General features: G+C 38.4%; 2 protein-coding genes across 3 annotated transcripts; both read right to left on the bottom strand.

The window, feature by feature from the left end:
- Positions 1–43,496: 43,496 nt before the first annotated feature.
- LOC113765380 (SNF1-related protein kinase catalytic subunit alpha KIN10-like) lies at positions 43,497–54,641 on the bottom strand. 2 transcript variants are annotated; one of them, XM_027309535.1, is made up of 11 exons: positions 54,423–54,641; positions 52,951–53,144; positions 50,451–50,635; positions 47,186–47,368; positions 46,979–47,110; positions 46,718–46,903; positions 45,407–45,496; positions 45,251–45,334; positions 44,770–44,850; positions 44,420–44,677; positions 43,497–43,818 (listed from the first exon to the last, which is right to left on the bottom strand). In XM_027309535.1, the coding sequence occupies exons 2-11, from the start codon at positions 53,135–53,137 to the stop codon at positions 43,705–43,707; spliced, it is 1,500 nt and encodes a 499-aa protein (XP_027165336.1). In that variant the 5' UTR covers positions 53,138–53,144; positions 54,423–54,641; the 3' UTR covers positions 43,497–43,704. The 2 variants fall into 2 exon arrangements, with proteins under 2 accessions (XP_027165336.1, XP_027165337.1); XM_027309536.1 differs by lacking the exon at positions 44,420–44,677.
- Positions 54,642–61,662: 7,021 nt separating this feature from the next.
- LOC113766387 lies at positions 61,663–66,062 on the bottom strand. The gene is made up of 3 exons (XM_027310583.1): positions 65,180–66,062; positions 62,741–65,088; positions 61,663–62,388 (listed from the first exon to the last, which is right to left on the bottom strand). The coding sequence occupies exons 1-3, from the start codon at positions 66,060–66,062 to the stop codon at positions 61,663–61,665; spliced, it is 3,957 nt and encodes a 1,318-aa protein (XP_027166384.1).
- Between the last annotated feature and the right edge of the window lie 6,027 nt (positions 66,063–72,089).

The following is a 72,089-nucleotide window of genomic DNA, read 5'->3' as shown; positions in this document are numbered from 1 at the left end:
TTATATCATTTCATTTAATTCCTTCCCTCTTAGATTGCAGTAGGCTTCCCCCCCCGAATGTAATAGTTAGGGCTTTATTTGTTTTACTCGCCTTATGTGTGTTGCATGCTTATGTGCTATGTGTTACCGCTTTCTTAGGTTTCTGCATCTAGATATGCATGCTTATGTGTTATGTGAATTACGTGCTCATATGTCTACTTGCTTTAATTGTGCACATTACTTATATATGTGTGTAGACACCAAATTTTTGGTTTCGAATTTTATTTTTTTAATTAGTTTAATTTTAGATTTATTTCTTTCAATTTTAGGTTTATTTTGGTTGTTTCCTGTTTCGTGCCTCTTATTGTATTTTAATTAGTTTACGAGCATTTATTTTATCTACTAATTTGATTAAAAAAAAGAGAAAAAGAGAAAAAAAAGAAAGGAAAAAAGATGAAAGTGAAAAATGAAGGAAAAAGATTGAAAAATGGCAACTTTGTTGTTTTTAGTTTGTATATTTTGATGTGATGTTACTTAAATTGTTGTTTTTTATTACTTAGCTTTATTATTATTTTTGTTAAATTATTAGTCCAAAAAAAAAAAATTTAACATGAAAGTTGCGGAGACGCAGCTTGCAAAGGAGAGCAGCACACGCCCATCGGAGGGCCCTAGGATGCCCAGGTAAACCTCCACTCTCATCCTCACCCTTCAGGTGAGGGTTTGAGAGTGGGTGGTTGGCTATAAATAGAACAAAGGAAAGACGCAGCAGGGAGGGGAGCATACGGGGAGAGTTTGACGGCTAGAGAAAAACTGAAACGGGAGGGAGGAGAGAGATGGGTGACGGCTGAAAGTCTTGGGGGCTGGAGAGGAAAAACAGAACAAAAAGAGAATGGCTAGGGATTCTGGGGGTTACGGGGCAAAACAAGGAAAAGAGGAAATACCAAGAGGGTTTCGGCTGAGGAACAGAACAGAAAAAGACAACAACGGAGAGGATATGAGGAGATAACAGAGAAGAAAAACCTGGGCAAGGGACGGTGGAGAAGAAAGAGGGCAGTAAGGAAACCAGAAAAGGAAAAGGAAGGATCTTCGGCTGGCATCGCTTGCATCAGTGCTGGAACTTGTCGCAACCCCAACTTGTGGATTTCGCTTGCCCGACCGTTCGACTTAGCAACTTAAGTGCTCTCAGGTAACCACAGATTCTCCCTTTTGATAGTCTTAACACCATTTTCTTTTTCATGAGAGTTCAAATCCACCAGACATGAATCTTGTATTGTTTATTGCTGTCAATGTTTTATGGTCATGGTTATGACTTTATCGTTCAGATCTTCATGAACATTAGTTAAGTGCTGGTCTTTTCAGTCACTTGATACATTTTCGTTAGTCTCTGATGGATTTGGACGGAGGAAATGAGAGGGTAATGATGATAATCTTGCAATTATGAATCAGAAGCTTCATTTTTTTTCCTTCCTAGTTATCTTGTTAATAGCTCTCTCGACATGAGAGTCGCATAATCTTGGCTGGTGGCAGCCACGTTGACAGAGTCGCTTTTGGTTTTGAGTTGCTGGCGTTTTAGTTTGTCTGAAGATTGGAGTTTGCTTGTTGTTTGATTATTGTACCATGCCTGGGTTTACAACCAGTGTCTTTCTTTCTGTATCTGCTGCATTTTTTAGTCGCATGTTGAATCTGTCGAGAATGGGCAGCCATGTTTTGGGCAAAGTTAACAACATGGGTTTGAGGTCCTTGCATTTGGTTTTGATTGCCAAATCAGTAGAGGTTGATTTAGTTGTTTGCCCATAACCAAATTTAGGCTGAAGTAACAGAAAAGTCGCCCTCATGCATTCGTTTTTCTGTTCTTCCCGCAACAGCTCACCAAGCTGGGTTTCATCACCTTGTTTGCATGATCAATCTTGTGTCAATGACTGGTGTGTGAACTTGTAAGAACCCCGAAACAGCAAGGGAGTTTACGGCAAGGGCTGCAACAAGAAAACGCAGAAATGGGGTCAATGTTTGCGACTGTTTCGTTTTATATCTGTTCCAGTGGCTGTCTTCCTTGTGTTTCTGTGTAGTTCTGGGGATTGTTGAATAGCTTGCTTGAAAGATTTTGGTCTGCGTTAATGTTAAATAAGATTTTAATTGATGTTTCCCTTCTACAAAGCATGCGTGTCTTTGAGAACTTAAGAACAGGAAGCCATCAGTTTTCTTTATCTTGTTTGGGTTTGTCTTCTTGGAAGTCTGATCGAAGCTTTAGCCAATGATCATGGCACTCCATTGCAGTATTTCTTTTCTTTCTCTTCCCTTTATTCCAAATTGTTGCATTCAAGTTGAGTTGTTGAACCATTGGATTTTTTTGTATGAGCACATCTAGGCTAAATGGAAAAGGTTGTAGAAAGAACGTTGGCTGGAAAATTTGTAGAAACAAAAGCTTCGTAGCTTTGCATGAACCTGCATGAAATTCTTCTTAAAAGTTACACGATTGCCCACCAAGTTTCGCCCCCTAACTTGCTTGTTGACCTTGGATAAGTGGTGTTTGAGTTTGCATGATTGGAGTCTAAACCACCTGAATCAAGATCACATACCTGTTGGAAATGAATTTCAGGTTGCCAAACCCCTTTTACATGAATGTGTCCCCAGATTTTTGCATCAGCTCATCTTACGTTTCTTGCTGATTTGGATGTCGAAATTATATTGTCTTCTTGTTTAGTTACAAATCATGATTCTGGCTGAAAAATTTTCGAGCAAAGCTGTGTTTTTTGGGTCCGAAATCTGAGTTTGAAACTCAATCTACAACAAGCTTCACTTTTGGTTGCAAAAGTTTGTTCCTTGGTTGAACTGCAGAAGCATAAGCTTCGTCCATTTGCATGGGTTGCATGAAAAGTTCCCAAAACTCGCACTTTGACCCCTTGGCTTGTCCCTAATGCTACTAGGACCCAATCAATTGAACAATTTCATCAATTTGATCCCTGACAGTTTTAATTTTACAGCTTCATTGCCTATTTGCTTCAATTAATTACCATGCTTTGTTAGATTGCGCTTAATGCATGAGTTTAAGAACTTTGTGTCCAAGTGAGCCTGTGTTTACCTGCTCTCTTTAATTTTCCCAAATAAATTGGTACCTTGACCTTTTCTTTGTATTTTTGAGGGCAAATAAGTGATTTCAATTCATTGGGGCCTAATTGCAAGGGAGGTAACCTCTATCTCCTTGATTTTCATTTCTCCTATGTGTTCCAACGTGCTAAATGAGAATTGCATGTCTACTTGGCTTTCCTTGCTTTTCCTTAAATCATTTCATTTATTTCATTTACTCTTGCTTTTGATTAAGTCATTCTTTTATTTATTTATGGGGTATGTGTACACCTCTTGGCTTGTAATAGATAGGGCTCGGAGAGCATTTTTATTCACTTTTCCCCTTCCCCATTTGTTTTAGTTAGCCAATGTAATAGGTTCATTAGTGTGATTTGCATACTTATGTGCTACGTGTTACTTGCTTTCTTAGGGTCTTGCATCTAGATACCATGCTTATGTGTTATGTGCAACATGTGATTTATGTGTTTATTTGCTTCATTAGCCTTTACATGATTTATTTGGTTTATAATGAATGTGTGGCGTCACCGTGGCTAGTCCAACGCTGGTCATGGTTTTTCCCCTCGAGCTCTCGCAAGTCCAATGCTTGTGAGAGAATTTTAGAAAAGGGCTAGTCCAATGCTAGACCCAATAGGCCGTCCCCTCTCGTTAATACATACTTGCATGTTTCACTACATTTCATACATTTTTCTTAGTTTTTTAGCATTTGGCATACCCCTCCAACCCTTTCCCCTTCATTTTAGGCTTTTGCATCTTCATGCTAGTTGTAGGGTACATTTGCTTGAGGGTTCCCTTTAGATAAGGGAAACGAGCGAGTGTGGCTACAAAATAGCCTTAGCACGCTAGTTCTTCTTTCTAATCAAAGGGAAAATTAAAGTCATGAAGTTAGGAGTCATTCCCGTATCCGACTTGATGCATTCCTATAGGTTCATACACTTTCATTCTCATCATGTCACTCCCTCACCCTCGTATCCATATTTTCTCACTACTTATATCCTTCTCAATACAAATGCCATGTTCACACATTTTTCTTCTTGACACTTGTTTTTCTACCTCACAAATTTCACCCAATTGCACTTATATGTATCTACTATCATATTTTCATCCATTTGCATACAAACACCTTTATTTTCCCAATTTGCACACATGCACTTGTCTTACATTCGCACACATGCACGTTTTCTTACATTTTTACACTTGCACTCATATTTGAGTCTTCATTTACATCATTCGCGACCTCTATGAGGACTTTCCTTATTGGCCACCACAACTCATGTGGTTGGGACCAAAAAGCCTCGTAAGAAACATTTTAGATTTAGGATTGCATTTCTTTTTCATATCCATTAGTCATATCCAACATGCAACGCATATTTTGGGTAGAAGAATTAGGAAACGTGGGGCTAAATCGCGCAGCTAGCTTTGGCTAGGGTAAGGGAGTGCCTTAGGCTTTGCCTTTGCCTTCTCTCTTATCAAATGTGACCCCCGATCCCTTTCTTTGGTTACGTAGACCTAAAAGTTCTTAAAAAGGGGTTTGTTTACTTTGCTTTTCAAAAAATTCATTTTTGGGTGACTTGGTACACCCTAACTCTATACCAAGTGGCGACTCCATTTTCCATGTAAAAAACCCTTTTTGAACTCTGTTTGGCCAAATCGTCGCATTTTCAAGTCCCACGGCCTTTTATTTTCATTTTCACACACATTCACATACATATTCCACATACTACTTTCACACACTCAAAAAGTGGGGCGCGACAATGTGTATGGTGGATGCAAATGCACGTAACCGTGGCTAGTCCAATGCTAGTCATGGTTGTCCCCTCGAGCTCTTGCTAGTCCAATGCTTATGAGAGAGCGTAGATGTGGGTTAGTCCAATGCTAGACCCAATAGGGCCGCCCCTCGCTAGTACATACTTGCATGCCCTCAATACATCTTCATTCATTTTTCTCTTTTTAGTTTTACATATTTGCATGACCCTTTACTCCCTTTCCCTTGCACATTTAGGGTTGCATTTCATTCTAGTTATTAAGGTCATTTGCTTGATTAGATTAGGGATACCCCTTGAGTATGAGATATGGACGAGTTTGGCTTTTCTAGCCTTAGCACGCTCGTATTCCCTCTATCAAAAGGAAAATTGAGTCACGAACATTAGTTCCCCCGTACCCGACATGATGCACCCCCTTAAGACATGTATATTTATATAATTATTTTATTTCTTTTCTTTTCTTAGAGTCTCATATTTTTCGCATTATTCGTGACTTCTCCAAAGGGTCATTATTGGGCATCACAATTAATGTGATTGGCACCATTCAAGTTTTGAAGAGAAATTTTGCCCCCCGATACCCCCTAGGTCTAGGGTTTGCATTCATATAATACATTCAAATGTGATAAATTCTTTGGTTAAAACAAGAAAGTCTTTGACTAAATCACGCAACTAGCCTTGGCTAGGTCGAAGGGGTGCCTTGGATTTTATCCTTGCCTTCCTCTTCGTCAAATGTGACTCCCGAACCTTTTTCGTTGGTTTACGTAGACTAGGAGTCGTTTAAAAGGGGTTTCTTTCTACCTTTTCCTTGAAAAAATTCATTTTTAGGTGACTTGGTACACCTTAACTCTATACCAAGTGGCGACTCCGATTTTTATTTCAAAAACCCTTTTTAAACTATATTTTGGGTCAAATCGTCGCATTTTCAAGTCCCATTTAGACCCATATTTTTCTTCATTTTTTTTGTAAATCAAAATTCATTTTTCAAATAAAAATTCACTTTTTAAAGCATTTATTTATTTTTTCTTATAAAAAATGAGGCGCGACAAAACCCAACCACTCCGAGAATGATTGTTGGAGGAAATCTAGGAGGTGTTTGGCGTGTGGTAGTATGCACCACCAACTCGCAAACTATCCAAACAAAATGAAGATGGGAGGTAACAATCAAAGGCCTGAGAAGTCAACCTCTAAGCAGACCAGTGCGGGAGCAAGCCGACCTAAGGTACCAGCTAGGGTTTATGCACTAGATCACCAACAGATACCGGATGCTACTGAGGTGGTCGAAGGTACGATTCCTGTCTTCCACCGTTTAGCTAGAATTTTAATTGATCCGGGTGCGACTCATTCTTTTGTGAACCCTAATTTCATGAGTGGAATAGATTTTAAACCAATTAAGTTATCTTATGACTTGGAGGTTAAAACGTCTACTGGGGATCAAAGTCTAATCGCTAACCTGGTGTATAGAGATTGTGAGATTTGGGTTGGAGAGCAGAAATTACTGGCCGACTGGATAGGCTTAGCGATTAAGGGATATGATGTGATCCTAGAAATGGACTGGTTAGCCCGCTACAATGCCCAATTGAATTGTAAGACAAAGATAGTAGAGTTGTGCATTCCGGGAGAGGCAACTTTGAAATTGGATGTAAAAGGTAGGTTAGCCTATCTGCACTTATCTCAGGAAACCAAGTTAGGAAAATGCTAAGTAAGGGAGCTCAGGACTACTTGACTTTTCTAATCAACACCCGTAGTGATAAGGTGAGATTGGAGGACATGCCTGTAGTAAAAGATTATCCGGATGTTTTTCCTGAAGAGTTAGAGTCTTTACCCCCGGAAAGGGATATAGCCTTTAAGATTGATGTGATTCCGGGAGTAGCACCTATCTCTAAGACGCCATATCTGATGGCTCCAGTCGAGTTGAAAGAATTGAAATTACAACTACAGGACTTGTTGGAACGGGGCTTTATAAAGGAAAGTGATTCTCCGTGGCGAGCCCCGGTTTTCTTTGTTAAGAAGAAGGATGGGAGTTTGAGACTGTGTATAGATTACCAAGACTTAAATGATGTTACTATCAAGAATAAGTACCCGTTGCCCCACATTGATGAACTACAAGGGACAGTAGTATTTTTCAAGTTGGATTTGAGGCATGGTTATTATCAATTGAGGATTTTGGAAAAAGATATACCCAAAACTGCTTTTAACTCGAGGTACGGGCACTTTGAGTTTGCAGTAATGCCGTTTGGATTGACTAATGCACCTGCTGCTTTCATGGATTTAATGCATAGGATTTTTAAGCCTTATCTAGATCAATTTGTAGTGGTCTTTATTGATGATATATTGGTGTACTCTAAGAATGTGAAAGATCACGAGAAGCACTTGAGGATTGTTTTGCAAACCCTGAGGGAACATAAATTATATGCTAAGTTTAGCAAGTGTGAATTTTGGTTGAAAGAAATGACATTCTTGGGGCACATAATTTCTAAAGATGGGATTAAGGTGGATCCGACAAAAGTTGAAGTTGTTGCAAAGTTGAAACGATCGAAAAACCCTACTGAGATTCGAAGTTTCATTAGACTAGCAGGGTATTACCGGAGGTTTATCCATGATTTTTCTAGAATTGCTGGACCTATGACTGAGTTGACCAAGAAAAGTGGAAAATTTATTTGGAGTTCCAAGTGTGAGGAGAGTTTCCAGGAATTGAAAAGACGTTTGACAAAAGCACCTGTGTTAGCTCTACCAAATGGGAAGGATAGTTTTGTGGTATACACGGATGCTTCTAAGGAAGGATTAGGATGTGTTTTGATGCAAAATGACAAAGTGATAGCATATGCATCTAGGAAATTGAAATCGCATGAGAGAAATTACCCGACTCATGACTTGGAATTAGCGGCTGTGGTATTTGCTTTGAAGAAATGGAGACATTACCTGTATGGAGTGACATTTGAGGTTTTTACTGACCACAAAAGTCTTAAATATTTGTTTTCTCAAAAAGAGCTAAATTTGAGGCAACGTAGATGGATGGAATTTTTGGAGGATTATGATTGCACGATAAAATACCATCCAGGAAAAGCCAATGTAGTGGCCGATACTTTGAGTCGTCAAGTACAAGTGGCCGGATTGATGATTAAGGAATTACACATGTTAGAAAAAATTAGCTATTGGAATCCTCGATTGGAGCCGAGGAAAATAATTCTTGGAAACACTGAAGTAAATTCCACTCTGTTGAAACGTATCAAGGAATCTCAGGAAAAGGACCCTGAAGTGCAAAAATGGTCGGAAAAAGTTAAAAAGGGAGAAAAGACGGATTTTAGCCTGGGGACGAATGGTATTTTGAAGTTTCGGAATCGGATAGTTGTGCCAAAAGATGAGGAGCTTAAGAAGGAGATTTTAGAAGAGGCGCACCGATCGAAGTTTACAGTACACCCTAGAGGGAATAAAATGTATCAAGACTTGAAGAGTCTATATTGGTGGGAGAGTATGAAGAAGGAAATTGCCCAATTTGTCCAGACCTGTTTGGTTTGTCAACAGGTTAAAGCTGAACACCAAAAACCATCAGGACTTTTGCAACCTTTAGAAATACCTGAGTGGAAATGGGAGAATATCACTATGAATTTTGTCTCCGGATTACCAAGGACACAAAGAGACCATGATGCTATTTGGGTAATAGTGGATAGATTGACCAAATCGGCTCACTTCCTACCGATTAATATGAAATACCCATTAGAGAAGTTGGCTAAGTTATACTTGGACGAGATCGTCAGGTTACATGGAATCCCTGTCAGTATCGTGTCCGATAGAGATCCAAGATTTGTTTCGAGGTTCTGGCAAAAGATGCAAGAAGTGTTAGGGACTAAATTGAACTTTAGTACCACTTATCATCCTCAGACCGATGGACAATCTGAAAGGACGATCCAAACCCTTGAGGACATGTTGAGGACTTGTGTTCTAGATTTTGGGGAAGGTTGGAGTAAGTTTTTAACCTTGGTGGAATTTGATTATAATAATAGTTTCCACTCTTCTATTCAAATGGCCCCGTATGAAGTACTTTACGGTTGAAAGTGTAGGTCTCCGATTTGTTGGGATGAAATAGGTGAGCGAAAGATCCTAGACCCGACTACAGTGCCTTGGATTGAGGAAGCTAATAAGAAAGTAAAGTTGGTACGCCAGAGGATTCAAGCTGCACAGATTCGTTAAAAGAGTTATGCAGATAATCGGAGAAAGGATCTAGAGTTTACAGTTGGAGATCTCGTATTTCTCAAGATTACTCCTTTGAAAGCAAGCTTAATGACTGGAAAGAGGAAGAAACTACAACCAAGGTTTGTAGGGCCTTATAAGGTTATCCAACGTGTGGAAAATGTAGCATATAAGTTGAAGTTGCCACCGAGTCTGTCTCGGATTCATAACGTGTTCCACGTGTCTATACTTAAGAAGTACCATCCAGACCCTTCTCACGTTTTGCAGCCGGAAAGTGTTGAAATTGACGAGACCTTAACCTATGAAGAGAAACCAGTAAAACTTCTGGATCGGAAGGTGAAAGAACTAAGGAGTAAACAGATACCGTTGGTAAAAGTTCTTTGGAGGAATCACGGGCTAGAGGAAGCGACCTGGGAAGTCGAAAAAGCAATCCGAGAAAAGTATCCAGACTTGTTCACAGATCAAGGTAAATTTCGAGGATGAAATTTTCTTAAGGGGGAGAGGATGTGAAGACTCACAAAATTTATTTATTTTAAATTCCTAATTTCTAGCTCATTTAATTATTTAATTGGCCATTTACCCCGAATAATATTTTCTAGGGTCTTTAGACCTAATTACATGGGTCTATAACTTAATTATATTTTAAAGTGACTCGTTTCAAAATTTAATTTTTGGACGCTCGTTAAGTGAAAATAGTGAATACGCGATTGGAGTCAATAATCAATTCGAGAATACAGTAAGCTTGAAAAATTGGAGACTTGTACAATGGTTCTAAAATAGGTAATTTTATACTTAAGTATTCGAGTATTAATTAGTGAAGCTATCGTTATAAGAATTTCTTGGAGATTTTGCTTTATCGAGCAAAATTCGGAAGTACGCGTTTTTACTCGCGCGATTTAATTGAGAGACTTTAGACCCTTATTTTGGGACAATTAAGATTGAATAATATTAATATGAATATAAGTGTATTAGAGGTTTAGTGCACTAGTGAAATAAACTCGAGTAGAATTGAGCACGAAACACGCGCGTACGCGCACTATTCCTAGTTGACTTTTGAAGCAACTTTTGGCCACCAATTTTGAAGCTTCTCAAGGAAGCTTACTATTAGCACATCTCTTCTTTTCTTTGCTTCAAACAGCCGGCCAATGAGGAAGAAAAAGACAGCTCCAAAATTCTCCTTCATTTCACCATTTAATCTTCACCAAATCGCACCAAATCTTAACCACACTTAGCTAATCACTTGGAGATTACATCAAGCTAGGAAAGAGGGCTGCTTTCCACGGTTTTCTTGGGCTTCATTGAACCAAAAATTCTGTCTTAGTTCATCTAAGAAGATAAACCGTGATCAACCCTTCAAATCTTGCTTTATGGAAGTAGTAGTGCACATATAAGCTCATGCATGGATGTGGGTAGCTTGTTTATGTTGGAAAAATTATTGTGTGGGCTCTATGAACTCTCACTTTGGTTGGATGGACTGATTTGATGAATAATGATGCTATTAATGTTGGTTTAGTGTGTAAATTAGTGGTATAATGTTGGGTTGTTGGTAGAAATTCAAGGAAGGTGCAATGAACAAAAGTGACCATTTTACCCCTGCCATGTTCGTGCACTTTGGTGTTAAATTTTGATGTTCTAATGACTTTTTTGTGATGTATACATGTTATATGAATTGGGTAGAAAGTTTCATTGAAAAATAACATGATTTGGTTGGTCAATTGTAGTGATTTCAAAGGTTTAGCAAAACTGGAAAATTTTCCCGGATTGCCTAGACAGTCCTTTTCTTTTGGCCATAACTTTTTACTCCGATGTCAAAATAGAGTACTGTTTGTGGCACTGGAAACTAGATATTCCCAGTTTTCCAACAGTATAAAATGCATGTCTTGATTCCACATGAGTAATCCGTACCAATGGTTTGAACTTGGCTGCCCTATTTCGTTAGTTCCCTGGATGGCAGAACATGAACTATAATTTGAGGCTCAAATGTGGACTAGTTGTGGACAGATTTTGAAAGTGGTTTCTTCTGAGAAATTGTAAATTTATGAATGTGTTTTCCAACGCCACCAACCATGTCCAATTCCGAGTTGAATTGGGTGATTTGTGGCCATATTTCAAAACTGACTTCTTGAAGGAAAACCCTCCTTTTGGGCTGAATTGTTACTAAACTTGATTGAGACTTGTTAATTCGAGATTCTTGGTGTTAATCACCTACCAAACCTATCTTGGAATGTTTAGTATATCTTGTCTACACCAATGAACCATGTTTGAGGAAATTTCCTTGGCCAAATGCTTAAAAACGGAAAAACGGAAGTCCGAGGCAGATTTGCCTTGGAACTTCTTGGGATTTTAGTGGTTTCATTAACCGATTTCTCGTACATATTTTTCTATGAATTTTGGCAGAGGAGTAGCCCTTATATAATAGTGTATTCATACCAAATTTGGTACCGTTCCGAGTCCGTTTCGATACCTAACCAAAGTCCCAAAATTTGAAGTTTAAATATGAAAATTTTGCTTAACAGTTTCGGTTTTCACCAACTTTGAGCTATCATATCTTGGTGCTCAACAGTCTGAATCTTATTCTATTTTTTGTCTTAAACTTGGATTGCAACTCTAATAAGATTCCATATTTTAGAGGTTAGTTCAAATCAGGTGAATTTTGCCGAATTTTCAAAGTTGGCCAAAAACCAACCTAAATCTGTCTCAAGTGCCCCAAAATAGTAACTTTGAGCTAAATTTTGAATACCTTCCGTTTGGAATCATGGAAAGGTGTTTTCTAGGAACTTTTAGCACTCGGAAATTAGTTTCAAACGGTACCAAGTTTTCCAATTTTGAACTTTCAGAGAGCGAGTTATGATTTTTCAAAGAATACCCTAAAATTCATGAATTTTGGCCATTTTGAAATGAATCCGCGCGGGAAAACTGTTCACCAGAATCCAGCCGTGAATCCGGCCAGTTCTTGGTTGGATAGTTGGCCGGATTGGTGTTCAATTTTGAAAAAAAAAAATTGGATCCTCACTACCTTGAATCCGGCCAGTTTCTGGCCGGATTGTGACGTGGCACTGTTCATTTCGACTTCGATCGTTCTTTTGAAAATTTATTCACATGATTTCATACCTACTAGTTTTCATCCAATGATTTTAAGGATAAAAATTGGATTATACTTGAGTCTTAAAGCCCTCGTTGAGCCTCGAATTTTCAAGGCAAATTTAGGCATTTTCGAGATACTTTCTAGAATCATTCGAGCGTGCGACCTCCCATAGTAACTGGGGTTTATAAGTAATGATTCATTACTCAGGCTCGCGCGAGGACTTTCAAGAGGATCCCACGGTGAACGCTTGAATCTCGAGTGATATTCCTTCTTGTTTACTTGGTGAGTGCCAAGTGTGTGACTACTTGAACTCCTGTGAACTTTATACTTGCTTGTTTACTATCGATGACTTGAGATTTTGAAAATGGAGTTGAGTGTGTGACAGCCCCACCTTCCCCTAAGGCGAACCAAAGGGGTTAGCGAACTGCCTGCCCAACTCTCGCCAGGACTAACGGTTCGGTATAGAACGAGCTAATACATTCCGGAACTTACCAACGCGGGTAAACAAATCAAAATGTCAAAATAAAAAAAAATGAAACCGAAGTCGGCTATGAATAGTAACCGACCCGTCAGAACCCAACCAAATATCAAGCAAACATTCACATCTTGAAACTTAGCATTTACAAGCCAAAGTGGCATACAAAAGTATTCAAAAGTGGATACATGTCTGGTTTGCCAAATCAAAAGGAAAACGGTCCCAAAAGTACATTTAGGGTTTCAATACATGAGCTATACAAAAGATATGTTCAACTAGCTCAATTTGGCAGCCAATTGTCAAATCCAATCCAAAAGTATTTATTCTCCTGTAAGGAAAACAAAAAGGAACAGAAAGGGGTGAGCTTGCGCTCAATGAGGTACCAAACATATAGCAGTAAAATCATGGCATTTCACATTTAACAAATCAGGTACACATGCCAGATGTAAAGTAAAGGAACCAATGATTCAAATCAGAAGGATACAGGTGGCTCTCAGGAGCCAAATTCCCATTAGCATCATCGAAGCTTGATCGAAATGATAGTTGACACTCCGTCAACGCTAAAGGAGTAACCAATACCGTAGACTCCACTTTCTTCGATTCCTTCCACCTCACATACCCCACCGGGCCCGAAATCCAATCAGATCAGAAATGGTAATACTCGAGTATACCCGGAATCAAGGGTCTCAATACCCAAAGATCCCAAAACAGACTACTGTGGTTCGTTATCTAATCGACCAGGCCCTTGCCGGCCCGACTCGAGTAAACAGGTGTTGAGCTCAGAGGTCACAGACACAAGCTTCCAAACAACGTCAGAACAGATATAGATCCAGATACAGATAACAGATATAGATACAGATAGCAGATTCAGATACGCGTTCAAAATTGGCATATGAACAGACTAGAGAACGAGTGTGATAAAGTACACCCTCGCCTCCCTTTTATCAAAACAGTATTTGGCTCCAACAGTCATAAATCAAGTATTCAGATATTCAGATATTTCACATAACGGGTAGCAGGTAGTGGAACACTCACCGGGGTCAGTACAGATACCTCCCAAAAGAGAGCTTTAATCACCAAGAAACCCTAAGATAATCCAAAGAAAACAATTGAAGGTTCCACTTTCAAAATCGAGTATACAGAATGCACATGAGGCTCGACTACCAGTCGTATGCCTCGCCAAATAATGATTAAAGCAAGGGTGCAAAACATGAATTTTTGGAAACGAAAAGGTAAAATGAAGACCTAGGCTCAAACAACCCAAAAGTCCTTCGCTCAAATCACAAGTAAATCCAACTAGCCTTCAAGTAAAATTTCGGCAGCATATCCCTTGTGTTTACCTAATTTCCAGCCATCATGGCTTCATTATTTCCTCAAATCAGTCCCAACATCTCGTACAAAAATAATCTCATTCCCAAAAGCCGTTCACTAGGCTTAATGGCATTCAAGTACAAAATTTAGTTAGGAAATGACCGGATATGAAAGTCAAGCCCTAAACTATTCAAATAAACACAATAAGACTCGATTACAAGTCATAAACCAATTCTACATACTACCAAAACAGGGTTCCCTAAGCATACACAAACAATAGAGGAAACCAGAAAAATCCGGAAATGATTTAGCTTTAGCCCTGAAAAAAAACAGTTTTTGTCCTCATTTTGCGGTAATGGTGCCAAAGGCACTACGATTATCGGATGAAGGTGCAAGACCCACTGTTTCGAAGCTAAGAGATAGGGCTACAACATTACAGAAGGTCACTCAACCCAGTTTCGAGTGTAACCAGGTCAAAAATGCAAGATACCATACCAGAATCACAAAAACAGATTCACAGAACGCATTCTAGAGGAAACATCATAACTCAGGCTCTCCAAGTCCAAATCCATAAATTCCAAAACCAGCTGAAAGCTAATAAACAGGAATAAATTTTATCAGAAGGCCTCCACAACCAATTCGGAAGCAATTCCAGCCAAAACAACCAATTACAGGCGCAATTCTTACATTCGGGTAAAACCAGAACAGCAATAGTAATTTCGACTTTTCTCACTCTACACTACTCCACTTGACCTGAAATTTTGTAGGTACCTCTAAAATGTCATTCCCTACAACTTTCATGTTTTAAGTCAAGGACAATTCGGCCTCTAATTAGGAGCTAAAAATTCGGGCAGAATGTTCCTTCACAAAACCTAATTTTCTGAAATTTCTTCCAAAACAGAAATTGATTGCAATTGTCCACTTTTTCCACCTTCTAGAATCATTATATACCATTTCCAATCATCATAGATAGCCACACAATCATGCTTATATTAAAACAGAAAAATCCCCAAAAATAATAAAACTTCATCACTTCAACCACAAATCAAGAAATAATCCATAATATTGCATCTCATACTACCACTAATCATGATTTAAGCATCAATTAAGGGAGGAGGGTGGTTCTTCACAACTCACCTTAGAAACAAGAGAGAGAGAGCAATAGGTCCTCTTAGCTTTCCAAATAACTCCACAAATCAACTCACTAACACTAATTGAAGAGGTTTTATGGAAGGAATTCAAGATGAAACGGTTAGTTTGTGAGATTGGGCAAGATTGGAGCAAGAAACTTGGAAGCTTTTCTTTCTTTTCTTGTAGGAAGAGGTTCGGCCAAGAGGAAGACAAAAATGAGGAATTTTTGGTGAATTTTTGATTTATTTGGTCAATGGTAAGAAAATGAATAGTGGTCTTACAAGTTCCTCCAATCAAATGGTGACACTTGTCACTTATTTAATGCAAGTCTATCACTTTGTTCCCTCTCACATCAATCCAAATAGCTTCCTCTAATTATCTCTTAACACCCGGTAAATTAAACCCAGTATCCGAAACTTAACCTAGTTGGCCGAATTTTTCCGAACTTTTCGCACTAGTGGGTCCCACGTCCGGTATACGCTCTTAATTTCTCAAAAACTATTCGATACTAGAAAAATCATCTAACAATTATATCTGCTCCTTAAAATTATCTAGAAATTTTTCCTACTCACGAAAATGCAGAAAACAAGCCATGAGAAAATAATAAAACCTAGAAAATGGAAAAGTTACGGGTTCTCACAGAGTGTGTACTTTATCGCACTCGTTCTCATTTGAAATGAATCACTCATGCTTGAAATGTTTTAATCAGTCAAATGCTCGAAAGTTCAAATGGTTGAATGTATCAAATGCTTAAATTACATGAAATAGTATGCTATGGTTGCATACGTCGTTGGAGTGAACTTCCTCGACACTCAAATGTACATGGGGGACGCCCAAACTCATAGGCCGACCTTGGAACTCGAGCCGGTATGGGTTTGGTCGGGAATCTCGATAAGCCATGAGAATTACATGATAAGTTTGATCTATCGAAAGATCTTGCTTGGCATACTCGTGGAGTATCACCTTATAAATGTCGTTCGGGCCCGCTGAGGGTTGTATGGTGGACGGACATGAGAAGTGAGTGGAGATCTACGGATTGGAAATATCGACCCGGATGACGGAGAGTCATTGCGGGAAGATATACTCATGAGATTGGCAAGCAAGTGGAACTTAGCTTCTGAGAGCTACCATATCCTTGAATTGTTTATGTTTTACATTTCACTTGAATTGTTAATTACTCGCACTGTATCATTTGACTTGTTATTTGGGCTTGTTATTTGGACTATGTGCTTGCATGTGTGTTCTTGGCCTTACGAACGTTTTGCTCACCCTGTAGATTTGTTTTCCTTAACAGAGATGGAGGATGTGGAACTTGATGGAACCCCTTTTGAAGTACTTTTGTATTAGGGTCCAAATGTAATTGACTAGACTACTTGGTTATTTTTGTACTTTGGGGATTGAGATATCTTTTGGGATCAAATGCAAGAATTGGATGATTTTTATATTGTGGAATATTGTGAACTTGTGGCATAAATTTTAATGTTACTTATGGAAGCGACTTATCTTTCTTACTTGCCTTGTTGCGATAGATAATATTGTATTAAGCCTGAACAAGAATGGTCTTGAGTCCTGGCGAGAGTTGGGCAGGCGTCCCGCGGATACCCTTTGGTTCACCTTAGGGAGAAGTGGGGGCGTCACAAGTTTCATCCTCAACCCTTACTCAAGTCGCGAGTACATCTACCTAGCCCTCGAGTGCAAATTTGGGCAACACGCCCTTTGTATTTACCTATTTTCCAGCCATTTATGGCTTCATTATTTTCCTCAATCAGCCCCCAAAATCACACACAAATAATCTCATTACAGTGCCTTTCAATAGGCTAAAAGTCATTCCATTACAAAACCAAGCTAGAAAAGTGACCGGAAATAAGGTTTAAAGTAAAGAACAAAATGACAGGTTTGACGTCTCTTAGCGTATCGGTCACAACCGAAGCTACGCTTATAGGATTGGGGTACAATTTATACCGTTTTGAAGCTAAGACAAAGGGATACAACTTTCATGAAGACAACTCAGCCCGGTTCACAGTTTATCCAGGTAGAATTTACAGATTACAGAACCAAAATTTCACTGTCAGGCTGGATAACAGCACTGGGTTCAAATGACAACAACTCAGGTTACACAAGTCCGATTGAGGCGTTTTCAGATGCGTTGGAAAGCTAAAACATAAAAATACGACTTTTGTGTTTTAGCCAACTGCTGATTTAATACGGATCAAGGTGAAAAATGAAGCCAGAATGATGAAATGTCAAAACTGTCCGCAAAACTCTACCGATGGCAGTCAAGGGTATTTTTATCATTTCACATGTTACAGTACTCGGATTGAGCTAAAATTTTACAGGCAGCTATAAAACATCATTTCCTGCAACTTTCATGTTTTAAGCTAAGGCCAATTAGACCTCCATCATGGTCGAATGAAACTGGTCAGAACAGGGTAGATTACTACCAAATGAAAACCCTAAGCTGGAATTTATGCAAACCAACCAGAAATTTCTTTAGATAAAGTAAACTAGCACCTAAACACAAGATTTTCCATACATCAAACCTAGTAAATCATGACCAACCATTACACTTCACATGTGAGCAGAAATTACACCATAAAACTGAAAATTTTCATATCACTACCTCAACTCATGAAATATTGCATAAAACTATCAAAATCTCAACCATAAGCTACTAGTTTGAACATATTAAAAGTAGGGAAAAGTTGCTAGCCAAAAATACCTTGTAACCTCAAGAAAAATAGTAGCTTAGTCTTTCCCCCTCCAAAATAACTCCACCAAAGCCTTTAAGCTTCCTTAGTGATCACTTGTATGGAGTAGTTTCAAATTTGGTCGACTAAAACACAAGATCCAAGCTAGCAAGTGAAGTAGAAAATAGAGTTTTTCTCTCTTGTTTTGCTCCTCAAAACAGCTGGCCAGGAAGAAGAAAATGGAGGATATTTTGGGTCAAAATTTGTTTTAGTAAAGTGAAGAAAATTAGGTCAAAGTCCAACCTCCAATGATGTAGTAACACTTGGCCTTTCTAGTGTTTTCTCTAATCCTTTGGCTTCCAATGGTTACATCATATAACAAACCTATAATTATCCTTTAGCACCTTGTATAACAATACCCCTTGATACCTCATCACCTAGTCGTCAAAGTTTTATCGCACTAGTGAGTTCCACATCTATAACGCACTTCAAATTTAACGTACACTAACTTATACTAGGAAAATGATTTAAAACTATACTTACTTATAAAAATGCATAGAAACTTTAATATTTTAAAGGCAAGTATAAAAATGTAGGCAAAAATAAAATAATGCCTAGAAAATGTGAAAATTTTTCGGGTTCTCACACTCGTCAGGACTCATGCACTCATTCTAGCTTAATAGAGAACCACAAGTCAACCATAGACTTACAATTAAAGGAAAACTTTAAATATACTAGCCAAATTCTTCTAAAGCTACCATTTACAATTACAATCAAAAAATCCAAATATAACAAAGTTTACACTTCAAATGTCTCCAATATCATACAAAAGATTTACTAGCTCCAACCAAAACCCGCTAGTCTAGAGTCCCCAACTTCCACTTCCAAAACCTATTAGGGAAAACAACTTATGGTGAACTAACGCTCAGTGAGGCCAAGAAAAGCAAGCAAGTAGAACAAATTAAATCAAATATCACACTTAAAAGCGACTTAACATGAAATTTCATTTAAGTGCACAAATAGGAAGTAAAACACAAGTAGAAAGGATACAGGAGCTCTTAGGAGCTATTCCCACATCTCGGCCGGTTCAAATCATCTTTGGTTGACCCTCCATCAACTCAAGTAGCATCACGTCCATAGAGCTCCACTTACTTCCTCCATCCACCATATCACCCTCTCGGATCCAGAACCAAACAAGCACGAGATGGTAATACTATTCGAGTATGCCAAGCAAAATCTCAAAAGATCAAGCTATATAATTTCCCATGGTTCACCAAGCTTCTCAACCAAGCCCTTGCCGGCTCTAGTTACGAGGTTAGCCAATGGGTTGGGGCGTCCTCACAAGTACAATTGGTCGATAAAACAACACTCCAATCGACTTAGAATCGATCATAGCACTGAGTCGGGATGAGAAGCACCTCCCACCCGAATAGGGTGTGGTATATGCTGCCGCTCAGTGCTCACGAGTTAAAACATGTTCAAGTACAAGTGAAGTCATACAATTTCATATTTCAAGTTGTGAGGACTCATGTTTTTATTTTTAAAATAATTATTTTTATAATTATTTACCCTAGTATTGATTAATTATATTATCGTTACATGAATCATTTTTAAATATCGCCTTATCGCACGCGAATCGAAAGTTCGCGTATTTTGCATCAAAATGACTAAGTGGAGATTTAAGAAACTTATACTAGACTACTAAGAGTGAATAATTATAATGTTAAAGGAAGTACATTAGAGATTTAGTGCACAAGTGTAACCAACAAGAGAGAAAACGGTGGTACAACACCTGCGCGCGCGCACTGTTCCTAGTTGACTTTTGTAGGATTTTTTGCCACAAATTCCTTAAGCTTCCAAAGGAAGCTTCATAACACAAAACCCTTTCTCTCTCCTCACCTCTCTTGGCTGGCCGAACCATCAAGAAAAAGAAAGGAAAGAAAGCTTCTTCATCTTGTTCAATTCTTGCTCCAATTCACCTCCAAAATTGCAACCAACCTCAAAACCACTTGGAGATTAGTTTGAGCTTGGAAGAGGACATCATCTAGTGGAAATTTCTTGGGGTTTTAGTGGTGAAATTTTTTGGTTTCATCAAGGTTCAAGAGATAACCGTCCACTCCTCTAATCCCTCCATTTAATACAAGATTCACAGTTGGATTTGCAAGGGTTTGAACCCTAAGCATGAATCTAAGTAGAGGACTTGAGGAACCCACTTTATCTTGCTTTAATAGTTAGGTAGAGGTCTTGAGGTGACTTATAGGTAGCGGGCTTGAGGTGTAATTGCTTGAATATGATTGTTATGTGTGTAGATGAAAAGTTATGGTGAGAAATGAAGGAAAGATCGAAGGAAAATTGCGCATGGATGCTAGCCAAATCTGTCCTGTTATTGCCTTGCCTATGTTTTGAATTTTTGATGCTCAAATGACTGTGAAACTGATGTATATATGTTGTATATTATGTGTAGAAAGTTTCTACTAGAAATCATTTGATTTGGTTGAGCAAAACTTGAAATTTCAAAATTTGAAGAAATCTGGAAATGAGTTCTGTCTGTCCAAATAGTGTACCTTTGATCGAACATAACTCTTTGTACAAAGGTCGAAGTCGAGTGCTGTTTGTGGCATTTGAAACTAGACAATTGTCGGTTTCCAACAGTATAAAATTCACCCTCTAGTTCGAACTGAGTGAGCTGTAGTGATCCGGAAAAGTTTTCTGTTTTGTTCTAATGGTCTGTCCGAGAGAAAGGTAGATGCTGCATTTTGTGGCTCTATTTTCTCTCACTTGTGAACTGATTTTTGTGACAGCCCCACCTCACCCTAAGGCGAACCAAAGGGTTCAGCGGGCCGCCTGCCCAGCTCTCGCCGGGACTCAGTCGTTCATTTAGAGCGATCTAATACGTTCCGGAACATACAAACGCGCGAAAACAAGTCAAAATCACAAAATAAAAAAAAATGAAAACGGAGTCGGTTATGAATAGTAACCGACACGTCAAAATCCAACCAAACGTCAAGCAAATATTTACATCTTGAAATTTAGCATATACAACCCAAAGGGGCATACCAAAGTGACTCAAAAGTGGATACATGTACGGTTTGCCAAATCCAAAAGAGAAACGGACCCAAAAGTACATTTAGGGTTTCAATCAATGAGCTATACAAAAGATATGTCCAACTAGCTCAATTCGGCAACCAATTGTCAAATCCAGTCCAAAAGTATTTATTTTCCTGTAAGGAAAACAAAAAGGAATAGAAAGGGGTGAGCTTGCGCTCAATGAGGTACCAGACATATAGCAGAAAAATCATGGCATTTCACATTTAACAAATCAGGTACACATGCCAAATGTAAAGTAAAGGAACCAATTATTCAAATAGGAAGGATACAGGTGGCTCTCAGGAGCCAAATTCCCATTTGCGTCACCGAAGCTTGATCGAAATAATAGTTGACACTCCATCAACGTTACAGAAGTAACCAATACCGTAGACTCCACTTTCTTCGATTCCTTCCACCGCACATACCCCCACCGGGCCCGAAATCCAACAGATCAGAATTGGTAATACTCGAGTATACCGGAATCAAGGGTCTCAATACCCAAAGATCCCAAAACAGACTACCGTGATTCGTTATCTAATCGACCAGGCCCTTGCCGGCCCGACTCAAGTAACTGGCCACAGGTGTTTAGCTCAAAGGTCACAGAAAGGTCGTTGGATACAAGTTTCCAAACGACGTCAGAACAGATACAGATACAGATACCAGATACAGATAGCAGATTCAGATACGCACTCAAATTTGGCATATGAACAGACAATAGAACGAGTGTGATAAAGTACACCCTCGCCTCCATTTTATCAAAACAGTATTTGGCTCCAACAGTCATAAATCAAGTATTTCAGATATTCAGATATTTCACATAACGGGTAGCAGATAGTGGAACACTCACCGTGGTCAGTACAGATACCTCCCAAAAGAGAGCTTTAATCACCAAGAAACCCTAAAAGAACCAAAGTAAAACAATTGAAGGTTCCACTTCCAAAATCGAGTATACAGAATGCACATGTGAGGCTCGACAACCAGTCGTAGGTCTCGCCAAATAATTACTAATGCAAGGGTGCAAAACATGATTTTTGGAAACGAAAAGATAACATGAAGACCTAGGCTCAAACAACCCAAAAGCCTTTCATTTCTACCAAAAGGCAATTCAAACTTAAAGGAACCAAACGGCCTAGAAAATTGGACAGCATTTCCCCTAAATTTGCTTACTTTTCCAGCCATCATGGCTTCATTATTTTTCCTCAGCCAGTCCCAAAGTCACACACAACATAAGTTCATTCAATAGCCGTTTAGTAAGCTCCAAGTAGTACAAGTACAATTCAAGCTAGGGAAAAGTCCGGAAAGGAAAGTCAAGCCCTAAAATATTCAAATAAGCACAATAAGACTCAATTACAAGTCATAAACAAATTCCAAATACCACCAAAATAAGGTTCCATAAGCATACACAAGCATTAGAGGAAACCAGAAAAATCCGGAAATGGAGTAAGTGTTAACCCGGAAAAAAACAGTTTCTGACATCATTTTACGGTTTTGGTACCAATGGCACTACGATTATCGGATGAAGGTGAAAGATCCACCGTTTCGAAGCTAAGAGATAGGGCTACAATATTACAGAAGGTCACTCAACCCAGTTTCAAGTGTAACCAGGTCAGAAATGCAAGATACTGCACCAGAACCGCAAAAACAGATTCACAGAACGCATTCTAGTACAAACATCATCAATCAGGCTACCTAAGTCCAAATCCAGTAATTCCAAAGCCATCCAAAAGCTAAGGAACAGGGCTACATTTCATCAGAAGACCTCAATAACCAATTCGGAAGAATTCCCAACCAAAATAACCAATTACAGAAGCAATTCTCAATTTCGGGTAAAACCAGGGCAGCAAGGGTAATTCCATCTTTTCTCAAGCTACGCTACTCCGATTGACCTGAAATTTTGCAGACACCTCTAAAATATTATTCCCTACAACTTTTATGTTTTAACTCAAGGCCAATTCGGCCTCTAACTATGAGCTACAAAACCAGGCAGAATGTAATTCAAAGAACCCAAACTTTCCAATTTTTCTTCCAAAACAGAAATTGCTTGCAATTTACCACCTTTTCCACCTTCTAGCTTCTTTAAATACCATTTCCAATCATCATACATGACCACATTGTAGACACCAAATTTTGAATTGATTTATATGTTTCGTTTTAGTGATAAGTCTTGTCTATTGATTTTTGTTTATCTCATGATTTTTGTTTTAAATGGTTTGCATTTTTGTTTTGCCCCTTTAGATGTTATTTTATTTTATTTTTAGTTTTATTTACTTTTTAGTTTTTTAGTTTTTGTTTTTTAAGTTTTAGCGTAGAAAATCATGAAGAAATGAAAAAAGGAAAAATCATGAAAAAAGAGGAAAAAGAAAAAAAAAGAAAAATAGCATTTTTGTTTTTATTTATCTATTTTAGTCATTTCTACTTAATTTAAATTTTGTTTTTGTTTGGTTCATTTAGGGAAAAAAGAAAAAAGGAAAAATGTTGAAAATGGAAAATGAAAAAAATTGCATTTTGTTGTTTCTAGTTTGTTTATTTTATCCAATGTTAATTAAGTGGGTTTTGTTATTATTATTATCATTTTGGTTTTGTTAAATATCGTTAAAAAAAAAAAAAAAAAGTCAAATGCAGAAAGCTGCGTTTTGTCGCAGCTTTGCAAGGAGGACCTCGGGCAGCCCTTAGCTGCAAATATGGAAGAGATGTTCAAGGCTTTAGGGTTGGCTGACCTCCTATAAAAGAAAAAAGAAGGGACAGCCGCAAAAGGATATAGAGAGGATACGGCGTAGAGAAAGGCAGAGGGCTACGGGACTTCATTGAAGGGAGCATGGTTGAAAACAAAGGGGAAAAGAGAGAGAACCGGAGAGTTGGAGTTGGCGGCTGAGTGTAAAAGGCTAGGTTCTGAGGGAAACAGAGGCAAGAATAAGAGAGAGGGCAGAGGGAAGGCTAGAGGTAGATGAGATTGATGGTTGATCAAAGAGCGGCGGCAGCGCGAGGAAGAAAGGAAATTTGGATTTGCAAGAACGGTGCTGTGTCATCATCACTGCCTTCCCGTTGATATCCTTCAAAGGCTGGCAGAATTGTCCGAATCCTTTCACGGTCATTTCCACGACCCATTTGGCGATTAAGCGGGCTTCCATGTTTAGTTGGCAAAAGAGGTAACAAAAGAACGAAGCAAGAAGGATTCTCGGCTAGGGGATTGCAGAAAAGGAAGGTGACGGAGCCATTTTCAGCGTTCAGTACTCGGGAAGATTATCTGAGTTACCGTCACTCCAGATTTGGAGTTAGGTTTTTGGTTTAGAATGTTGGAGTTGCTTTCTTTATATCATTGCTGCCATTCCAGTCCTCCATCACTATCAACAGGTCTTCACCGAAGGTATTTTAGTCACAAACTCATGCCAAGTTTGAATTTTTCCTGTTGTTAATGCCTGATGTATGTTTGATGAATGCATAGACAATAGTTTAGGGGTCCTCGGTAGTGTTTTGTTATGAATTTGAGATGATTTTGGTTTGGGATCTATGGCTGATAGGCATGATAAGTTAGCTCAGCAAAGAAAAGTTGAAAATTTTTCTCTATTGTCTGATTTGCATGACCTTTGGATTTGTTTTGTCTCCTCGTGGGATGTTTTCTGGTTCGGCCTGATCTCTGTAAGCAACAAAAGGTTAAAGAATGTGCGGGTCTTTGGCTAAAAATAATAATTTTGATTCTGGTCATATGAACTTGAAGGCATTGGGTCAAGTTGCGGAGCTCGTGGTTTTTTCCGTTTCAGCAATGGAGCATGATGTGTTTGTTTACTTACAAGAAATTTCCTGTTCATTTGAATTCTTGGCTGGATAGTTTTTTGGAATGTTTGATGACCTACCTGTTGTTTAAGTCTAGACTTCCTTGGTTTGAACATCACGTAGGGAGTCGGTTGCAATGAACTTGAAGGCTGTCAGCTCGTTGCCGCAGCCTTTCTTTTTCTTTTGAATGATGAAATTGTAGTAGCTTGATCACCTTGATTGTTTGCGTAATTGGTTGTTGACATCCAGTAGTAAAACTTTTAAGTTGTGCATTTGGCATCTCATTTGCATGAATTGGAAGTTGCAAAATTCATATCAAAGAGTAAGGCTGCTACATCCTTTTCATGATGTTTTGTTTTCTTTTCTTCCTCATGGCTGGTCTGTTGAGTCTGAATACTCAACTTGCATGCTTAATCTTATGGCGAAGGGAAGAGTTGGAGATCTTGGTGCTGAGCTTGTGTTTGTGGGTTTACAAAATAAAATAAAACATTTGAATCATGCCAAAGTGCTTGCTGGAAAATGCATATTCATTTTGCTGCACCAGAAATTTACGGTTGTGTCTTGCTATTTTCTTCCATTGCGGTTCCAAACTTTGCTGTTTTTGTTAGATAGTAATTCCAGCATGTTTCTTCTTGTTGTGTTGGCATGAATGAGTTGAATTTGAATAAGGAGTTGGCATGGAAATGGTTGTAAGAAAGGAGATTGATGAAGTTATACAATGTTGCAGCAATTCCTTTATTTGTGTTCATGGCAGAAAATTTGCTTCCTACGTGATTGCATGCTTATTGCATGAAATAATTTCTAAAAATTGCACTTTGGCCCCCCGAGTCTCCCCTTGTTCCACTAGGACCCAATCAATTAAAGAATTTCATCAAATTGGTCCTTGATAATTTTAATTTGTGCAACTTTATTGCTTGTTTGCTTCAATTAACTACCATGCTTTGTTTCAATTGCGCTTAAGTCATGACTTTAGGGGCTTCATGATCAAGTGAGCTTTGTTTTGCACATTTTCTTTAATTTTCCCAAATAAATTGGTACCTTGACCATTTCTTTTATTTTGGAGGATAAATAAGTGATTCCACTCCATTAGGGCCCAATTTCAAGGGAGGTACACTCTACCCTTTTATTTGCACTTCATTTGGCCCTACGTGCTCCTACGTGTTATGTGAATATGCATGTCTACTTCGCTTTCCCTGCCTTGTCTAAATTTCTTTCAATTATTTTACTTACTTTTACTTTTATTTAAGTTTTATGGGGTATGTGTACACCTCTTGGCTTGTAATAGATAGGGCTTGGCGAGCAATTTGGTCCATTTACCCCTTCCCCTTTTGTTTTAGTTAGTGAATGTAATAGGTTCATTAGCTTGGTTGCATGCCTACGTGTTAAGTGTTACTCGCTTTATTAGGCTCTTGCATCTAGTCGAGCATGCTAATTGTTATGTGCTATGTGTCTATAGGTGTTTGGCATGTCTAATCGCTTTCCATAGCTATGAATGAATGTGATGGATGAATGTACGTCACCACACTAGTCCAATGCTAGTTGTGGCTCATTATTTCATTAGGAATTCATAGAAAGGGCTAGTCCAACGCTAGACCCAATAGGATTTTTCCTTTGTTTTCCATTAATGCATTATTTGCCTGTTCACTACATATCATGCATCTTCCCTTAGTTTTATCATCTGGCATGCTCCTCGCACCCCTTTTCCCCTCATTTTAGGATTTTTGCATCTCATACTAGTTATAGGGTTCATTTGCCTGGAGAGTCCCCTTAAATATGGGATATAGACGAGTGTGGCTTTTTCTAAAGCCTTAGCACGCTTGTATCCTCTCTATAGAAGGGCAAATTGAGTCACAATTTAGGTCTCCCCGTACCCAACATGCATGAATTCCCTAAGCTCATGCATCCTCAATCCACTCTATCATCACACTTTCACTTTTGTCTCATTTGCACACGAACACTTTTTTATCTTCACTTGCACACGAACACTGTTATCTTCACTTGCACACGAACACTTTTATCCTCACTCGCACACGAGTACTTTCATCTTCATTTGCACACCGACACTTTCACACTTTTCTCTAAATTGCATACATGCATTTTGCCCACTAGCACTTGGAGTATATTTTATACATTCAAGGACATTTTCTTTGCACACTTCCCCTCACACTATTGTTTTTATTACTTTTTTACACAAACGCACATTTTTCATGGCATGCATTCATCCACTCATTTTTCACGTCATTTAGGTTTAGGTGTGACCTCTCCAAAAGGATCATTGTTGGGCTTCACAATTAATGTGATTGGCATCACTCAACCTTTGAAGAGAAATTTCCCCCATGTCCCCCTAGGTCTAGGTTTTTGCATTCATATAGACATATCCAATACGCGATACATACCTTGGGTAGAAAAATTAGGAAAAATTGGTTTAAGTCACGCAACTAGCCTTGGCTAGGTCGAAGGGGTGCCTTGGATTTTTATCCTTGCCTTCCCCTTCGTCAAATGTGACCCCCGATCCCTCTTTTGGTTACGTAGACCCAAAAGTTCTCTAAAAGGGTTTATTTATTTTTTTCAGTCAAAAACAAAAAATCATTTTTGGGTGACTTGGTACACCCTAACTCGATACCAAGTGGCGACTCCATTTTCATTAAAAAAACCCTTTTTGAACTTCACTTGGCCAAATCGTCGCATTCTTAAGTCCCATGGCCTTTTACTTTTCATTTTGCACACGTTCACACACACACTACACACTCACATCTCACACCACTACCCACACAACACATCACCAAACACATCATTCAAAAAGTGGGGCGCGACAGTTGGCGACTCCACTGGGGATTTCCTAAGTGGGTCCAAGCACTTTGACTTAACCATTTGTTTCCTTTTTCTACCCTTTTTATGCATAGCATTTGGATATTAGGATTGCATTTTTCATTTTTAGGACCTTTTGTCTTATGTACGTAATCAAACCAATCCCTCGACTCACGAATGTATGTTTGAATGAATGTTTACTTGTTGTCTCGCGCTTGCATTGCATTTGGGTGGGGGGACATATCCTAGAGCCTCGCGTTGGTTCTTGATCCCTCCCCTCCAAACGAGCACTAGCATACGTGCATACGCTTTAATTTTTCACCCTCCTTTATTTTTCTTTTAGTGGCTTGTCACGCCACTCCACCCTATTAGGATTTTAGGCGACTCACTTGGACGTGTGACCGCGACACGACGTGTGCGTAGCACGATCCGAGGGGTCACTCAATCTTCCGCTTTAAGCTTTGGGTTGATAGCCTTTAGCTTTTAGTCGAAGATTGAGGATTTTTGATAGATTCACTCAGACATGTGGCCGTGACACGACGTGTGCGTAGCAATGTCTGGGGAATCGCTCGAGCCACCGACAAAGAACCTTGGGATTGATGACCCTTGGTTTCCAAGTCTGAAGGCTCGGAGACCTAAAACCTATCGAGTCTAGATGCATTAGTGAGCCAATACCTCATGCATCCATGATAGCTTGCCTAGGGTAGAGTCGGCCTTATCCTGAGCTAGGGACACTATTCACGAGGGGAGGGATCCAACCCCTTTCTCCCTTTTATTGCTTTATTTCTTTGTGTTGATTTCGTTGCTACAATGTGTTATGTGTATTTGTCTTGGCTGAACTAACTTTTCTTGATTTTGTGTCCCCATTGCATTCACAAACCCTAGCAAATAAGAGGTCTGGCATGACCTTCTTTTAGAACCTACCCTCGTAAATAGGTTATTGCACGTTTAAAGATTTTGGTATATTGCATTCATAGATTAATAATGCATTTTTAAGCCTACCTTGGCGTATAAAAGGTCCTTTTAGGTCATGATTTCATTTCAAATTGCATGTTTTACTGCTTTAATAAATGGCATCATGCATAAACCATAGAAAGGGAATGCCACATAGGGAATCCCGTGTTTAGGAATAAGCCACCTTGTGTCTCGGATACTTAATCCAGTGAGACTTGCACGTTTACATTTTGTACCATCCAAAGGGGTAGTGCACAAGGTAAGGTAGGATCCGATTATTTTCATAAAGTGATCCTTGGAATATGAGCATCTAATAATCACTTTTGGCCATTTTTATCAAAATTGGTAAAAATCCTTTGCGTAAAGGACATTAATTTGAAGAAAATTCACAAATGATTCCTCATGGTTGAGATGATAAATATGGAGGCCAAATCGTGATTTTAGAAGGCTCATAGACTAATTTTCTGAAATCACCAATGGCCGGCCGATTCAATTGATCCATTTTGTCAATTCATAATCAATTTTGAATAAACCATTCATTTGACCAATTTACCCTTTTTAGGGTCACCTGGTCGATTTTCAATAAATCGTCAATTCATTTGACCAAATTACCCTTTTTAGGGTCTTTTGACTAATTTACCCTTTTTAGGGTCTTTTGACCAATTTACCCTTTTTAGGGTCACCTGGTCGATTTTCAATAAATCATCAATTCATTTGACCAATTTACCCTTTTTAGGGTCACCTGGTCGATTTTCAATAAATCGTCAATTCATTTGACCAATTTACCCTTTTTAGGGTCTTTTGACTAATTTACCCTTTTTAGGGTCATGCGGTCGCTTTTGAATAAATTATCAATTCAATTGACCTAATTACCCTTTTTTAGGGTCTTTTGACCAATTTACCCTTTTTAGGGTCATTCGGCCGATTTTTGAATAAATCCCTAATTCAATTTCATTCATTTGGCCAATTTACCCATTTTTAGGGCAATCGAGCCGATTTTGAATAAATCAAGTTTCGTTCAATCTATTTGATCAATTTACCCTTTTTAGGGTGATCTGATTAATTTTGGATAAATTTCATTCAATTCATTTGACCTGTTTCCCTTTTTAGGGTAATTCGGTCGATTTTAAATAAATTGTCAATTTCATTCAACCCATTTGCCCTATTAGGGTTTCATTGTCAAATTCCAAATTGGGAAATCTAGTCGATTTCGAGAAAAACCGTCCATTGCATCCAATCACTTGATCAATTAGGGTTTTGACCCGTAATTCACTAAGAAATTTTATCAACAAATTCCGATCTCTTCGATAGGAGTTCGTCAAGGTCAAACCCATGCGTTTTGCAAATCAAAGGTGATCAATCTATTCAGACGTTGTCCTCATTTTGACAAATCTCTCGTCACTCCAATGGCCAAATTTTTTCAAATTATTTTTCACTCAATGAGTTGATCAGATCCGTCAGGTATGGTATAGTGCTTACCCTAGAGGATCGCGTTTTCATGCTAGGCCTACCCTTGGCATAAAAAGGGCTCCCCCATAGGACATGCATCCGAATTTTCTGGATATCTACTAACTCTTGCCTTTTTCTTTTCCTTTTCTTTATTTTCTTTGGAATAATTAAGCGAGGGTTGAACCTAAAGGCAATCTGTCAAAAATTCTCAGGTGATATTTCAACATAGCTTCTCGTCGAAGCCCCATCATAACGCGATCCCGCAGTAGAGTTCAGAGGAGTCGTGTAAACATGAGTTCACAACCGGAACAGTCAGATAGGTCTGCTACTACCGCTCAACCCGAGACTGCAAGTTCAGGGATTCAGTTGACTGAGATGCTTACCAAGTTTGGAGAGATGGCGTATGAGATGGCCGCTCAAAGGAAGTTGAATGATGAGCTAATTAGCAGCGGAGTTCAACCCGAACCTGTACCCGCCAGACAGCCTGAGCAAGAGCCATTTGACCTGCCTTCGGCCCATGCCACTGTTACTCCATCATTTCCTATTGCACCCGAAGAAACTTTCACCTATCCCACCACAAATTTGCCATACACTTACCCTCCTCATCCTTCATTTTTTCTTACTCACACGCGAGGTCCACCACCCCAAATCACTTCAAATATACCACCTGAGCCACATACCTTTTATTACCCTGTTGCTGAGCCATTCCTACCAGACCATATTGTTCAAACCAAGGCAGAAATGGGGGAATCTTCTGCTCCCGTTGATATAAAGCTGCTCAAACGCCTTGATCGTTTCGATGAGTTTATGAGGAAGAGTCAGGGGTTGAACAAGCAAGGAGTCCTGGACTACGATGAGCTTTGTCTCTTTCCCAATGTACAATTGCCTGAGGGATTCAAAACTCCGAAGTTCAACAAATACGATGGGACGGGTAATCCCAAGATACACCTCCGACTATTTGCTAACAAGTTGGGAAAGCCTGTAGACGACGAGAACCTGCCTCTAAGGTTGTTCCCGGAAAGTCTGGAGGGGGATGCCCTCGACTGGTACTCAAATTTGAAGTCCGAAGAAGTAAAAACCTGGATTGACTTGTCCAATGCTTTTGTAAGGCAATATGAGTATAACTGCGAGCTGGCTCCGACACGAACCACGTTGGAAGGAACAAAAAGAAAACCCTCCGAGGATCACAAGACTTATGCCAAGAGGTGGAGGAAGATAGCTGCCAAAGTCGAGCCACCGATGACTGAGGACGAAATCATACGCACTTTCATTAAAGCACATGATCCCCCGTATTTTGAAGAAATTTTCCGCATGACTGGATGCTCGTTCGCCGCCATTGTCAATAAACTTGAGGAGTACGATGACTTCGTGAAAGTTGGGAAGATTGTTAATGTCTCTGCCCTCAAATCCCAGTTGGATGCTTTGCAAGGACAGGGGACTAGTGAGAAGAACCCGCAATTTAAAAAGAAAGAGGGGGAAACTGCCTTCACCTGGAATCAAAACCCTGTCCCAAGACCCAGACCTCGACAATACCCTACCAACTCAAACCCTTACCCCTACTACTCAAATCCTCATCCTGTTTACCACACCAATATCACTCATCCTCGACCTCGCTCAAATTATGCCAACCCGCCTACAACCCCTTTCCAAATATCTCAACCAAGCTTTCAACAGGCTCGTCCTCGGCCTCCTTACCACCAAAGATTTCCCCCACCAAATAGACCCATCTACAACTATCCCCGACCCACTGAAACCTACAATCAAAGCCGTACCCGAACCTTCACCAACCTAGGCAGGCCTTTGGACCAATTGTATGAGCAATTGAAGGTTGCCAGCAAAATAGGCGTGATTCCCCCTCCAACTTACCTTCATGGCATGCCTGTTGGGTACAATCCACATGCTATTTGTGCCTATCATTCGGGAGTACCTGGCCACTCAACCGCCGATTGCAGGGCACTTAAGCACAAAGTCCAAGACATGATCGAGGCAGGAGAAATAGTGCTAAGGAAAAGAGGTGAACAAGGGCCGATCATAAGTACAAATCCTTTTCCTGAACACCAGGACACCTTCGAGGCATCCACCTCCAACGACGAAATTTGAAAATCCTGAAGGAGCTTTGCACAATTTGGATGGCCGAGTATCTTCCCTCTTGAAGGGAATTTCGATAAATCTAGGGGTTGTTATTTACTAAAGTTCACAAAACCCATTTCTTGCATATGTAAATAGCTTCATGAGAACATCTTTCGCAATTAAATTTTTGTCTTGTTTCCGCTTGGATTAGTTTTTCCAATTAAATGCACAATTTGTTTATTTGATTATTGTCCTGAATTTTAATTCTTTTAAATGGCCAAAGATGAAAATTATTTGACCCTTTGAATATCACTGTTCTGGATTCCGATAATACCATTCATCCAAAAGTCCCTTCATTAAGAAATCCTTTCGTTGAAAATTCCTTCTTTGAGAAGGCCAAAAATCCCTTCATTAAAAATCCTTCATTGAAAAATCCCTTCATTAAGAAAGCTCTTCATTGAAAATCCTTTCGTTAAGAAAGCCTTTCATCAAGAAATCCCTCCTCTGCCAAGTTCTAAGCTGATTGGTTAAAGCAGCGTCACCGACGATTGATTTTGATGGATGAAAGGCAGTTGAATGTCGTATGGCCTGTGTTCATAACAAAAAGGTCCACCACCGGTCCTTTAGAGAAGAAGGACAAAGAGTTAAAGCGAGATTTGCCAATGCAAGATGAAATCAAAGACGAATTTGGCCTAAACTGGTAAGGCCATTTGTCATTCAAAAAGGTGCTACCGAGTGGAGCACTTATCCTTGAAGAGATGGACGGACAAACCATCTCTCAACCTATCAACTCAGACATGTGTAAGAAGTTTTATTTCTGATTATGCAAATTTCTTTTGGAAATCGTGCAAGGGGCGAAACAAAAGTCAGGCCATCTTCCTTTCCAATCAAAACATTTCATCCCTAGTCATCCCCTTTGAGCTATCAGAACAATAATTTTCGTTTGGCAACCCCTGAGGATTGCAAACCCCACACTGGGGCAAATTTATTTTTGAAAGAGAGATGAAAGAAAAAAGAGGAAAAGAAAGAACCCCACACTGGGGCAAATTTAGTTTTTGAAGGAAAATGCAATAGTGAAAAATGCAATGAAAAGCACAAAGAGAAGAATTCAATCAAACTGGGGCAAATTCTCCTCAGTTTTGTTCAAAATTTGGAGATGATCTCAAAATGATGCAATCTCAGGTTATTTCACACCTCTCATCAAATTTGCTTTCAAGCCTCAACTTTTCTTGAAATACCCCACCTGACCCCATTACAAAAGCCCAAAGTCCTGGCTTTCGTCACTTGCTGTATTTCTATTGGAAAGTTTGCTAATCAACTGACAAGTGATGTCCATAATGCCTTCGCCTAATCTTGCAAGGGAAGCGCATTTTACTGATGTCAGCAATCTTCAGTTCATACTCCTGAGTCGATTATGGTTGAGTTTTTCCATTGTTCCTTAGGTGAAAACCCGAAAGGGCACCTCAAAAGAAAAGGGGAAAAAGAAAAGAAAAAGAGAAAAACAAAAACAAAAACAAAAACAAAACAAAACAAAAGGAGTGGGGGCAACCTTGGTGAAAACCCGAAAGGGCGCCAAGGTAAGATTTCCGCAATGAGCAAGCACAAGGAGGAACAACTGGTGGTTTGATCCATTTGGATTTCTCCTCATTTTTGTCATACCCCTGCCAATATTGAATTCCAGAACAAGGATATTCAGAGATTCGAATACGCATCCTTGGGCCAAAGCTGTGTCATTTTGTAAAACATTCTTTGGCAAATCCATTCTTAGGAAATTCATTTTTACCAAATTTCTTGCATTCATGGTATTTTTGTAGAATTTAAGCACAAATGGTTATGTGTGCATTCTTGTATGACATGTGAATTTTCTTGCATACTTCATTCTTTATCTTTGAATTTTGGTGAATAACAATCCCCGTGGTTTATTCGAAGCATACTTGGGTTCAGTCATCTCCTGAAAAGGGTTAAGGTTCAACAAAGTCAGTTACGCAGACTTCACAATATGGCAAAGCACATACCTGATCAGTTTGTAAATCAGAAAAGCCTTAGGGTGAAAAATCCAACCAATCGGCTGCCGCAACAACTTTAAAGGCATCGAAAGACTCATGTTTACACGATTCTCAAAGGAAACGGATCAAATGATGGTGGCAATTTCTTTGTTTTCTTTTCTCTTTTGCAGAAAAACTGCATGCACAGATGAAAGTAATCACACCTCGCACTGGAATCGGTGACGGAAAGAGTCCTCCGGTGAACAAAGGCAGATTGAAAATGTCGCAAGCAAATTTCATCAAAAAATGCAACAGCATGGCGATACAGAATCAACTCTGGACTCACATTGCAAAAATTCATCATACTGGGGCAAATTAATTTTTTGGAAAGATTTTCAAAAGTCAAAAAGAAAAGCAAAAAGAAAAATCATCAATCAAAAATCAACACAAATTTTATCACGGCAGGCTCGGGTTTAATCCCACTGACCGATTGTCAAGGCATTTTTTTATTTTACTCTGCCACTGGCTGTGAGTCAGTCCCACTAGTGCGCATTTCATTTTGCATCGCCACAGCCGCTAGCCATTTTCGGGTCAGTCACGATCGCATTTTCGAGTTCAGCATTTTCGGGTCAGTCCCACGATCAAAAGCATTTCGGGTCAGTCCCACGATCAAAAGCTTATTCGGGTCAGTCCCACGATCAAAAGCATTTTCGGCAGTTTTCGGGTCAGTCGATCAAAAGCTTATTCGGGTCAGTCCCAGCCTCAAAAGCTTATTCGGGTCAGTCCCACGATCAAGAGCATTTTCGGGTCAGTCCCATGATCAAAAGCATTTTCGGGTCAGTCCCACGATCAAAAGCATTTTCGGGTCAGTCCCATGATCAAAAGCATTTTCGGGTCAGTCCCATGATCAAGAGCTTATTCGGGTCAGTCCCACGATCAAAAGGATTTTCGGGTCAGTCCCATGACCAAAAGCATTTTCGGGTCAGTCCCACGATCAAAAGCATTTTCGGGTCAGTCCCATGAATAAAAGCTTATTCGGGTCAGTCCCGCGATTAAAAGCTTATTCGGGTCAGTCCCATGATCAAAAGCTTATTCGGGTCAGTCCCACGTCAAAAGCATATTCGGGTCAGTCCCACGATCAAAAGCTTATTCGGGTCAGTCCCATGATCAAAAGCATATTCGGGTCAGTCCCACGATCAAGAGCATTTTCGGGTCAGTCCCATGATCAAAAGCTTATTCGGGTCAGTCCCACGATCAAAAGCATTTTCGGGTCAGTCCCATGATCAAAAGCTTATTCGGGTCAGTCCCACGATCAAGAGCATTTTCGGGTCAGTCCCATGATCAAAAGCATTTTCGGGTCAGTCCCATGATCAAAAGGTTATTCGGGTCAGTCCCATGATCAAAACTTATTCGGGTCAGTCCCGCGATTCAAAGCCTGTTCGGGTCAGTCCCGCGATTAAAATCTTTTTCGGGTCAGTCCCATGATCAAAACTTATTCGGGTCAGTCCCGCGATTCAAAGCCTGTTCGGGTCAGTCCCGCGATTAAAATCTTTTTCGAGTCAATCCCACAATTCAAAGCTTGTTCGGGCCAGTCCCATGATTTGAATTTCCTTCTCTAGTCGGTCCCAATTTTAATTCTTCTGTTCGGGTCAGTCCCGTTTTAAGTTCCTGTTTGGGCCAGTCCCGTCTTTAAATTTCGTTCGGGTCAGTCCCGTTTTAAATTTCGTGTAGGGGTCAGTCCCCATTTCTAAAGCGTCCATTGTTCGAGACGTGTTCGCCGCCAAATAACACAGGTAAGTATTTGGTGTCTACTTCTTTGTCTCAAGTTTTTCCAAAACTCAGACAAAGAGGGGCAAACTGTAGACACCAAATTTTGAATTGATTTATATGCTTCGTTTTAGTGATAAGTCTTGTCTATTGATTTTTGTTTATCTCATGATTTTTGTTTTAAATGGTTTGCATTTTTGTTTTGCCCCTTTAGATGTTATTTTATTTTATTTTTAGTTTTATTTACTTTTTAGTTTTTTAGTTTTTGTTTTTTAAGTTTTAGCGTAGAAAATCATGAAGAAATGAAAAAAGGAAAAATCATGAAAAAAGAGGAAAAAGAAAAAAAAAGAAAAATAGCATTTTTGTTTTTATTTATCTATTTTAGTCATTTCTACTTAATTTAAATTTTGTTTTTGTTTGGTTCATTTAGGGAAAAAAGAAAAAAGGAAAAATGTTGAAAATGGAAAATGAAAAAAATTGCATTTTGTTGTTTCTAGTTTGTTTATTTTATCCAATGTTAATTAAGTGGGTTTTGTTATTATTATTATCATTTTGGTTTTGTTAAATATCTTTAAAAAAAAAAAAAAAAAAAAAAAAAGACAAATGCAGAAAGCTGCGTTTTGTCGCAGTTTTGCAAGGAGGACCTCGGGCAGCCCTTAGCTGCAAATATGGAAGAGATGTTCAAGGCTTTAGGGTTGGCTGACCTCCTATAAAAGGAAAAAAGAAGGGACAGCCGCAAAGGGGGAGTTTTCAGGGAGTAGACGGCTAAGGAAAAGAAAGCAAGGGGTTGAGAGGGAAGACTGACGGGGAAGAAAAGAAAAAACAGCGATAGAATAAGGAGTTTTTGAAACAGCAAGAAAAGGTGGCGGCTGGGTTTGGAGGGTAGAAAGAAATCAGAGATAAAGGAGAGAGGGTGGAGACCGAGAGAGGAGCGAACGGAAGCCAAAATAAAAAAAAACAAAACAAAGAGAGCTTACGGGAAGAAAGACTGGGAGGCAAGGGAGACGCGAGAGAGAACGAGAGGGAACTGGGATAACCTGGGGAGCTTGGAGATTGTAGAAAGGAAATCAAGCGAGAAGGAACTAAGGACAAGAGAAGCGACTTCATCAGCGCAAAGGGCATCTAGTGGGTTTTCTTTTCCAGAGCGGTGTGCTTGTTCTGAGGTAAATCCCGTTTAGCTTCATCACATCCGTCCTGTTATTTCCTTGCGCATGTATGTGTTAGTTCATCTTTCTGTAGATGTTTAATGGTTAAATGGTTTGGTTAAAAGGCCGCAGCTTTCGATGAAACTAACTTTTGATTGCCGAAAGCTTCTTTCTTTTTTTGCATTTCCGTGGTTGGCAGCATGGTTAGGTCTTCTGGATTTGGGCAATGTTATGAGGGTTGTAGGTGGGCTGAGATCATTACGGTGGGCTTTGCACGAGTAGACTTAGCTTTGATTGAAATAATTGCAGAAAATAGCTAAAAGTTTGCATCTTTTACTTTCGGATTGTTTTCTGGAGTAGATTAAATTGTCTCTTGGGTGTTTGTTTGCTGTTTGACAGTATCCTACGCAAGTGTTAGCTATCTTTTCAAATAGCAAAGTGCGGAATGTTTTTTGGACTGCAACAAGTAGCTAAAAAGTTTTGGCAGCCGTGACTTGCCCCCTGCTGGGTTTTTGCTTTGTTGGGGTTTAGATGCTATGACAGCAGGCCATAACCTGTCATTTGCTGCGTGCTCGTGGCTGCATTTTGACATATTGCCTGAAGTTTTGTGTTCTTAAGACAGCGACCTTAGGTGTAGTGTCATCCTTAGTTATGGATAGCCTTTTCTTCCTTCTTGTTGCTGTTTCGTTTCTTTTCCTTTCTTTCTCCGTTTTGGAATATTTGATTCGCCTACCATTTGACTGTGATGCCATTGTATGTTCGGGATCTTAGTAACAGAGGCCAGCAGTTGGTTTGGTCTGGTGTTGCCGAAAACCTTCATGGCAGAAAGTTTTTGTTTCAAGCTGGCACGAAAGTTCCATAACAATTGGCATAGTTTCCTGTTTAGTTTCTGTTTTGTTGGATGTGGAAGTTGTTTGCTTTGACGCAGTTTGAAGCTTGGATGAATGTCTGCTTGTAAAAACAGAAATGCAATAGGAATTCACCTTGGTAGTAGAGGCTTTGTCCGCAGTTTTTTTTTTGAAGTCTGATTTTGGAAAAAGTGCAGCAGTCTTGCTTGCTCTTAGAGTTGCCGTCTGAAAATTTTTACTGCAGTTTCTTTCCCTTCTTTTGTTATTGATCAAAACCAGATTTGCCATCTTAATCTTGCAAATAAGATTTCATGTTTGATTTGGGTCAATAATTTCTGTTTTGATGAACTTGTTTGAATGATGAATTGGGTGTAGTTGTTGCTGGACATTGCCGAAGCTTTGTGCATACAAGGAAGCAGCCTTTGTTTTTAGTTGCAGAATTTTTTAAGCTTCTACGTATGCATGCATGGAAAGCCAAAAGAAGAATTTACATTTTTACCTCTCAAATCTTCCATAATGCTGATTTGGCCCAAGTATATTGCAAAACCCATCAAAGTGATCCCTCAATCTTTCTTTTCTTTTTCCATTTAATCCTAATGCTGTGAATCACTAGTTGTGTAATTGCTTAATTGTTCTCAATGGGTCAAATTCATGTAATTAAGGGTAAATTTGAGATGCCTTGACCTCTCATATTCCCTCTCCCTTCCAACTGGGTCCTAAGGTGGGTGCAAGTTGAGTCGTTACTTGGCTTTATTATTTTGGGACCTTTGTAGATCTTGAATGATTCATTTGGCCTTGATTGTGTTTGATTAGTGGTTGCTTTTGGATCCTAAAATGCAAGTGAAACCACTCATTGACCTTTCCTTACTCTTGGACCTTTAGAATTCCTTAAATGATTCAATTGGGCTCGAATGGTTGGTTAAGGGTTATGTTTGAGTCCCTAGTGGTTGCTATATTTGAGAGTTTGATGGATCATTCCACTCTTCTTGATAATTATGCACTACGTGATTTCATTTGAGTTGCAATTGTGGGAATTTTGGTGATTTTGTTTATATTATCAATAAATTGGTACCTTGACCTTTTTATTGTTTTGAAGCCATTCTTCCTTCATTTGATCTCCAATTGCAAGGGAGGTAACCTCTATCTCCTTGATTTTCATTTCTCTTATGTGCTCCTACGTGTTATGTGGATATGCATGTCTACTTCGCTTTCCTTGCCTTGTCTAAATTTCTTTCCATTATTTCATTCACTTTTGCTTTTTATTTAAGTTATTCATTATGGGGTATGTGTACACCTCTTGGCTTGTAATAGATAGGGCTTGGCGAGCAATCTGGTCCATTTCCCCTTCCCCTTTATGTTTTTATGGGGTATGTGTACACCTCTTGGCTTGTAATAGATAGGGCTCGGAGAGCATCTGGTCCATTTCCCCTTCCCCTTGGTTGCTTGCTTTTTGTTGCTACATGTTTAATTGCTTTATTAGGCTCTTGCATCTAGTCGAGCATGCTAAGTGTTACGTGTTACGTGTTTACGAGTGTTTTGGCATGTCTACTTGCTTTCATAGCCATGAATGAATGTGATGGATGAATGTACGTTTCCGCTAGTCCAACGCTAGTCGGAATTCATAGATGGGCTAGTCCAACGCTAGACCCTTAGGATTTCCCTTTCGATAGTGCATATTTGCATGTTCACTACATGTCATACATTTTTCTTAGTTTTATCATTTGGCATGCTCCTCGAACCCCTTTTCCCCTCATTTTAGGATTTTTGCATCTCATACTAGTTATAGGGTTCATTTGCCTGGAGAGTCCCCTTAAATATGGGATATAGACGAGTGTGGCTTTTTCTAAAGCCTTAGCACGCTTGTATCCTCTCTATAAAAGGGCAAATTGAGTCACGATTTAGGTCTCCCCGTACCCAATATGCATGAATTCCCTAGGCTCATGTATTCTCAATCCACTCTATCATCACACTTTCACTTTTGTCTCATTTGCACACATGCACCTTTTTATCACTTTCACTTGCACACGAACACTTTTTATCTTCACTTGCACACGAACACTTTTATCTTCACTCGCACACGAGTACTTTCATCTTCATTTGCACACCGACACTTTCGCACTTTTCTTTAAATTGCATACATGCATTTTTGCCCACTTGCACTTGGAGTATATATTTGCATTCAAAGACATTTGCACACCTCCATTTATATCGTATTTTTATCATTTTTCTCACTTCACACAAACTCACACTTTCACATGGCATGCATTCCACTCATTTTTATGTCATTTAGGATTATGTGACCTCTCCAAAGGATCATTATTGGGCTTCACAATTAATGTGATTGGCACCACTCAACCTTCGAAGAGAAATTTCCCCCAATCCCCCTAGGTCTAGGCTTTTGCATTCATATAGACATATCCAACATGCGATACATACCTTGGGTAGAAAAAGTAGAAAAAATTGGTTTAAGTCACGCAACTAGCCTTGGCTAGGTCGAAGGGGTGCCTTGGATTTTTATCCTTGCCTTCCCCTTCGTCAAATGTGACCCCCGATCCCTCTTTTGGTTACGTAGACCCGAAAGTTCTCTAAAAGGGTTTATTTACTTTTTATTCAAAAACAAAAATCATTTTTGGGTGACTTGGTACACCCTAACTCTATACCAAGTGGCGACTCCATTTTTGATACAAAAAACCCTTTTTGAACTTTATATGGCCAAACCGTCGCTTTATCAAGTCCCATGGCCTTTATTTTCATTTTGCACATGTTCACACCACACTACACACACACACATCACCACATCACACACATCAAAAAGTGGGGCGCGACAATTCCCATTTGTAGCATCTCCTTCACCAACCTCTCTATCTCTGATTTTTGTACGTAGGGGCATCTGTATGGCCTGATCTGGAATGGGGCAGCTCATTCCTTCAATGGAATACTGTGGTCATGACTCCTAATTGGAGGCATGCCTTGTGGCTCAGCAAATACTCCTTCAAATCTGCCTAGTAAATCTTTCATTTCTGCTGGGTATCACTTCAGGGTCCTCACCTTCCTCCTCTACTACATATAGTTAGGCAGTTATCCCATATGCTTGTTTTCTCTTCCATTTGGCTAATTTACTTCCCTTGATGGCCCTAAGTTTTAGCTCACTGACTTCCCCCTTCAACTCCACTGGTTGCCTCCCCTGCAGAAACCTCATGGAGAGTTGTCTGAAATCAAACTCAATAGGACTATACCTGGCTAGCCAATCTACTCCCAAAACCATGTGACAGCTCCCCAGTTTTAATGTATTGAATTGATGTTGGAATTTATACCCCTGTACTTCCCACTGCAAAGTCCCATGCAACTGTCTAGATTCCAATTTTTCTCCATTGGCAACCTTGACAATCAAAGGTGTCCCAATGGCATGTAGTTGTAAGGTCTCTGCCAACTTTTCATCAACAAAACAGTGAGTACTGCCACTGTCTACCAGTATTATGATCTCTCTCCCTACTAGTCTACCCTTCAGTTTAAGAGTCTTATGTTCAGTTCCCCCTGCCAATGCATGGATAGACACTTCTATATTTTCATTACTCAACTCCCCCTCAGGACAGTCACAGAATTCTTCTGCATCGTTCCCTTGTTCCTCTTGAGTCCCCCCTATACCCACAGACTCATCCACCAGTATGTAATTCATGTGAGCTTGTTTGCAAACATGTCCCAAGGTATATGGTTCATCACACTTAAAACACAACCCTTTTTCCCTCCTGTAGCTAAGTTCAGATGGAGTGATCCTTTTGAAATGATCTGTTGTATGAGCTCCTGTTCTAATATTTTTATTGGGAATGGGTTCTGGCCTCTTATGTTGGAAGTTAGGCCACTTCATTTTAGTATGTGGGGGGAAGTTCTATTTGTTAACAGGTGGGGTAATGGATGAGGAAGAGTATTTTTGCATCAACGTCCCCTGTGTTTTCCTAATGGCTTCCAGGTTCTTCTCCTGCAGTTTAGTAGCTTCAATGGCGTCTGCTAAGGTAAGGGGTTTTGTCATCCTAACCATATTCACTATTTCCTCCTTCAAGCCACTGAGAAAACATGATTTATAATAAGAATCAGGTTGTCCAGGAAGGGATATCATTACCATGGATTTCAGCTGCTCAAACCTCTCCAGGTACTCAGCTACACTTCCAGTCTGCATCAGGTTGTTAAACTCTTCTATGGCCTCTTCTGGATCTCCTTCTCCAAACCTCTCGCACACTGCTACTGCAAGCTCCTTCCATGGAACCATTCCCCTCTCATGGTACATCCCATGGAACCAGCTATCTGCCTTCTCCTTGAAATAGAGCTGAGCAATGTCTGATTTCATCCCCTTTTCTACTCCGTGGATCTGGAAATACTTGTTTGCCCTCCTGACCCATTCTCTGGGATTATCTCCATCAAATGAAGGGAAATCCATCTTTGGTAACCTGGCTCCCCATTTTCCCCCCATCCTCTCAGCCTTATTTGTGGTTGTTTCCATCCTTGGATCATTCCCAGAACTACCCCCTTCTACCTCCTTTCCCTTCTCATTCAATTTGCCCATGATCTGAGCCAACATATTCATCATCCCTTCATACTTTTGGTCCAGACTCTTAATAGCTTTATTAGTACCTTCCTGTCGATGTTCTATGGCCCTCATTGCCTGTTCCAGTCCATCACTCTTATTGGCGAAGGTTCTCATAACACTCCCCAAGTCAGTAAGGTCCTTCCTGATGTCTTCCTGTGATTTAGTCATCCCAATGGCTCGTAGGTGGCTCTGATACCACTGTGATGGTATCGAACTAGAGGGCAACTAACTCTAGCAGCTTAAGGTTGAAGCAATGGAATAATAACAGAAGTAAAGCTAACTTGAGTGAATTGTGAATAAGATTGTATTAAGAAATAAGCTCAGATACAGAATTGGTGGTTACAGTGAAGAAGATGAACAGAAATGCAGGAAAACTAGAGAAAAGGAAAGTAAAGAATGAGAGGAAAATCCCTCAAATCAATACACTAAATTCTGAATATTCTCTGCCCTTAACCATACAAAAAGCTCCTATATAAAGCCAACGACTGATAACTAACTTCCTATTGCTACAATCCTATTGGTCCACGTGTCTTGCTGATGTCAGAATTTGTTACACCGTTGCAGTCACGTTCTCTGAGTTGTTTTCCCAGTGAAAGCTTGACTTCACTTCCACGCCTTCCGTAGCTCCTCTTCACTTCATTCCATGTCTTCTCTTCTGGAACCACGCCTTCACATTTCTTGTAGCTTAAGTTCTGCTTCATGACATGGACAAGGTTACATACTTGGATCACAAACTTTCTCGATCAAGGGATTGCCCTTTGTAATGGGAATACTCAGGCTATGCTGTTCGGATTGCAATTTGGAGACTTTTCCCCTTTTAGTTAGGGCTGCCACTTGAAGCTCTGGAGAAGCAAGGGAGGTACAGAGGCATTGTCTCATCAAATCTTGCTAAAAATAACTTTAACGAGTCATGACACCTATATTTTTCTCAAGAAGTGGAAGCTGGAAGGGGGAACTTGGTTAATAACCAAGAGATGTCTCTCCATGCAAGGTTTTGTCCTTGATTCAGGCACACAATGACTAAACAGAATTTCATCCTGTTAGAGGTCTTAGAAAACAAAAATCTATGGTTCCTTATCAACTATTGCCATCGACATAGGACCTTTTCATCACTTGTCTAATCTTTGCATAAGCAATTAAGCATATAGGCTGTTGTATGCATGGAAGCTCTCCAAACTGAACAGAATCTTGAACCAGAAACAAAGGAAAGTAACAAAGTCCCCCATATAAGAGGCAAAAATTTCGAATAAATCAAAGACAAATTTCTGTATACATGAAATGTTGAGCAATGACCATAGCACTCGTCAAATACACGTTAAAATTTCTCATCTGTAGAAGTCACTAGTTATTGTATAATCATCATGCTAAAACATCCAAAGGTAGCACCAATATAAGATGTGCCCTCATGAAACAGCAAGAGGTTATGAATTAACCTATCAGTCCACCTGTATAGGTTAAATTCTTCAGCAAAGAAGACAGCAGACTGCCAAAAGCTTCTCAGGGAGCTGTAAACCATTCTGCACTCTGCATCCAGCAGGCTACATTACTCCAACAGCAAAAAGAAACGATGCACAGATTTCAAGGAAGAGAAATGGTGGCCCGTTCAACCATTGCAAATCCACAACGTACAACTCTGTGCTACCTCGGTAAAGCTGTAGGGAAAAAGGAATGTTAATTCATGAAATTATATGATCTCATGCAAAAGAAATATATGTTACGGACAAGTCCTGAAGAACGTTGCAATTTATTGCACAGTTTCTATGCTTTAGCTGAGTGATTACTGAACATTGCTAGTTCCTCAAGTATCAAAAACGAGTAAACCAGCGACTGGCTTAAATATGAAAACAAGGAAATCTCATCTTTCTTGTTAGTGCATAATGATGCTTTTCTTCTTACACATGCATTATTCTTATTGTTTAATTCATCCATTAGAAGGAATAGCTTTACCTCAACAAGCAAGCACATAAACTCAACGACTGGTACAATTAGTGCCTGACGCTGATCAAAGATCACACAAGTTCAGACTAATTAGAAGGCCCTAATCAACTTTGACTCAAAATCAAGAAAAACTGCTTATCAGAGCCACTTTTGTTTGAACATAAAGTGGCTATTGTAGTCAAGTACAAAATGCTGTACCATGCTGCCTTGTGGATTATGCAGTAAACTTATAACCAAATGGTAACAACATTTTCTCATGATCTTCCATTTCTCAAGTTCAAGAACATAAGTAGAAAACCAAAAACTGTTTCTCACCTGCAATTCAAACTTAACAACATCATGCTTTCTAATGCCCATCCCATTAGCAGCTGTACTTGGCTCTGTTTTGCCATCGACAGGCTTTGTTTGAGGTATTTGGGGGAACTGATCAACAAATTTTCCATTTAAAGCTTTGGAAGATGGAGGGTTCCATAGACATTTCATGTTATAAGGTCCTATTCGCTTCCACTGCACATTTATGCTATGAAAAACTTTTAAAACATCCATCATAGTTTGATGTGGAGATGCCTGAGACTGGACATAAATGAAACCAGCAATGTTTAAATTCAGAGAAGAATATCCGTTATCACAACTAAAATTATGTTGGCATGATTGATCAATGTTACCTTAAACCCAAGTGTCCACTTCTGTTCAAGAGCAGAAACAGACCTCAAGAAAATTCGAGTATGGTCGAACAACTCCTGCGACTACAACAAAATTACTTCAACTGAAAGTCTTTGCTAAGTAATTTACTAGTGCATGATATGGTTTTCTATGTAGTTTTGTCTCAAGGATCTGTTGTTACTGTCAGAAAATATTTGGCCTTGGACAATTTTGCTAGTCAAATAGAACTTTATACAGGAATTACAAGGAATCTGTCAATTATCAAAGACAAAGTGGTGCTCTAGTCTACCTTCATTTTCCAGCTTTACCTTCCCACCCCACCTTCCCAGGCCATTTATATAAATATTCCTATCACAACTTCCACTGAAAAATCATAAGAAAATGGTTTTCATCTACATAACAAAATAATTTTTTTTCAATTAGGTTGCTTTTTTCTCTTCCCCTCCTTTGGTGCAGATGGGATTGAGGAAAGAATCAACTTACGGAAGATTCCCGAAGCTCGCTTCTACCATAACTAAAGCGACCTTGAAACTGACGATGCAACAGCAGATAATATGTGACTGTGATCTGAAATTTTACAGCATGTCAGACGACCAATCAAATTGAGAATTCAGATTGTAATTGATAAAGCTTTAACACCTCATTTTGCAGATGATTGAGAACAGACCGAATCACTTCACAAATATCAAAGCCCATGTTAACCATTTCTCTAACAACTTCCTCATCTACCTGTCAAAGTCAACAGAAAACTTGGTTAATTGCTGGAAATTGTTGATCAGACATCACCAAGTACATGCAATATTTAGAGAGCAGAAACTTGTTGCAATACAAAATTCACCATACAAATGCATAATAATTTAAGATTTAATCCTAACAATGTTTAAAATAGACCAAGAAAAATGAATAGAATATTTCAGCATGCAAGTGTAATAAAGTTATTGGACTTATCACCATTTGTGAAATAATTTAACTCAATTACGCTTGGGATTGCGTGTAATATTCATGTAAAGAAGATAAGTCCTTCAGAAATAGCTGTTAAGCATAATCCACAACACCAAATATGGAATGATATTCAAGTCAAGCACTTCATTGTTTACATAATTAATGTAAGGTGCGATTCCATATATATGGGACTATGGCTTCATAATATACTTCAAGAAGAAAAAGAAACCTTCAAGTTGACCTAAAGTTGAATTAAGGAACATGATTCTGCTTTTATCAGAGCTTTTGGAAATATATATTTTAGAAAAACATTTCAATGTCCAGTGTATATATATTCTGGGAAGAAAATTTTGAAGTCCTGTTAGGGAAAACCAAAGGGTATTATAGTTAAGACAAGTGCTACTGGAAATATGCAGGAAATAAAATAGTTGGTACCAAACATATAACAAGCAGTTGGAGAAAAATACTCAAAATTCCGGGGCACTGATTAATGTTTCTTGTGCGCATAAGCATTGGTTAGAGAAATCACATAGGTAAATTATTGTGACAGTGTCAGTGACAGAGACAAAGTTTAACATGCATGCCCTTGCATAAGAAGGAAATCATTATTGAGACAGGTAAAGTGATTCTTATTAATTATGACACCAATCCTATCTGACAAATAATTACCTTTTACTTTTAAACACTGGCTTTTAACAAAAACAACAAAAGAGAAACAAAATAAAGTTAAGCACCTTACTAATCCTATCAATGCAACTGCATTACCAGGTTGTAGAATATGATGGATAAATAATAGCATGAATCCAATGATGAGATCTAAGCCTGAAAGAAACTAACTCATTATGTTTCAAAATGTTCCTCATTTCTAAGGCAAATATCCTTCATGTTTTCCTCCTATAAAGTTGCTATTGCAGTATTGCCAATTAAAAAACTAAAATTATAACAATCGCAGACATGCAATCTACCAAAAATTGGACTACTTTGTGATCAAGAGACTGCTCATATCACCTTTGTTGTATCATATAATGACTCAATTGTTGCATTTGATATATACCGCGGGATGTGTTGCTGAAACCATGGATGCTGGCGTATTTCAGGAATGGATATGCGGTCCACAGGGTTGACCTCAAAAATCCTTGCAATCAAGTCATTTGCACCCCTTGACATGTGATTTGAGACTGTGTAACTACCATTCTAGCAGCAAAAGAACCAAGACTGATGAGTGAAAAAGTGAACATTTAGGAAAAGAATTTCAATTATCTAACCTACCCTTATTTTTGCATATAATCCAGGAAGGTTATCATCATCAAAAGGAAGCCTTCCGCAGATTAGAGCATATAAGATAACTCCACAACTCCATACATCAGCTTCAGGACCAGCATAAAGTCGATTACCCACAACCTGAGTTCAGAACAATGCAATTGTCATTGTGCACAACATTATATAGTTGTAACCAATTAAGAATGTAGACCCAACCTCTGGAGCAGCATAATTTGGGCTCCCGCAGCTTGTTTTGAGGAAATGGCCATCACGCATTATATTCCCAAGCCCAAAGTCAGCAATTTTGACATTGCGTTTAGAATCCAATAGTAGGTTTTCTGGCTTGAGGTCCCGATGAACCACCATGTGATGGTGGCAATACTCAATACCTGAGATTATCTACTTTAAACTTTATCTGATTAGTACAGACAACCTCATTTATCTCTTAAACAAAATCTAGAAAGCATATTAGATTACATCCAAAGAATTAAAGTTGAAACATTTTCTTATTTAATTAAGTATTATGAACTGTAGCATATAAGTCATCCACAGTAAAGAATCCAACACATCCAAGTGTGAAACCATCCAAAAAAGCTTGAGCAATATAATTTATCCTAAGTTTAAACTGTTGAAGGATGCTTTAACATAAAGAACGTCCCATTGTATCTGTTCCCTAACTACTACTTTTCCAAGCATTCAATCTCATTGCGTACTATTATACAAGGAATTATATGTGCATTAACTTGCAAAGATGATAAAGCATATTTAATAGATTGCAAGCTTCATAAACATCAGAGGCTAATGCATTAGGTTTTAGCTAAGTCTACGGTATGAGTGACACCATATACTAAGTAAACATGTGAGCAAGGCGTTCACAGGTTCCCATCCCCCAACCCCACATACAAGCAACTCCACATCTGTAATATAATATAATGCAGTTCAGTATTTTGTATAATAGTTCTCCTCCTTGTGCCTCTCCACCGCTCTCTTTCCCACAAACAACCTGTAAGAAAGATTCATACTTCAACTACTTTCAAATGAATGGCACTCTTTGAAGAAATTTTGAATTATCTGTGTAATTGTCAACAAAACAATTTATATCTTGCTTGTGTTTGACTATGAGCGCATCTCTGCACCCTAGACTAGTCAGGGCCCGCTTTGCTTGCCATGTAACATCATAACTATTATTTACATGGCAAACATAACTATTATTTACAGCAAGAGTTTGACAGGACCAGAAGATTTTCTTGCTTGGGAGGTTAAAGTGAAGATTCTCCACTATGTTGTCCTCGAGCCGAAGGACTTGAATCTTTTGCTAAGGAGGATCCACAAATAATTGATGTGAAACTTTTTAGTAATAATTATCTAGTCCAAATTCAGAGTCTCCAATTTGGCGTGAAGTCCGTGATATGTTGTTTAAACATACTTTCAGGCCAAAGAAGCAGAAAGCTTTATTCCAGAATACGAGAAACTAAAATAAGCAATTCCTTTAAAATCTCTGTTATCAGTAATCAAAATGTTTTTGGGCCAGAAGTATGAGTTACACGTATATAATGGCAATCATTCTTTTATACCAGCGAGATGTTTCTTCTCTTCCACATGCATATGCTCTCTCAGACTTGTATGGCTACAATCCTTGTTAGTGTATGACAGTATTATTGGAAATTGAAATAAAAAAAAAATGCTTCAACCTGGAAGAAAAGAGTTCAAATGAAGTTCAAATGTTTATTTATCTTAATCAGTCCATTTTCAGGCCAACTGTAACTTCTATAACACTTGAAAGAAACACATTTAAGTTATCTCTTGAATCCAAATTCTGAGATGAATTACATCCAAGGAGAAGTTTGACTACAAACTTTTATGTTACTTGCACGAGAAATTACATACCAAACATTAATGCCAATAAAGTGCCTATGAGTGTTTTCTATCCCAGTCTTTCTCTGCCCCTTACATGATATGCTTCTGTTTGGTTCGTTCACTGTTAGAAGTCAAACTTTTAAGTTGATTAATCACATGTAGAAGTCAACTAGGACAGAAAAATCTCAAGTGATATTGTGGCTTAATTCAACCATTAGCATAACTGAAATGTAATACGTTGTCAGACATATATTCTATGGAGATGGTTACAATGGTTCTATGCAGACTTGTGCTTAAGGAGTTTTAGACAAGTGGTTTGAGCCTTCATTATTGACCATCTATACCCAAGCCATTGCAAGAGGTATAAAGAAAGTGATGCCCAAAACTTTTCAAACAAAGAAAAACAGTTCTATGCCCAAAACAGTTCTATTCCCAAAACTTTTCACTATCTGCTGCATAGGTCGGAGTCTTAGCTCCTTATAGTACCCATCCAACTTTCCTTCCAGTACCATAAAGCATATTGATTGGTACTAGTGTTTAGATGAGAATTAGTACTCCCCAGTACATTCCAATTCAACACTTGAGAAATACTCTAATTCTGCAACTAAAGTTGTAAACTACAGCCAATACATTAATAGCAACTAGGGACCAACCACTTTAGGCCATTGATTTTGGCTTCAACATGTTTCTGGGTTCATTCACCCCAAGAAAGTTGACACCTTCTTTTGGTGAGCTATTTTATAATCACAGCTAGTGCCACCATAAAGTTCAAGCTGACAATTTGAGGATTTTTTTGGTTGAACTTTTCACTAACCAAAAGAAAACCCTCATTTCATTAATAGCCACTAGAGTTTCATCCATACTTCATTGAACTCTTGCACATTGATCTGCTTTGACATCTTTTGCAACCATTTTGTTTCAAACTTCAGGAGAAAAGGGTAAAAAAAAGGTCTAAGTAGAGAATATGCATAGGACCAGCATCTGACTCCCTTTACACATTTATTTTCTGCCTCCTATCCAGGTTGCCTTGCCCTGCTAAATATGTTTCTGCTACTAACTCTAGCTTTCCTAGATAAATGACTTTTCAAATTCTATTTCCAGATAATAGTCTTATGTTCATTGGAGTAAATATTCATATATCTTATTAGTGTTACAATTTCGACCTTCTCAATCTCTTAATTATGAATAAGAATCATATCTTGGTTTTGGCTTGTGAAAGTACTTGAATGATTGATTCATCTCAGGTGATGCTCCTGTTTCCCTTTTCCATTCTTACATAATCTAAGATTCTCTTTGTTTGCATATATGGGAGCTCCTTTTCAGTTTTTATGGCACATTTGTCATCTGTCCCATCCCTTTAAGTTAATGAATGAGAAGATTTTAGTTGAAAAGACCAAGCTAGTGATTTCTGATTGTCCACTTATATTTGATGTCAGCTGCATAAAATATCAAAGCAGATGAAACAAAAAAGCTACTTGAATCAAACTAACCAAGATGTGCAGAAACTTAAACTATTCAAGGTGCATGCTTGTTTAGTCAATAACACGTGTCTGAATAAAATAACATATAAGCATATAGAAAATGAATAGTGGGATGAATTTTCCATTACAGCTACTGAACGTACCTGTTGAAAGAAGTGGCGGGCTTCATCCTCATTCAATCTACCTTTCTCTGTGATGTAGTAAAATAGTTCACCAGAATTCATATACTCCATAACCACATATATGTGGGAAGTTGTTTCTATAACTTCAAAGAGCCGAACAATATGAGGATGTGAAAGCTGCCTCATTATATTAACTTCTCTTCTAACTGGACCAGAAGAGGAAAAGGATGTTTATTTGGTCAAATATTAAATTTAGAAAGGCTTCAGCCTTCTAGTAATAAATTAGGACAAAAGATCAATTATATCAAGAAGCAAGTTTTTTGGTGGCATGAAACGCTTTGAACAGAATATTGGTTCGACACTGAGTAATTTTTTCCATAGGTCATGCATACTGCGAATGACAGGAAATACTGAAATTGCATATCGACAGAACCAAGAAAGCCATGACTTCCGTCAAATTTTGACAGTCTTCCTCTAATGCAAGCATACTTGAAATTTATAATCTAAAAATTTCCAGTAATTCCAAGTGCCATGTTTCTTGAATTTTATTTGCTCATTAAAATTTTGAGTTCATTTCAAACACAAGATGGAAAAATAGAGAAGAGATATATGGGATAGGTAAGAGGCAGAGCTTCACCAAGTGGAGTTCCTGGTTGTTGGTGAAAAGTAGGAGGCACAAACTTGAAAACAAGTTAGAGGAGAATATGATCAATTGATAGCTCGGATTCACATATCCAATTCAGATAATGATATATGCAACAACATTTCAACTAGAGAGCACATAAGACCATCTTTATTCTACTGGTTTAAATCCAACGCCCACTGTCACAGACCTGGAATCAGTTGACAAATTTGGATATTTAATCCAAACTCAAGATAGATCTAGCTAACTGATGAATAAAGATTAAAAAGAATAATACCATGGAATTCGTCAGGGACAAGGCACATATCAAACTTGCTGTGGTGGTTATCAAGTTAAGGAGGCAATGGTGAGCTTGGAACAGTGGAGGAAAAAAAATTCCCAAAAGCTTCAGGATAAAGCTAGTGGCTAAAGCGCATTTGCTGTCATAAAATTGGAAAACCATTCGACTGCATCTATTCGAAAAAACTTATGTGGTTATTCAAAATAGTTGTGTCGTCAGGATGATTAGATACACACTCAGAATGTGAATCCAGTCAAATTCTGTCGCCTAAATGTTCTTAAACATGCATTTCACAACCCAAATTCTGCTGCTTTCTGATAATCATGGAGAACATAAGCAATAAAGCCAACCTAAACTTCACAATCATCAAGTTTAAGTAAGAACATATTCTGCTTAAAGATATATTATTGAAACAACAAATACCCATGTTGGTTTAAATGCACTGGAATTTCGTCAAATGGACTGAGCTTAAGTACAAGAACAAATTACTGCTCACAGTTTCTAATCAAAGTCCATACATGACTAGAGTATTCATTGTTGCAATGAATATTTAATGCCTATCAAACACAGATAGCTGGCATAGAAGTTAAGGCAAGTGAACTGTATACCTAAAATTGCAAATCTTGGACTGATGAAAAATCTTATGAAATAATCTTATTAATATGTTGTGGGCTCAAACTAATCAAAGGTACCTTATTGATGAACATTGCCATATAGAACACTTTACTTTAGAAGGACATTAAATGTTTTGAAGATATACATTGCAAGTGAATATACAAAAAAAAAATAAAATATTTTTATTGGACTAAATTAGAGTCTAATTCAGACCATATGAAAAGATGAAATTTTGGTGGACAGTGATGTTAGATTCTGAATTATTTACTATACACAGCACCAGATTCACTTTCGGTATTTTAAATCAAAATTAAGTACTCTTTTCGTGCTGAGAATTTACTCTACTGAAGAAGATGGTCCATTCACTGATAACTCCTTAAAGCTTTATCTTACAAATTTTGCTCCCTGCTTTGTGCCTCCATATAGAATGATTAAGCATAAAGGGAAAATAGGCGGGCCTATTTCTGAGTTACAGGCTGTACTGCTTGTCCCACCAAAATTCACCAACAAAAAGAAAATAAAAAGGAACTAAAATACAAGAAATTTATGTTATAAACCTGCTCTCAAGAAAGAACTCTCAGTATGTCCAACAAATAACCGTAATGACACTGATGTATAAATGCTTTGGAGGGTCCACTGGTCTATTGTTTCAGGTTCAATAGCTGTCTATCAGAGAGTGACTTAGAAACTTTATTCCCTATCATATTCAAAATTAACCAATTCAGTTGGAACACTTAGAATGGTAAACATGCAGACAATATATGTTTAGTCCTTTTACTTTAATGTTCATTAACATAATTTCATCATTAGACAATTAGGAATGGACTGCAACAGATTTTGTTTCTTTTCTACTGCTGTTACATGCATGTCATCAAGAAGTCTGTTTAAGTGCAAGATAAAACCAGATTCTTGCAAAGACCCGATAAACAATGAAGCATACGCAGTGGTCCATTTATCAGAAGACTTGTAACTTTAAAATGTACCTTTCATAGTTTCAAACTCATCAAGCGTTTGACGATCAAGGATCTTTATGGCAACTTTAATCCCTGTCAAATTATGAACAGCTAGTTTGACTTTAGCAAAGCATCCGACACCCAATGTCTTGCCCAGCCTGTAGTTTGATAGAACACTCCTATAGGACTTGCGTTCCTTACTTGCTTTTCCCTCCATCTTGAAGCTGCACCAATTAACCATTCAGTTGCTAAGGTTTCCAAAATGAAAAGAAATTCATAATCACATAACTGGCAGCTAAATATGCTTTTGCACAATAGCCACTCAAGAAATCTATCAATGTTAAAAAGAAAAAGAAAAAGAAGAAGTACCCTATGCTCTTTGATCTATGTACACCATTCAAAAGTTCTGAATAGACATCAACATATCCTTATTGTAATACTTAATTGAAAACATTGAATAGCTATGACACAATCACTTTGAATATTGAAGTCCAACATCAGCAAAAGTAAGTTCAATCACCTTGTCACTTGAATAGATCAAAAATAATTGACAACACTCAGATATTATTGAGAGGAACACTGAATTTGTACTTTTCCCTTTTCATTTTCATTTTTTTCTTCAGAGATTTTGCAAGCGCTAAAACACAACTAAGGGTTTTAAGGACCAAATAACTTTTACTTCCATCAGCTATCAGTTTTCCTTTAGAGCCATCTCCTTTAAGACTGTCTTTTCTTTTCTTGCATATTGCTTCTACCAATTTGTTTGAGGATCACAGACTCTCTTTTATATCATACAGTGCGTTTTTCCACCATTCATTATTTTTATTTTTTTGTTATTCCAAATTAAAGAGTTAGATATATACTTTCTTCTGAAAATTCTAAATCTAACAAGTTTAATTTTTGATTGCTGTCCTGTGTACGAGTAGTAAATGGCCCATCGAAAAAAAACCAGTTGATAAGGACTTTAAACTGATCACACCTCATGAGACTAGAATACAGAACAGAGCAAAGACATTATGATCTTAACGGAAAAAAAATTTCAAGATCTGTATAGTCAAAAACAATCAACCACATAACTAAAACCGAGAATTATTTCAGAATAAAGCCATTAGACTAAAGCAATGTAGCAGAGGGGGGAAGACGTAGCTGATTTGTTCAATCAAATTACAAAGAATTGCACATAATAAAATAAAAATTTTCAACTGATGAGTTTTGAATACAGAGCAGAGTGGCCGTTTTCAAAGAAATTATGATCCTAAAGAAGCAAGTTTCAAGAACTGTATACTCAAAACTCAAAAAAATCACAAACATAGAAGCAAGAATCGTCTCAGAACAAAGCCAGCATAGCAGAGACACAGAGAAACAACTGATTAGCTCAATCCAGCTTTAAAGAATTACACAAAACAAAACACCAGTTCGACACATGTACCCATAGAAACTAAACAAGAACTTTAATCATGCATGCATCGGAATTCAAATCAACTAAACATACTGATACAAACCTAGTCCAAAATCCAGGAACAGAGAAGAGGAAAGGAGTTGTAGACGCCTTGGAAATGCATAGATGCAACTGAATTGGGACAATTATGTATCTGTTGATGAGCAGGAGAAGCTAACAAAATCAATTGAGCATATCTTTTCATCTTGGGTACAACGTCAGACCAACGCGAATAGTAACAAATTACATGAGCGGAGCTCGAGAAAACGACAGAGAAAGGAAAAATAAAGTGAAGAAAAGACGGTGACAAGGCAATATAGAATACTACAAGTGATAGTAGTTCTTGTACTAGAAAATGTTCCACGCCAAGAAAGCCATATGTGTTTGCTTTCTAATTGCTGGAATTCTACACTCGCACTGCCTGAGAGCTTTATTCGGTGGGAAAAAAAAAATGTTGATCAGTTGTGCTCAGCACTAACACACTCAAGCATCCCATACTTTAAAGTACTTATTTATTATTGAGTTTGGCTACCCGTTAAGCGTCTTTATTTTTTGTAAATAAATTCGAAAAAGTATTTAAATATAAGAGTAGAATTAAAAGACAAATCAAATTACTCGAATCGAGTTAAAACTCGTTCAAATTTGATTCGCTAATTTATCAAATCAAGTTTGAATAAAAACATGCGTTTAATAAACTTTTAAATTTAATTCGAACTCAGTTTGATTAGCATATAAGTAAAATGTATGTGTAAAAAATTCAAGCAACTCGAACTTGACTTGAGTTCGATTCGATGAAAGTTTGTTCGATCTCGACCCGAGAAGTAAACAAGACAAATTTGAACAAAATTCAATCTCGTCAAAATAATCAAATAAACTTGAACACTATGGTGTTCAATTTATTTAAACTCATTTGCACTCCTATGCAGGAGTACAATAAATGTGAGTTTGTACACTCACATGATAAATTAAATGTAATTTAGATGTATTAACAAGTACTCAGAGCATCCATTAGAAAGAGACAAATTTCAACCAATAATATTTAATTAAAAAAATCACAATTTTGGTGTTTTGTGGGCGAATTTCTCTATATATTGTCCCCACAAGAAAATATCACAAAAGTGATGTATTTGAGGTTGGTTTCTAATCTAAGGGTCGCCGCAATTGACAATTGAGGCTTCATTAAAAATTTGATTTAAATTTCTTTTATTTTTTGCTGCTAAGGAAGTAAAAATGAACGATTTTTTTTATTTGTTGAAAAGGCTTTGCCACCCATTTGACATGCGGTGAAGCATTTTTATTCATAGTGGCTACCATTTTTTTATTTTAAATATAAAAATTTAATTTTTGTAGTACTAAACCCTAGAGTCTAAACCCTAAACCATAAACCCAAACCCATAAACCCCAAATCCTACAATCTGATATTACGTACAACAAAAATTCTCCTAAAAATTGTGCTATTTTCGTAAATGGTGATCAATCATCCTTTCAAAATTCCTTTAGGTTCCAATTGAAAATACAAAATTAATTTAAAATGAAATTTGCCCAAGTCCTCCATTTTTGAATTTTTTTGGTTTTAACGTTAATTTAAATTATGATAAATAATGCAGTTAATGGGTTCTCAATATAAGTGCAAGTTAATTCAAAATATACTCATTTGAGTGCAAACATACATGTCAAATAGTAGTTTATGGCATATATCGAGTCGATCCCAAGAGGAGCAACTATTACAAGTACTAGATCCTTTGCTTGATCTATTATTTAGACTATCTATCAAATAAAGGTAATAGAAATAACAATATTTACTAACTATTTTAACTAAATAACTTGTAAGATAATAATGGAGAAATGTCGCTAAATACTTGAGTTAGAAAAATAGAGTCCACTTATTGCACAAAAGATACAAGTGAATAGATTTACCTCTTGTCACTACTCTTATTTAATTAGAGATTTATTTCCAAATTTATCAAAACTCACTCTCATGATATAGTAGCTTAGAATAGTTTAGTTTTTCTTATTCTTATGGTGAATAACTAGATCTACTCTTTTGTCCTTCATGAAATGCAAGGTTAATTCACTTAAGTGTACCTCTATTCTCATGAGTCTGCTTCTTAAACTCGATTTATGTTGTTCCATCATTATTACCAATTTTCATTGAATAAGAACAACTAAAAACTTGTTATTGACGATCAAGCAATAACAAGTAATAAGCATGCATAAATGAACAAGTTAATACAAGAGGTAGCAAGTGTAAATTATATTCAGCTCATATCGAGTAGTTATAAGTTTCATCTGCTCTCTAGATCTAGAAATTTAGCCACTCATGTGATATAAGATCATAAAGAGCATAACTTCATTGCATGCAAACATAAGAAATCACAAGTGAAAAGAAAGATAGAGAAAATTTAGCCAAGGTGATGAACAAGCTCCCAATCTTCTATTTCTTCAACAAAATGAGTGATACAATGAGTTCTCCAAGTTTTTCTTACTAGGAGGGGTTCACCGCGCGATGCGCGGTGTTAGTTTCATGTTGCCCAGAAAATGGCCCAATTTTCAAGTGAAGATATCACAAATCGTATGGGGTGTATTTAAGTTCTTTGGTTATGAAATGATTAAATTTTTAAATAAGCGATGTTGTAGGAAAATGTGAGTAAATAAAGGTTTGCATTTAACACGGCGTTAAGGAAAAGATCGAAAAGAAAACAATTGTGGTGAATAAAATTGAAGCTCATAATAGATGTTAGGTATTCATAACATATTTGCTACATGTTTAATTTCATTGCAATGCAGTTATATTTAGCAGGAATGAAGAGTGCGGTTCAACGAAATAAAAAACTGAAACATATACGATGGAGAGGTTGAAGGTAAGAGGGAACTTCGGTTACAGAGAAAACATACTGCAGAAGTTAGGTACAAGCAGGACAATTAGAATAAATTTTGAAGGTGCAAGACCATGGGAAGACTCTCTCGACTCCGTTATCGTCAAAGACTACAAGTGTGAAGGTAGTTGATGATTCTGGAATGAAGACAAGGACTTCATTGTGCTGTAACTGATGTTGAAGAACGAAGCTCCTCCAATTTGTTTTTAGCTTTTTCCCTTTTACACCTATCGATGTAATTTTCTCTCCAGTTCTAATAAGAAGTATTGGAGTTCTTTGTTCATTAACAAAGCGATCGACGAATCTTGGAATTTTCTGATAGAAAAAGAATGAAAGTCAGATCCGAGAACATAATATATAGCTTTGGTTTAAAGTAATGCAGTGAGAGATGGAAAAAGAAACAGTGTATGGATAGGTTACCAATGTGTTTGGGGTTGCTGTATTGAAGGTTTGATAGAAGCAAACCGAATCAGCGAGATTTTGGGTTAAATCTGGGTTTATTGATGAAGCAACTAACTGTTGAATTTTTATAGAAGCGGCATTATCTGAAGTTATTTAGCAGATAATAAATTAGAGAAGATTTTACTACAACTAACTGCATGATATAAAGGTTAGTATAAACTGACCTTGTGCATGAGCACCAACAGCGTGCAATAAATTTGGTAATGGGACTGTCCAAGATAGGTAAACCTGTTGTTGCAGCTCGGAAAAGTGTATGACATCAAAGATGAGATCGCCGGTATGTCGTAGAAGCAACATATCATGTTTGTTTGCAATATTTTCATGGCAATATTCATCCCAGCCTTCTTGAAATGAATGATCACCGACTACAACAGGCCATTTATAAGTTCCATGCCTGAGAATAATTGTATCATGCTGGTGCTGAGTAAGTAATACCTTGAATTGAGCAGGTAGAATCTGCGTTTTAGGAGATAAAACTAGGAAATGTCAAATGAACATATATATCTACACTGCACATTGCTAACAAGTAATTTCTATCGCATAGAAGAAAATTAGACCTCTCCTCTATGATTGCATTTCAGTAGAAAACAACAGGCCATTGAGCTGCCATTTGTTAATCCATAGGTAGATGGACCTTCTGCCATTGATGTGATCGGGGAAGCTAATAAAAAAAAAGTGGCAAAGATGCAATCATATGAAGGCAAAGGGAACAACTGAACCTTAGGGATAATCTGAGGGAAGCAACTAGAAAGCTTAACTTGAAGTGTTTTGCTTGGGATGTATGAGCCATTCAAGAAGTAGGTATATATAAACAATGAATGGGTAACAGAGCTTTTTTAGTAAATTTGTTTATGGTTAGGCTTGCTCTAGTTCTTTTCAGAGTTAAGGGGTTTAATGATTCGTCACATCAAAGAAGTAGAACAGGTTAATATTAAAAGAAGTGAATGGTAAGGTCACAGCTAAGAAGTGAATGCAGAGCAGGGTAATATCTATTGTATAACACAGTTATGCTGAGGAAGAAAGTTGAATTTCTGCAAATGAACTGAAGGCTGCACAACTACACAATTTAAGGCTGATAGATATACTAAGTCTGAGCTGTTGAGCAGAGTAAGTGGAGCTCACAATAGTAGGTGCGATATTTAATAAGAGATTTATGTGAAGGAGAAAATTTGAATAGCTCTGATAAAAGCATTCAGCAAAAGTTGGCGTATAACAGATAGTACATTCACCACAAGATCAGTTAATAAGCTAAATAGAGTAGAAGGTGAATTCAAAGGACACTGTAACCAGTACATAACAGCTGTAAAACATCAATTCAAAATACATAGCTGGTGCTGATTGCAGATTATCAGCTAACGTAAAAGGTTGCAGACCAAAAGCAGTTTAAGGGGTATTCATGAACAAAAGACATCTTTCATTAATACATCAATGACTCTTCCAGGAACGCAAAAGCAACCTTGCAAAAATATACGATAGCATGGCAGGCATAGAAACCACAGATTTGGTCGACAAAAGGGCCAACAGTAACAAGTCAGTTGATTCTTTGCTTTTTGCTAGAGCTGCATTCTGCATTTTCATCCTCTTCAGCTTCAGTGCTTTGTGGTTCATCAAACCTTTCAGAAAGGCGAACACAAACTTTTGAACGAGCGCTACTCTTTCCTGCGACCATATTTGTTTGATATGTCACATGATTCAGTTAAAGTAAAATATAAATGCAGGAAGCTAAATTGTGTAGTGCTTATGAGTTACCTGGAGTCCCGAGCTGTATAGTGTCAGATTCTTTGCTAGGAAAAGGAGGGGCATCTTTCGCTTCACTTGTTAAGTGTGCAGAATCGGCATCATCATTGATTTCAGAGTAGTATATAATTGTGTAGCGCTGCCTTGCATCTGCCAGCTGCGTTTGCACAGGTTTGATGTGAAGTAGAAACGTCTTTGATCTGAGCTCCTTGTGGACAAACTCGAGGGGAAGCGCAATATTCTGTTAAGGGAACGAAAAGTAAGAATAAAAAGTATAGAATACCTTTATCATCAAGATTTAGGAAGCAAGAACCTCATTAAAGTGTTGCATTGCTTCTAGCGCACTAAACGTCAGTAAGTTCTCTGCTAATTCGCCAAATATTGAAGCTGGTATCACGCCGGTGCTATCGATCAAATCAACATCAAAGCGGCATCTGAAAAATAGCACACAATATGCAGTAATTTATATTTTTTATGTGAACCAGCATTAGATAGCAGCGAATACAAACCAATAAATTACAGGTATATTTTTTAGCACTAGGTACTGCAGGATGTTTCTCTTTGCACGAGTTACAGGTAAACTCAACTTGATAGTCTGCTGCTGTAGCTCGACAAACAGTTCTTACAGCTCATGTACCAATATTTCTGGAAGATATGCTCAAAAGAGAACTGTGCCTTCACCCATATAGTCTTAAAGACAAGCAAGTATGAGTAAAAAAAGACGATCGCACATGAAAAGATCATGAAAGCAGGGCAACATGTTTGAGTCCCAAACTTTTTGTGATGAAGTTATGTTACAAATCCAGGTAGTTTTCTGATCTGATTTTAATGATAGCTGTGGATTATATTTAATATAGTCCTTTTTTTCGGCAGTTTCTTTAAGCAACTTAGTGTTCCTCAATGCCTTAGGTGAAAGGAGACATAAAAAGTATTAAGACTAAAAGTGGGGATAGAATTTAGAGCTAAACTGTATAAAGGACGATGATTTGAAATATATCGCACCAGTTCTTGAGTTCTCTTGCCTCTTGTGTAGGTGGATCAACAAGAATCGCTGAATCAAACCAAGTACCAAGTGTGACCCCTGTACGGCGAAAATAAAGTACACATTTCTTTACAGGTGTTGCAGGCAGGTAGAAAAGGCAAAACAGTAAAAACGTTAAAAGCTAAAATGGGAACATACCATTATAGTTGTTCACTCTAACTCTGCGAGCAATGATGACAGGATAGCTATGAAGTTTAGATAGTATTTCCTATCCTTCATTAGCCAGAAAACTATCCCATAGAGACAAGAGCACCGTCTGCGATCTGTGCTCGTGATAAGAGTTAACAGTTACAGACAGGAAAAAATGGTTGCAGACAAAAAGAAATAAAGGTAGTGTGAAGTTTTGCATAAACTGAGAATTGAAGCTCTTACTCTTCATTAAGAAGGACAAATTTCTGAACATCTGATTGCTTTGAGTTTTTGATAACAGTTTTCTTCTCAAGCGCACTAATCACAACTCCTAGCACGTCTACGAACAATACAGAGAAGGGGATTATGAAAAACTTTGGCCAGAACGTAAACATATTAAGAGCAAAGCATTGAAAGAATCACCCACTGATTTAGTTCTGTCATCCATGTATCGAACTAAGTCAGTAAACTTTGAATAGCAGAATTTTATAGGCATGACTTCATCATCATCAGCAATTTCTTCAATGACAGTCTTGGTACTGATAACCCATTGAATGGTGAGCTCAGATGTCTGGAACTTTGGCGGTATGGTTCTGACCTCAGCATTGGATATTTTATATTTTTTATAGACCTGCAAAATGCTGCTCATTCTAGCAATGTCATCATTGAAGATGATTCCTTCGACTCTTGATCCCTACGTAAAGAGATGAAGTTAATGCAGCATGGAGAAATCAAAACAATAGTGTACTTAAATGCTGGAATCTAAACTTGAGCAGTGGCTTCAACTAACCTCTGAATCGTAGAAAACAAATTTCTGCTTTCTTGTTGGCGTTCCCATTGAGCCTGTGATCTGTTGCTTTTCTTGAACAGTGACGATGCAGCTCCAATTTTTCATGTGAGGCATGATATCTCGCATCGGCAGCAAGTTAGCCATCCTAGAAAAACACAAGTTGATGGATAAACGAACAGGAACTAAAAAATAAAAAAAAACACAGTAATCCAACACCGAAAAATCTGTATGGCGAGCTTACTTTAGCATAAGCCAAGCAGAAAATGGTTTAGGCTTGAGCTATTCTAAAAATTTCATCAAAGACAACATTTCGAGTTTTGCAATCTACTTTTGTGTCATCAAATGTTCCAGGAACAAGAAGAACTTTAACTTTGGCAGCGGTCTTAGCTCTGGATAGAGCAACATACAGCTGGCCATGAGAAAAAATCGGTTCGCGTAGATAGATGCCGACGTAGTCAAGAGTTTGGCCCTGTGATTTATTGATGGTTAAAGCGAAGCAAAGGCGGACAGGAAACTGCGTTCTTATGAATGGAATCCCATTTTTGTCATTGTCAGGCGTTTGAAGAGGTATCCTTGGAATGAAAACTCTTTTTCCTCGATGATGGCCAAAAACAATCTCAGCAGAAATTGTGTGTTGGCCAAGTTCCTTACATATTAACCTTGTGCCATTGCAAAGACCTTCAGCTGGATTCAGATTTCTTAGAAGCATCAGTGGACAGTTTTCCTTCAACAACAACTTATGAGGAGGAAGACCTTTAGGATTTTGAGAATTGAGGAAGTCCTCGTAATCACCTTGGTGCCGCTGATCAACAGTCTTGTCCGAGCTAATATAAGTTTGAAGGCTTCCAAGAAATCTCCTAATCATTATTTCATTGAGCTCATCAACTGAGCTATTTTTAGGCGCAAGGATGCACCTATTTATTAGGTTATAAGGATCTTGCGAATAGGTGTTCAAATCTGGAAAGACACTTTCTAGTAACCCGTGTAAAAGAAGCTGCATTGATAATGGGAAGTAGGAGGAATAGCTGCTAAACAAAAACTAAATTTGATTGTATGTAGCCAGCTAACCTGTTTAAGGACTCCTCTTTATCGTAATAAGGAATAACTATATCTGATGATAAAGTTATTTCACCCTCATCATCAATAGGCTCTCTTCCCTCTCCTACTCTTAGAAGGAATCGTAAAAATTCAGGATCAAACATAGCTCGTATATTTTGTGTGAGTCAGATTTTATGCAGTTTAGGCCACAGAGGAGAAATGGGAAAGGTCGACTGGATGAGAACTTCTTTAGTTGCTTGCTCAATCACAGGCAGAGTCTGTCGAAAATCTCCTCAAAAAACTATTACCTTTCCTCCAAAAGGCAAATCTGAGTCCATTAAATCCTTCAGCAATTCGTTAAAGGCTTCAATTGTGTCCCGCTTAGCCATTGAAGCTTCATCCCACAAAATAAGCTTAGATTCTGAAATGAGTTTTGCAGCAGAACTTTGTTTACTAAGCTGGCAACTCTTAGCTTTCGAGAAATCAAGTGGTATCTTGAATCGCGAGTGAGCTGTCCTTCCACCAGGAAGGATTGATGTCGCAATTCCAGATGTTGCCACTACAATTGCAACATGGTTCTGCGACCGCAAGGTCGTGAGAAGCAACCGATACAGGAACGTTTTACCGGTGTCGCCGGGGCCATCAACGAAAAAAGCCTGGCCTTCTAAGGAAAAACATGCTGTTAGGATTAGATCATAGGCATGTTTTTGCTCAGAATTTAGCAGCTGAGGCAAAAGCAGGTCCTCAGGTGTCACTGCTAAGCTTTTCTCACTTTCAATCTCCTTTGTTAACCGTTCAGTATAGTCGCATGTAAAATCATCAGAGACAAAGTGGAAATCAGTAATGCTTTTCCCCATTTGTTCAAGTGAACTGTTAATATCTTCCAAAACTTTCCGTCTAATTTCAAGTGAAGAAAAGCCATGGAATGGTTGTTGGTGATTATAGTCAGCAGAAAGCTCATGTTCAAATTTTTCCCAAAGCGATCTAGGATTTGTCGGAGAACAGTACACAAGGAGAGTGGCAAACAATAGCCTCAATGAGGACGGCATTTGAAATGCTATCGCTTCCTGAAGCGTCTCCTCTATATACGCATCGGACTGTAGAAGGCCAAGAGCTAAAGCAGCTTCTCTAAACGAACCTAATTTCTGTTCATTAACAGTCAGAAGGTCTTCAAAAGAGGTCGGGCCAGCAATGTGTGTCAAAAGCAACCTCAAATAATATCTTTCTCCTTCCTTTGGACTAACAGTGACCATGCGACCAATCACCTTTCGACGCTTTCTTTCAGTCCACTCTTTATATTTAGCAGACCAAACAAAATGCTTAGGAAAATCTCTATACAAGCATTTCAGATTCTGTGCTCTAGGATTGGTTTTGTTCATGCGAAAAAACTGAGTTAACATTGTCTTAGAAAAGTCAATTTTACTCAGTAATTGCAGCAAGTCAGAGTTCTTGTCAAAGGAAATGAATTGCTGATCTAGAAGGTGAATCTGAAGGGTGTAAACTACCGGGGTCATTTCGCTCAGCTTAAATTCATAAATGCGCCAAAAAGCTTCTGGAGATGAAACCCATCTACCTTTCTGGAAGTCTTTTATTTCATCAATAGCATCCGCTGATCCACAGGAAATAATCTTAAAGCTCACTTGATCGTGTCCTTTGAAAACATACTTATACAAGTACTTCACGAGCTTAAGAGTAGAACAAATTTCGACATTGATGTGGCAATCAAATAAAGCAAGCAGGTAAGGGTTGTAAGGCACAACCCATCTATTATCAAGAGTAAATCTACGAACCTTCACTTTTTTGCCATCATCCCTTCTCCTATAACACAGATAGGTATCCTCACCATGAGTCGTTTGAGAACAAAAGCTCTTTGGATAGCAATTTTTGCAGGTTCCATCTCTCATACAAAGACAAGATGTATCCATGGCTCCGCAAGGACCATGGATCATATGTTTCACAACAAGAGAATACAAGTGAGGATATCTATCTTTGTCGGGCAACTCAGCACAAACTACTTTGTCGTACGACTCTGGATTAAGCAGCTTATGACCAGGTTTTAAGATCAATAATAAATGGGCATGAGGAAAGCCTCGTTTTTGAAATTCGATCACGTAAACATACGCTGAAACCTCGACGAAGATCTGCTTATTCAGAATTTCTGCTTTAAGCATTTCAAACTTGGCTCTAAAAACTCTAGCGAGAAGGTCTGGCCGATCCTGAGGTTTTTCATGGTATTTCAAATTTTCCTGAATTTCTTTCCATGCTGGATTACGCGTCATTGTAAGAAAAATGTCTGGTTTTCCATATTTTTGTACCAGTGCCATCGCATCAAGGTAACGACGCCTCATATCCCTCGGACCACCTATAAAGGAAGCTGGAAGAATGACCTTACGACCAACCTTAGAAGCAGCAGTCTGGCCAACAGAAACACTGTCAAGAACTCCCTGTAGAATTTCGGAACGTATATTGTTTTGTCGATGCCTATGAAAGTCAAGCCTACATGTTTCAATCTTGACATAAGCATCAACTGAAAACTGTTGTAGCAGCCTAAGAGTGTGTAACAGCATTGACTCATCATCGTCCCTTATTTGGAACCTATAACAGTAGTACTCCCTAGCAGATACAATACCTTCCTCTATTTTTCCTCGGTCAGCAGCTATAAAGAAGGAAAAGATATCGTACATGGTTAGATAATGTAACGCAATGGGTAGGTTCAGCAGTCTATAAGAAGAGAGAAATGTGCTCGCCTCTTTGTTCTAAATCGATTAACTCCGATGAGGAGTTAACTGAAGTTGGATCAATGTTAATATCATCCTCACAAGCGTCCCCTCCTCTTTTCCTCTTGCAAAGTCTTTTAATTCCATGGTGCCAGCCACACTCACCACGAGGGAAAAGGAGAGGGTACTGTAAAGGGTCGTAACAGCCATAGTAATGTTGAATCCTATGGCTACCGGCCGAGCGAGAATAAACCTGAATATGAGCGCGCCTATCGGATAACTGATCTTCACTTTCAGTCCATATAGCTGCTACTTGCGAGGTTGAGGGAAGGTTATATACTCGCTGGTCAAGTGAAGGATAACAATTAAGGATAATGTTCAGGTTGTCAAGGTGTGGAACATCCCTAAGGCTTTTAAAGAACCGAGCATAAGGATTGTCAGAAAGAACGCGCATAAGCAATTTTAAAGTGCTTTCGCGCAGCTTATCTGAGTTAACAAGCCTCTTTGTTAATTCCTCATCAGTGTCAAAAAAATATAATTGGATTCCAGATGGTCGATCACCTAAGTGAATAAGACCATCAAGAAAGTGGTAAACCTGACCTTGAACACGGAAGGTATAGACACCTTTTGTGTTCTTTGTTAATTCAGAGTCATATTTCGCGGCAAAAGATGTAAAGCCAAGGTTGTTGTTATAAGTGCAAACAATGGTTCTAAAGTGAGCACTCTTTTCATCGCTGCCAATGAATAAACGTTTCAAATCGTAAGGCATTGGAGGAGCAACGATAGAGATCTCTCCCCCTGAATAGCAAAAGGAAGAAGGTTCCAAATGGAACCTTTTCGTTCCACAATGCTGACAATCAGGAGCACGAGGCAGAACCAGAGATGCGTCAGGAATATTGCCAAGACGAGACATGGTTGAACGTGCACGAGTTCATTTTTTCGCTGCAGTTTTATTGTGCACACGAACGAGTTTATTAATTATGACTGGTGAGCTGGATAAATGAGGATGGAAGGCAACAAATGGCTAAAGAGAATCAGGAGCAAATTCAAACCTGAGCTGTGGTTGTTTACAGATTCCGGGGTGCTGCGTTTTCTGTAACGGGAGCGAACAATAGATGGATCAGAAGAAGGAGCTACTTTTATGGTTTTTTTCTGCAAGTGACCAGATGTTGGTCCACACCTGGATACCTCCTCTGTGTGAGCAGGAAAGTTGTCTGCGAATTGCAGAACCGAATAAGGTAGGTAAAAGAGTCCCAATTCCCTTAAAGGGACACCGGTTAACAAAGGAAGAAGGCTTCCGGAAAGCCAGGATATAAAGTTATTTATTCAGTATTTATAGCCTGACCGAAGCAGACCAGGAGGTTTGCAAACAAAGCGTATATGGTAAGGCAAGACAGTACCTTCGCAAGGTTGTTCTAAAGGAGAATCTGGGATTTCAGCAGACAAAGAATGACTCGCAGAAGCATTTTCTTTTGGAATCGATCGTTCAGAGTTCTTAAGAGACGAATCCAAAGGAAATAAGCCTAGCATAACTTCAGGATGTGAAAGGTTCACAGATTGTTCATTTTCAGGTGGAAGGGAGAATAGGTGCTTATGTTTTCCTCTACCTGGTTCATCACTGAGTTTTGTTCCAAAGGAGGGGATAGGATGACCAGTAAAGAAACCAGATGGCTGACACGACATGAAATCTAATCCTTCTCTAATCGCAAAGGCATCATCAGCTGGAAACACAACATGTGTATTTCCCAACAGCTGAGAATGAGCAGCCGTAGGATCCTCACTACGACATGGCATATGATAAGCATTTGGGAATGACACACCAGTTTGCACATATCCTAATGGGACCTTGCGAACGCGAGGAGCTGGAGTTTTTTCAGCTTTCTTGGAGGCCCGATTCTGCCTCTGAGAGCGCAGAAGCTCCGCTTTCTTCAGAGGCGGCATTTCTGCATATTTTTTGCGGCGCATAGCATTCCTATCCATCTGATTGGTACACACTTGAGTAGGCGAAAAGAAAGCCTAACGTACACTTCTAATACACGACTATAGTGCTAACTAAATAAGTAAGAAGGAGGGCAAAGCTCAAGCAAGATTGATGCATAGAAATAGAGGAAGAAAAGCTAAAGTGCAGCTCTCACACAGGAGAATGAAACTGAGCAGACATAAAAAAGAAAGATAAGTGCAGTTCTTACACAAAACCATGGAATTCAGTAAGTATAATTATTAAAAAGGAAAAGAGTGAAGGAAAGTTAAAGCACAGGCTTCACACAGGAGCATGGAACAGAGCACACAAGGAAAAGCAGATAAAAGTTCGAGCCAAGCTGGTAACATTTAAAAGTGAAGCAATAAAAGCACGTAGCAAATGATTATTGGGCAGGAGCAAGGTAAAAGCACATACGGAAGGGAGGATAAGTAATGCCACCTTAACCTTAAGCCTCTATCAGCCAACAGCAGAGCAACAAAGAAGAGGACAGAACCTGCTTCAGCATCCAATAAACCAACAAGAGGAAAAAAGGGTAAGAAGATACAATTCCAAAGAGTAAAATGCGGCACAACAAGCATTTCTTACAGGTAATTCTGAAAACTCTTAATAAGATGGATGGCAGGTTTATTTTTACAAGCATTTCTGAAAGGGGGGCGGGGGAAGATAACCTCTTAAATCTTAATAAATATTTCTGAAACAGTAATCCTTAGAAGCATTTCTCACAAAATAGATCCCTCCTGTAAGAGAGGGAGGGATACGCTTCAGAATGCTGTCTGAAAATGTATGTTGTATAATATAAGAAATGCTTACTAAGAGCTCCAAAATGGGTAGAAGGCGGGGAAAGATAACTTGCACGCAGTAAGAGTAGCAGGACAAAAGGTGAAGAAAGCACAGCGATGCAAGAATTGCTCACAGGGCGAACATGGGAAAAAGAGGGGAAAAGATTCTGGCAGAAAATACCAAATTTAAATAGGCCGAATGAGGGAAAAGGGAAGAAGCAAAATGAGGAGAAAAGCGAAACAAAATGAGGAGAAAGGCAAAGCAAAGAGGCAATTAAATAGTAACAACTTAAGAAGGCATAAAATTTAGCCGTAAAAAAAACCAAACAACCACGACAATGCAGACAACGCCCTCAGAAGGAGCTAAAATCAAACAAAAATAGCAGAATTAAACCTTACGCAAAAAGGCAGCAAGACAACAACTCTCAGGAAGGCTTGGAAAAGCGGGGGAAAGAAACAAGGCAATAGCTCAGAATGAAGAAGCAAGCAACTGGAGGGCAAGGAAAAAATAGCAATGGAAATGAGGCACAATTACCGCGGTGCATGATGACGAAAGCTGGAAAGGCCGAAATTAGGAGGTTAGAAACCCTTGCATACATCGGACAAACAAAGAGCTTCCAGTCTTGTCAATCAAAGAAAAGAGCAAAAAAGTGTTTTTTCGGCAGCTCTATAGAGCAGAGCTGAAGTTTCTTTCTCACCAAAGCGCAAAGAGAAGGAAGAAACTCAGTAAGATGCAACAGTGCATCTGATTTTAAAAGAAGGGCAATATCGTCAAATCACACCAACCACATTGAGCCCATCACCAAACACCTGTCATCAATCAAACCATCACCAACCGCCAATCTCACTCAGCTGGCAACGTTTATTGTCAAAATCGAAGGTCCTTCTTCTTCTCTCTCGGACAAAACCAAGACAAGAAGAAAGAATTACACTTCCCAGCAAGGGCACACAAGTCCCACGCGATTGACGACCAAATTTCAGCCAATAAAACCCAGCCACGTCAGCACAAAACCACCAACCTTAACAATCCCATTCGCGCTTTTACTATATAGTTAGATAAGTTTCTAACTAGAGAGAAGAGGAAAAGACTACAACTAATTTCTACCAAGAACTAGCAAGAACTTTCAAGAACTCTTTCTCTCTTCAATGGTTGTTACATATATAATGTTAGGAGAGTCAAAAAGTGGAAAATGATATGATATAAACCTCTTTTTTTCTTTCCTAAGGAATCTTGAGCATGTGCAGCCGAAATTCTGAATTAAAATTGAGCTGGAAAGCAGTAAGAAAACTGAGCAAGTTGCAAAACAAATTGCAGAAAAATAGGACACAATACGCAACCCTATAATTCGCGACCTAAGCCCACATATTTGAGGTCGCATATTGCCTTCATATACGTTTTCTTGCTTCTTTTCTGCTTCAGTTGATCGCTATCATCACATGCAAGATGTCTAGTGTTTGTTCAGGCATTGCACCAGTAATACTTGCATTTGATGCTCTTCTACTTCCCAAATTGTCGTTGAGTCAAGCACTAATGAGTTTGAATTGAATCCATCTTAATCCAACGTTGATAATTCACCTCAATTCCTGCAAATATAACCAACTTTGCACATTAAGTTGCTCAATTGAAACTCATAAAATTTAGAAACTTAGGGAGCAAGTCACATCTTAAAACATCTTAATTTGTACCAAAAATAGGCACAAAATGCTACTTAAAAACACTCATAATAAACACTTATCAAATTTTTCTACACTTAAATCATTACTTATCATCAAGCAATAAGAAAAATGATCCAACAATGATTTAAGAAGTGAAACGAATCAAATGAATTTGAACATCAATCTCTCTTGACTCGGCAAGCTTTCATGATGCAACCATTCATATCACCCTCAATATTCATCATATCATGCAAAAGAAAGATAATCATACCTAAAATTCAATCTAACAAAGTCAATCTCTCTATCTCACCTAGTCTCACAAATAACTAACCTATATAGTCACCTTAGAGTGTCTTCGTTTAAAATGAAATGTTAACTTTACGAACCTTAAGAGGAACTATTCACTTTACTTCTCTTTTGTTCATTCTTATAAGGGTGAAAGTGTCGTTTTATGCAAAAATTGACATTTTTAGATGAAAATCCCCGGTTACTCAACATTTCACTTATTTATACTTAATTTAAATACTTTTTTTATGTGAAAATCGATATTTGTAGATGAACACTCCCAGTTACTCAGTACAAGAAGTTATTGGAAAAATTTTGACAGAGTTTCTCTTTAAAATTGGACGAAACTCCCTGTCAACAATACCTACTAATCAACAATTCAAAAGCACAAAACAAATTTTCAATGACATGTCCAACATTTAAATACAAAAGTAACTTCTACTTAAGACATTCCTCCCCCCACACTTAATATACACAATGTCCTCAATGTGTAGGGAAAGAAAATAAAGAAAATAAAGAAAATAATAACAAGTTACTTTCCAAATCAATGGCTAAGATCCAGTTCAACCTTGAGTCATGATTCATTGACAATCAATGACCAAAATCAATTAGAACCGCCACAAGTCCCAAGTGCAAGTTAAATATTCTACAAGGAAAAGATAAAAAGAAAACTACTAAGAAACATGGAAACAAAAGCAAAAGGTATCAAGAGGTCGGCGCATCTTCAATTATCGGCGGTGTCGTCATCATCACGGTGAGGTGGAGATATTGCCCAAATGCTCTTCAATTCGCTGCATGCGAATATCCATTGACCCCAACTAATATTCAATTGTATTCAATCGACTAAAAGTTGCTACCAATTGGATTGAGGTGGTGGAGGTGGAGCAGCAGTTGATGGTCCACTTTCGTCTTGGCTATAACGTGCCTTCTGTGGTCACACCTGAGTAGGCGAAGGAATATGCTCTATAGCAATTCCCATGGCACGAAATGAAAAAACGAATAGCTCTGTATTGGGACGAACAACTATCCGAGTTACTCCATTCAAATTATCTCCCACCCGCTTGAGCACTAACGACAAGAGATGGGAAAATGCAAGTTTGAAAGAAGTAGTGCGCTATCTCACCGTTGACCTTATATAACTGATGGTGATGTTTGGCAGCGGAATGCAGGCGTAGGAAGATTCCAATTGTGAAACACATAGTCCAAAAAGTAGATGTCACTTTTTCAAACCTCCTCGTGACCACTCTTTTTTGGAATCACATTGCGCGCTATCATATAGTTAATGCGGCGATGGCGAGTGTCAAAAACGCTAGCAACTATCGTCTCTTTCCTGGAGGAGCGGAAAGGTTGGTACTCGAGACCAAATTAAGACATGGCATGTAATGGATCCCATCTCTTATTGGGAGCAACAAACCCTTTCTTCAAATCAACAACTGGGCCAGTATTGCAACCCAAAATATGCGTGATGAGATCACGAGTCAAGCAAATCTGAGTACAGCGCACCCAGGAGTCCACCAACTCTCCACTGTGACTTGCCTTGTTGACTATGTTGGCATAAAATTTATGCACTAAGTCCGAATAGTAATGAGTCGGCAAAGTGAGAATAGGCACCCAACCAAGCTGGGTAAACGTCTCAAATATGATAAACTGTCTCAATTTCTGATAGCATGTGTTTCGTGTTACTCTTGATTCCTTCGACTTGAAAACCTAGCACCATCATAAACATTCGCCTCCGAGTGTCTAGATATACTCCCCCATTGACACCTCATCATGGGTTGGGGTGAAGGAGACCTTTCTTCACTTTATTCAATCTCCTCACTCACTTCCATCTCTTCGCTTCCTTCACTATCCTCGGTGCTCGAAGAGGAAGGCTTACGAATAACATGTCTTTTTCCTCTTGTCATGGTATCTAAGAAAGAAAGTATAATCAGTTTCTTATAGTAGACCAAAATTTTGCACACCTCACATATCATACAAGAAGTTATTCTTATAAAATGCTTAAAGAAGAATTTTGCCACTATAGCAACCATAAGCATATTATAGAATTATCATTCATATATAGGGACTAAAATTGGCTCTATTATCCACAAATACACATCTCCATGTCATAAAGAATCAATTAAATATTCAATAATGCATAATATTATAACATGAAAGACATGACATTCAAATAATCAAAAATTTGTCAAAATCACCAATTTATTATAATATGGACAAATATTTTCCAATTCATGAATTT

Source organism: Coffea eugenioides, chromosome 3 (assembly GCF_003713205.1).
Source record: "Coffea eugenioides isolate CCC68of chromosome 3, Ceug_1.0, whole genome shotgun sequence".
NCBI classification, from domain to species: domain Eukaryota; kingdom Viridiplantae; phylum Streptophyta; class Magnoliopsida; order Gentianales; family Rubiaceae; genus Coffea; species Coffea eugenioides.
The sequence above is the reverse complement of the archived record's forward strand: the minus strand, read 5'-3'. Positions and strand labels throughout refer to the sequence as shown.

Bases quoted from the DNA above. Each gene is read 5' to 3' on its own strand.
- LOC113765380 (XM_027309535.1), bottom strand. From the start codon at position 53,137: ATGGAGGGAAAAGCAAGTAAGGAACGCAAGTCCTATAGGAGTGTTCTA. The intron at 44,678-44,769 runs GTAACATTGATC...ATTTATGTCCAG, and splicing joins AGTGGACACTTGGGTTTAAG to TCTCAGGCATCTCCACATCA. The intron at 43,819-44,419 runs GTGAGAAACAGT...TTTTCCCTACAG, and splicing joins TTGTTAAGTTTGAATTGCAG to CTTTACCGAGGTAGCACAGA.
- LOC113766387 (XM_027310583.1), bottom strand. From the start codon at position 66,062: ATGTCTCGTCTTGGCAATATTCCTGACGCATCTCTGGTTCTGCCTCGT. The intron at 65,089-65,179 runs GCGAGCACATTT...CCTTCTTTATAG, and splicing joins AATCGATTTAGAACAAAGAG to CTGCTGACCGAGGAAAAATA. The intron at 62,389-62,740 runs GTAATAGTTTTT...TTATCAATGCAG, and splicing joins ATTTGCCTTTTGGAGGAAAG to CTTCTTTTACACGGGTTACT.